This window comes from Podarcis bocagei (genome assembly GCF_964188305.1).
Source record: "Podarcis bocagei genome assembly, chromosome: 13".
Taxonomy (NCBI): domain Eukaryota; kingdom Metazoa; phylum Chordata; class Lepidosauria; order Squamata; family Lacertidae; genus Podarcis; species Podarcis bocagei.
The window spans coordinates 2,718,521-2,779,550 of NC_138138.1; the positions used below are offsets into that span (position 1 = coordinate 2,718,521).

The window sequence follows — 61,030 nt, forward strand, 5'->3', positions numbered from 1 at the left end:
CTCTTGGAGAAACAAGACCTTTCTGAGGTGTTAATGCCATGAACTCCATTGTAGGCTCGGGTTGTATATATGTAAATAAGCCATATATCCTAAAGACACCCCAGTCTCCGCTGTGCCTCCTTCCCAAAAGGACGAGCCCTGAGTCAGTGCCTGGGAATCTTGCACGGCTCGGAGGTTGGGGCGACAGGGAACAAAATGTGGACCTTGCTTTCCCATTCAGGAGGTCAAGCTTATGTATCTCTTCCTCCCCACTCTTTTATATTTATAACAGCCCTGTGAGGTAGGCTATATTAAGTTAGTGGAGGTACATAAGCCAGAACTCACCAACAGATTGCAAGGAGTGAGGGCAGGAGGCAGGCGCTCAATCCATGTAAAGCTACACCCCAGGAAATCCTGCTGGCATCTCCACTTATCCTCCTTTTGACCACAGGCCTTGAATGAGGTTTCCCTACTGAGATCTGTGCGGTGCATTCAGCACAGCTTCTTGCAAAACTTGCATTTTAGTTTGCTTGTTTTTAAGGAGCAAGCTTCTGGTCCTCATGGTTAAAAAAGACCAGGCTTGGAATGAGTGCATGCAGGGCAGAAGCAAGAAAGACCTTTAGAGACTCCAGGCACCAGGAAAGATGATGATGATGCTCCTCCTATATGCAGTTCAAATCAAAGTAACATTATATTTTTTTAGCTGACACAAAACTTATACCATGTGCAACACATGACAGGATTTGATTCCTTTGCATTATTCCGATCTATGTTAGTGGGATGCTCCACTCTCCCCGGTTTAGTGGGAGATAATAAAAAGAGAACAGAAAAATTAGGAAAAAGTGTGGTGGGCACAGTGCAAGGAAGTCTAACACAGTTCTGATTTTTCTCAGGATGATGACTTCAGTGCCTTTTTTGAAATGTTAAATTATTGTTAAAAATATTTGTGTTTGTTGTGTGCCCCTGCTTTGCTGGTGCTCTAAGAATGCCCTTAGCCTCCCTGTTGGGTGATCCAGAAGTCTGAAAATGTCTAGGTGAGGGTGAGGGTGTGTGCCGTGTCCAACCCATCCTTCACCAGCCTGGGGACCTCCAGCTCTCATCAGCCCCTGCCAACAGTGGCGTAGCGTGGGTTGTCAGCACCCGGGGCAAGGCAAGTAATTTGCGCCCCCAACCCGTGGATTTGCGCCCCCTAGCCCCCAGATGTTGCGCCCGGTGCGGCCAGCCCCCCCTGCACCCCCCAAGCTACGCCACTGCCTGCCAACACACCAGCTTGGCAAAGTCTGGCATAACCATTGGCCTCTCCTTGTGGGTTGTTTAACAGGGCAAAGGGCAGAGCTGCACTATGCGCTGAAAGCACATCCAGCACACGTGGCTCCCCCCAGGCTGGGCGCTGCCGTCTCTGCAGGGCCACCATTTGCAGCCCCCTTGGCTTTAACGCTGTGTTGGGGGTGCTGAAGCACATGCTGTGGAGTCAGGTGGACTGGGAGGAGAGAAAGGACATAGATTCCTAAATCCACTTTTTCTTTTAAGCACTGTAAAGCTTCTGGCTTATATGTCATGGGAGCATCAGAGTGCTTGGCCTGAGAGGTCCCTTCCCCTGCATGCAGGCAAAGACAGTCTCCATAAATCTCTGCAGCAAGTCAGGAATTGGCAGGAGTCTGGATGCAGACTTGCTGACCCAGCGAAAAACCTCCTTGGCCAACCAAATTAGAAGCAGCGCCTGGCCGAGAGGTTTTGAGTGGGCTTTTTTTTTTTTTTTTGGTCAAATTGCAAGTTGGTTTGAAGTGTTCCCACAAAGCTGCAGCACACCCCACAAGAGCTAAATTACAGAGCGGCAGCCAGGCCAAGGAGGCTGTGCAAGAAGACCTGGGCAAGGTTAGGGGGCGGCGGCAGGACGTGGCCAAGGAAGGCAGGAGCTCTGCCGGCTCAGTTTTCGGGCTAGAGGAGTGGAAATAAGGCACAGCTCTGAAAGTGTGATAGAGAAGGGGCTTGCCGGCTTCTGTTTACAGACCAGCCCTTATTCTAGCTCCTGGCAGAATCATGGAATTGTAGCATTGCAAAGGACCCCTTGGGGTCATCTAATCCAACCCCCTGCAATGCAGGAATCACAGCTAAAGATGCCCTGACAAGGCGGCTGCCCAGCCTGGGCTTAAAAATCTCCAGTGGAGAAGTGTGCACCAACTTCCAAGTCGCAACTATGCCTACTGGGCTATTTTTTATTTTTTTAAAAAAGGTAATTGATTATAAAAATTAATTAAGGATAAAAATATTTATATACCACTATATAAAAACATTGCAGTAGTATGTAAAACCATGCAATAAAAACAATATAAAAAAATTAAAAGCAGAAATCAGCTTACTATTGTGAAAAGATATGGCCTACGTAAGCCTGGCAGAATAGAAAAGTTTTCAGGAGTCATAGAATCATAGAATCATAGAATCATAGAGTTGGAAGAGACCACAAGGGCCATCGAGTCCAACCCCCTGCCAAGCAGGAAACACCATCAGAGCACTCCTGACATATGGTTGTCAAGCCTCTGCTTAAAGACCTCCAAAGTAGGAGACTCCACCACACTCCTTGGCAGCAAATTCCACTGTCAAACAGCTCTTACTGTCAGGAAGTTCTTCCTAATGTTTAGGTGGAATCTTCTTTCTTGTAGTTTGGCTCCATTGCTCTGTGTTCGCTTCTCTGGAGCAGCAGAAAACAACCTTTCTCCCTCCTCTATGTGACATCCTTTTATATATTTGAACATGGCTATCATATCACCCCTTAACCTCCTCTTCTCCAGGCTAAACATGCCCAGCTCCCTTAGCCGTTCCTCATAAGGCATCGTTTCCAGGCCTTTGACCATTTTGGTTGCCCTCCTCTGGACACGTTCCAGTTTGTCAGTGTCCTTCTTGAACTGTGGTGCCCAGAACTGGACACAGTACTCCAGGTGAGGTCTGACCAGAGCAGAATACAGTGGCACTATTACTTCCCTTGATCTAGATGCTATACTCCTATTGATGCAGCCCAGAATTGCATTGGCTTTTTTAGCTGCCGCGTCACACTGTTGGCTCATGTCAAGTTTGTGGTCAACCAAGACTCCTAGATCCTTTTCACATGTACTGCTCTCAAGCCAGGTGTCACCCATCTTGTATTTGTGCCTCTCATTTTTTTTTGCCCAAGTGCAATACTTTACATTTCTCCCTGTTAACGTTCATCTTGTTTGTTTTGGCCCAGTTCTCTAATCTGTCAAGGTCGTTTTGAAGTGTGATCCTGTCCTCTGGGGTGTTAGCCACCCCTCCCAGTTTGGTGTCATCTGCAAATTTGATCAGGATGCCCTTGAGTCCATCATCCAAGTCGTTGATAAAGATGTTGAATAAGACCGGGCCCAAGACAGAACCCTGTGGCACCCCACTAGTCACTCTTCTCCAAGATGAAGAGGAACCATTGATGAGCACCCTTTGGGTTCGGTCAGTCAGCCAGTTACAAATCCACTGAGTGGATAGTCAAGACCACATTTTACCAGCTTCTTTACAAGAATATCATGGGGCACCACCACGCATGATATCATGGAGTTGTGTAAATGTTGGCACCAATGTTGCCAATGTTGCCTGTGAATCTCTAGTGGCAGAGTGTTCCCCAGGACAGTGCCAATGACACCAAAGGCTCAGTTTCTTATTGTTGTCAAGTCAAATGAGCCTCGCCAACTTGTCAAATTGTCAAATGAGCCTCGCCAACTTGGGGAACGACTGGTGACGCTCCTGCAGATGATCCCAGTGATCACGCTGGGGTGTCAGGGTTCAGGCACTCCTGATGTATCCTGGACCTACGGTAAGTTGTTTGAGGCTTTGTGAAGTAGTGCAATGGCCTTGAACCTGGCTCAGCAGCCAGTGCAGATGCTCAGCTACGGAGTTGTGCCACTTCTTAAGGCCCATTCAAACTTCCTTTTGCACCGTGCTTTCTTTTTCTTTTCCCCAAAGATTTCTATTAAAGTTTTCACAATACAATAAAATAGTATCTAGAGCAAATAAAATCAAAAAGACAAGAAAGAGGAGAGACAGAAGACAAGAAAAGAAAGGAAAGAGAAAAGGAATATGTGGGGGGCATAGTAATGATCATAATGAAACATAAAACTTAAAAGTTCTGAGTGGCTTTCCCCCGGGAAAACCTGCTCTTTAATGCTGAATCGGAACAGACAGCAATTTGCAGAAGACTCGAATTGCTGTTTGTTGCACTTCAGCTTTAAAGAGTGAGTTTTCTCAGGGAAAGCTCTGGGGTGGAAAGAACACTCAGACACAGAGCTTTAAAGCACAGACGTGTGCCTGGAAAGCGCTGAGCAAAAAGGCAAGCGTGGACTAAATGAAAAAGTCCCAGGGAGACAGGGGAGTTGCTCTACCACCTTTATCATTTTGGCTGTCCTTTTCTAAACCTTCTCCAACTGCACATGATCCTTCTTGAGCTGAGGCCACCGTAATGCAAGGAGGGGAGCAGAGATTTCTGGCCCAAACCTGCCAGGCTTTCAGCTTCATGGAAGCAAACATATGGGAAGACGGAGACGCAGGGACTGATGTGTGGTGGCCCCATGAGGCCTAGGGAGTGCCTTGCAGATCCTGCATGGAACAGGGGGTTGGACCAGAGGACCTCCTGGCACAGTCTCCCTCTGCTGCTGGACACATTCAGGGGGAGGAACAGAGGGCACACTTGATAGCAACATCCTCCCGCGTTGCTGTCCTTCCCCAGCAGACAAGATGGTGAAGTAGGGGACGGGGGGGGGCTGGCTCACTCAAGGGGGGCTTTGAGGGTCGCAGAAGAAAAGCGGGTGAGGGGGGAGGACCCAGCAGAACAGGGGGTTTCGTGGGGGGGGGGTCCCTCAGAAGGTGGCGGACCCTCCTTCCCTGGAGGGTTTTGAGAAGCAGAGGCCAGGCGGCCCCCTGTCAGGGATTCCTCAGCTGTCACGCCTGCATCGCAGGAGGACGGACTCGAGGACTCTTGGAGGGCCCCTTCCGCTCTGCAGCTCCGTGATTCTCTAGAAATTGATCTGTGAATTTCCAAATGACCCACATTTATGCCCTCCAGATGTGGCCCTCCAGAGTACAGTGTTTTTTGTAGTTCTCCCAAGTCTGGGATTCTCCAAAGCCAGCTGTTGCCATCTCCCTCCTCCTCCCATATGCAGGAGGCTATTTAGGTTTAGGTTTCCCCTCCCACCTCCCTGGCTTCTGCCCTCCTTTCCCCCCAGTTAAGCCCAAACTGGCCCCCCAGTCATCTTGGTCCCCACACTCCTGCGCTTCCCTGGAAGGTCACACTCCATTTTCCTTCTGAAGAACAAAATGACTAAACATCTCTGCCCCGCCTCTGCCTCCCTCTTCCCATCCTCATTTTCTTTCTGTTTCTCACGGGAAATGCATTATTTGGGGAATCTTAAGTGACATGAGACAGCAATATATTTATGAGGCTGATAAGGAATTTTGGACCTTTTAAAAAAGAAGAAGAAGCCCTTAACCCTTGCTTGGCTCCTTCCACACAATCTCTTCCTCTCTCTAAGGAACTCAGAAAAAAACTTCAGGTTCCTGGATTATTATTTTTTTTGGGGGGGGGGAGGAATGAAGTGATGCTTCTTTCAGGAACCCTTAATAGTTTATTGCAATCATCACGGAGTGGAGCTGTTCATTGCAGGATAAACAAAGAGTCTTTTGGCACCTTAAAGTCTAACAAATTTATTATAGCATAAAGTTTTGTGGCGTCCCTCTCACTTCATCAGACACGTGAAATCTTGTCCTGAGTTGCAAGTATATGGTTGGTGGGTTATAAATATGAAGGTCAGAAGGAAATTTAATGTGGGAAAGTGCAGACACAGTGATATTAAGTACCTAATTAACAGAGGCAACCCACAAAACAGTTGTTGATAACAGGGACATCCGGAGCATCGGTAAGTCAAGTAGCATACAAAATGTGCTAAAATCCTTTGTTTTGGTTCATTCCACAAGTGATAGAACTGAATCCCTGGATATATTGTAATTCATCTTTCTCAGTTCCTAACATTGCATCTGATCCCTGTTATAGAAGTGTGACCAATGAAAGGAGGATTGGAAAAGGAAGCTGTTAAGAACATGAGAAGCGCCAGCAGATCCAGGCCAGCACCATCTTCTCACTGGGGCAGCCAGATGTCCTCTGGGACCCTCTCCCGCAGGAGCTGAGCACGAGAGCAACTCTCTCCAGCAAGTGGGACTCAGAAGCCTTGCTGCCTCGAAGGTAGAAGGAGAGCACAGCCATTTGGAGTAGTAGCCTTATCCTCTGTGATCCCCCCCCGCCCCGCCCTCTAAAAGAGCCATCCCAGTTGATGGCCATCACTGTCTCCTGTGGCAGTGAGTTCCACAGTGTAACTATGTGCTACACGAAAAAGCCCTTCCTCTTCTCTGTCCTGCATCTGACAGCATTCAGGCTTTATGGGATGTCCCCGGGTTCTGAGAGAGGAAGAAAGACTTTTCTCTGCCGTCTTTCTCCATGCACGCATCACTTTATCATGTCACCTCTGGGAAGAATGTTCTCTGGGGAGATGATTTTAATCCCACCAACCATCCCCCCCACTTCCTAACTCCTCAGCTGCTTGCCTCGATAAACAACCCCCCCCCCGGCCCTGGCTTTGCTGGGAACTTTCCCCTTGGAGGGATGCACAGAGGGAGCAAAACTTTATCCAGCCTCCTTTCCTCTCCTTCCCTCCCAGCTTGGAGGGCGGCTGCCTGCATGAGAAAGGGGGAGGGAAAGGAGAGCCGCATGTGGGGGGCTGCCCTCCCCTTCCTTCCCTCCCTCCCTCCCTCCCTGTCCCCACATGAAACCAGACTTAATGCAAAAAAGCTGGCCAGGCACAGAAGCGGCCAAGCTCGGAGGAGGAAGGGGCTGCGCTCAGCGGCAGAGCAGGCAGCCAGGAGCAGCAGAAGACGGCAAAGTTTCCTCTCCCGTGAGTAAATGCCCGCATCTCCCCACCCTCGCCCTAAACCTTGGGGGCCCATCGCCACCCCACCTTTCCTCAACTCCCGCTGACTTCTGGCAGGCTTGCAACTGCTGCTCAGCGTTTTGGGGCGGGCAGGATGGGGCCCCACAAGAGCCTCGCCTGCTTGGGAAGGGGGGGCTCAAGGGGGACGGAGCAACCCCCCCCCCCTGTAAGAAAAGGGTGCCGTCTTGGGGGCTTTTAGTTTGGAGAAAAGGCGAAGAAGAAGTTCATAGAAGTACATGTGGCCCGGACAAAGCAGACAGCGGGAAAATTCCTCCCTCTCTCAGAACACCAGAATTTGGGGAGAGCCCAGGAAGCTGAGTGCTGGAAGCTTCAGGACAGATAAAAGGAATCGGTGCAGCTCAGAGTTAAGCCATGGAACTTGCTGCCACAGGAGGCAGGGCGTCCGCCAACCGGGATGTCTTTAAAAGAGGACCGAAGGAGTTCACGGGGAGGAGAGGCCAAGGCTGGCTGCTGGCCACAGAACTCTGCTCTGCCTCCGCAATTGGAGCAGCAGTGCTCCTGAATGCCAGAAGGGGAGACGGGGCTCTTGGCCTTGGCTCCTGCTTGCAGGTTTCCCAGTCAGGCATCTGGATGCTGGGCTAGATGGGCCCCACTTGGCCTGATCCAGCAGCCAGGCTCTTCGGATGTTCCTGCGAAGAGGCAGAAGGACCCGGTAATCAGTTCTCTCCTAGATGAACCCGTTTGCTTCTGCCTTGCGCACTGAAGACGATGAGGCTGCTATTCCCTAGGAAAACTCAAACTTTAGGGGCAGCTCCCTGGGAAATTCTCCTGCACTGTTGAAATGAACTTTGTGTGTGTGCCTATGCAGGAGAACTTCCCAGAGGTCTGTGCCCCAAGACCCCGGCTATGAAGCAGAGATTCCTCAACACAATCCGGGGTTTGTGCTTCCCTTGGAGCCATGTCATGGGATTTGTGGCACACATGGGGCTTTGTGGTCATGCAGTGGCGGGGCTGCAGGGGGAAGAAACATGCAGAGCATTCTGCACATGCTCAGAGGTGTTAATCATTATTATTATTTCTTGTATTTATAACCCGGATTTTCCTCCAAGAAGCTCAAGGTAGCATATATAGTTCTCCCTCTCAGTGTTTAATCCCCCCAACAACCCTCTAAGGTAGGTGGGGTTGAGGGGCAGTGGCTGGCACCCAAGGTCACCCAGGGAGCTTCATGGCCGAGTGGGGGATTTGAACCCTAGTCTCCCAGGTCCTAGTAATCCAGCCCTCTAACCACTGCACCACACTGCCTCTGCATATGTCCTGGGGTCTGCTCTCAGCACTGAAAATGGGTAATGGGGGAGGGGGGCTGAGCTGAAGCCCACCTTCCTTAGCTGCCTCTTTGGCCTCCACACCAAAAACATCCATGCAACAAGAATGGAGGAAAATCACAGCTGCTCCTGCCATGGTCCCCTGCCCTGTTGCCAGCAAGCTAGATTCAGGCTCAGATGTGTGCAGCATGGCGCTGCCACTCCTTCCCCGCCCTGCAGAGTCCTGTGGCAAAATCAGAACATGGGCGTAATCAGGCAGGCTTTGCATGTAAGCCTCACTCCAAATCCACCTGACCTTCTAGGTACCATTTTGTTACCAACCGACTATCGGGAGGGTGCTGAGGGCACCAGTCCCAGGTGGCCTGCCATGGGGTGTGTGGCATAATGCAGATCTAGAGAGAGAGAGGAGCACAGGAAGCGGCCTTCTACTGCCACCCCCGGCCACCGACAGCCTTGGGCTTGCCATGGAACGCCAGCCGTGTCCTGCGGGTGCTGATTGTAGCGTTCACATAATGTTGATTTCATAGAATCACAGATTTGGAAGGGACCCTATGGGTCATCTAGCACTGGTCCCATTTGTAGTCAGGTGAAGGACAGGCCCAGCCACCATTGCAACCCAGGAGTGTTAGTGGTGCCAATGGAGCAGCGTGTGACCTCAGATTTCTCCTGTGGTGGTTTGTTTTGCTTCTTTAGAGGATTTGATATCTGTACAAAGACCACATTGTTGTTGGCATCCATCTGTCTCAGAAGATAAGGGAGGAGGGCACCTTTGGGGGTAATGTCAAACCGCTGGAAGGCTGCAGCACCTGCTGCGGCCTGTAGAGATCAATATGGGAGAGACATGTTTTGTTGCAGCTGGGGCAGATGAAGGCATCCGGTTGTGTTGCTGCAGATGCACCAGGGCGTTTTCTCTCTCTGAGCTCCAGCACCCATTGAAGCAGGCAGACCGTGGTGGGTCAGCACTTATTGACTGGGGCGGCCCAGCTTAAGGCAGGCCCAGCTGACCCGTGAGAGACAGTGATCTCTCCCATCGCTGGAAGCAACCTGTAGTCCTTGTTTTTGCTGTGTTAGCAGCACCAAAGTGGCTTCCCCAGGGTGCAGGCCTGTCCAGTGTTTCTGGAGGGTGGTCTGGGCTGCCCAGACATCAAGACCCCCCTCTTGGACTTGCTGATGGGGTCCAAAGGAAAGCAGAGCAATACATTTGGCACCAGCTTGGCCAAAGGAGCTGCCAGAAGGAGGCCTACAAGGCACCATCCACAGTGGCTTCAAATAGGAACATAAAGGTGAAAAGAACCACCACACCACAGACAAATATAAAGCAGAAGAATCTGAAACTACAAAACAGAAGCAAATAAAGCAGTTAATTAGCTATTCATTGCTATTTAATGTGTCATTTTAATTAACTTGTGCATTACTTACTCTGCACCATCTTAATATTTCTGAATCAAAGGCAGTATATAAATATTTCGGAATCATAGGCAGTATATACTGTATTCTATTGATGTTAATGTGGGGTGGTTTGCTTTTTTTGCTGTGTATCTGAAGAAGTGTGCATGCACACGAAAGCTTATACCAAGAACTAACTTAGTTGGTCTTTAAGGTGCTACAGGAAGGAATTTTTTTATTTTGACTATGGCAGACCAACACGGCTACCCATCTGTAACTGCTTTTTTTAATGTTTTTTTAATGTTTTATATTATTATTATTATTATTATTATTATTATTATTATTATTATTATTATTATTAAATTTATATGTTTGAATTGTTAAAGGAGTAGCACAGACTTTGGTGCAATCAAATCAACACTATTATTTGGTAGATCAGCTGCTTTAAGATTGTGGGATGCCTTTGAAGAATAACAACCTGATGAAAACAAAATTGAATTAAAAGCTTGCATTATGCAGCTGGCTATCTGAGAAGGTTTGTGCTCAGCATCCAGAGTCTGCTGATTTAATTGCCAGTTGATTTGCTTCAGCTCAGAAGAGATGGGGCAGTTCTCGGATTACACAGCTTTTAAAACTAGAGGGGATTTAGGGGATATTTTATGCATCCAGGGAGGAGGAGGAAGAAAGGAGGCAGAGGGATGGGGGAGACTGTGTGCATTTAGAGTTTGAAGAATTTCAGACCCTCCAAATGTCCCTGTTTTCCAGGGAAGGCCCCAGATTTACAGAAGCCATTCCCATTTCTGATTTGATCCCGGAATGTCACGCTTTTCCTTAGGACGTTCCTATTTTCATTGGAGAAATGTTGGAGGGTATGGAGTTATCCAACCCCTGAGCCGTCTGAAGCCAATCCTGTATAGGGAAGGGTTTTTTCGTTAATGTTTTATTATGTTTTTATGTATGTTGGAAGCTTTCCAGAGTGGCTGGGGCAACCCAGTCAGATATGTGGGGTACAAATAGTAAAGAAACCATGGGGGAATGGGACGTTCCTATTTCCATCACAGAAATGTTGGAGGGTATGGAATTTGGCCTGTCACTGGGATCTGGAGAGAAGCTGCAGGCCTTGCACAGATATGGCTGATCCATTTGATTGGATCCTGCTGACCCTGGTTCTCATGGGAGGGTGCAAGAACTCTCCTCCTTGGAGGTTTCCAAGCAGAGGTTGGATGGTCATCTGTCATGGATGCTTTTGCTGAGACCCCTGCATTGCAGGGGATTGGGCTAGAGGACCCCCTTTCCCCCGTATTTCTGGCAAGCACAAAAGTTCTGGATTCCTGCTGAAGTGTTGCAAGGATGGAGCTCAAATTGGGTTTCATGGTGGGGAGGATATTGACAGCTTAGCCTCGATAGATCCACAGAGCTTCCATGCCCAAAGGCAGTCTACCTCTGAATGCCAAGGGCTGTAGAGAAACAATTACAGAGGGCCCTTGTGTCAGTGCCCTGCCTGGATTTTGTGGATCCGGGGCTAAATTGTTCCTAAGGAGAGAAGAGCCGATGAAGGGGTCAGGGAGAGATGATAAAGGAGAAGTTCTTTTCTTGAAGTATCATCTGGGTGGAATGTTCCTTTCCAGTGGAAGTGAGAAGCCTAGATATCTGTTGCAAAGGAAACATCCCCATATACGGATTTCAAAAGTCTTTGTAATTTGCATTGGATGAAACATCTTTGGAGAGATTGGTCATCAGCTGTGAGCCAGATGGAAACTCCTTGTTCAGAGGCAAGGCAGCTTGGGAGGCCAGATTCTGAGGACACACAACAGCGGGTGCCTGCCACCTTCATGCCCTGCTGGTGAGCTTCTTGGACACATCTGGGCTGGTCTCCATTGGACTAGATGAGCTCTGAGCCTGATCAGCTGCAGGGCTCTTTTGAGGCTACACATTACCAGATGATTCATCCAGGGACCTCTGGCTGTTCCAGATGCTGAGGCTGCAGCCTGGGTTTCAGTTAGCAGTTTTGCAGGAAGTTAATGTCTCCAAACTTGGCAAAGATTCTGGGCACGTTGCATTTGAGTCAAGGGGAAACTGCTTGCATCAGGCACAGCCCCTTTCAGCAGGAACATCTGGACTCTGAATATGTTGCTTAGAAAAAGGAGCAGAGGAGAAGCAAATTCTGGAGGAGCATGTTAGTTCCAAACATGTGCAGAGTGGCACCTCCTGACTGCCAGGCTGGCACTTGGGATTTGGGGTGCAGCACCGAGGGCAGAAGGCAGAGCTCCAAAGAAGGCAAAGTGGGGGGGGGGAGGAAGCCCTCTTTGTTTTCCACATTAAAAACTGGGTGTGTGTTACTGGAGAGTCAGAACAGAAACAGCAGCATTTAAACATCTGTCTAGATCTACTGACAGATCCAACAGCTGGTGAAGTAAACCTTGAGCTGGATCAGCAGGGGCTGCATGCCTGAGTCTGCGCTCTTCGGTCTGTGTAACAGTTTCCACTGCAAACCTCAAATCTCAGGAATTTACCCACCAACCACTGTGGTGTGCTCAGGCCAGGATCTGATCAGGCTCAGGAGCTCAGAGATTTATTAGAACTCCTAAACCAGTAAGCTCTCAACTCTGCATGTTGAGAAATAAATGAATTTAGACCATCCAAACATCTCTGTCGGCCCAAAGCCCCCCATCTCACTGTGTGCTCCCCTCCTGACAAGGGGGGCTCTTCTGATCTCCTTCTGCCTCGGACTCTTGACTGGCTGGCATTAGGATCGTTCAATCACTCCTGACTCGTACGGACAGACCAGAAATAGCCTCCTTCAGAGGAGGCTGCCTGCCTGAGCTGCTGTTCTGGGCTGACACATACAGAGTTGGCTTCTGCAGAGCTATGAGTCACGGTCATATCCCTGGTCTTAATCCACCTAGCCCAGTCTTGTCTATTTTGCATCTCATTTTGGGGGGAGGGTTGCAGGGGGACCACCACTATCACAGGCGGTGGAGAGTGACTTTTAAATTTGGCTTTGGGGAAGGCAGTGGATCAAATGAGAAGAAAGTAGATTCCAACTAAATATTAGGAAGAACTTCCTGAGGGCAAGAGTGGAATGAACTGCCTCAGAAGATGATGGGCTCCCTTCATTGGAGGCTTATAAGTAGAGTAGGATAGCTGCCAGGGATTCTTTTGCTGCAATTTTCGCATTGCAGAGGGTTGGGCTAGATGTCCCTTGGGGTCCCTTCCAACTCTGCAGTTCTACAATTCCATTAGCCAACAAGAGTGAAAGGAGTGGGGAAGAAATAACATACCTTGTCCATGAACTGTGTATGTATGGAAGAAGCCCTACCTCTAGCTGGGCCTGAAACTTCACTGAATGTGTCGACTTCATGGGATTTCATTGGCTATTTTTGCTTATGCCCACATCTCAGTTTGAGGTAGGGATTCACCAGAGCTTAACCCCAGAACTAGTTGTCGAATATGTGACGTCATTAGGACAGATGAGAGGCCTACTGAGCATGTGCAAAGAGGCTCACTTTAGCAAGCCCCCCACCCCCATGGAAGAAGTTCCTCCAGGTCTAAGAATGGGACTCATTTGCGCATGCTACACATCTAAGAATAACCATTCCTTTCTGTTTGTTTGTTTGTTTGTTTGTTTGTGTGTGTGTGTTTGTTGTTTTTTTCCAAAGAACTAGCCACATCCAACCGCTGACATGGCCATCCTGATGGACATCTGCTTGCTTGTTATGCTGATGGTGCCCTTGTGCACCTCAAGATCCATACACAAAGCAGGGCTTGAAGACAACGGTGGCAGCGGAGAGAGCGAGGGGGCATCCTCCATCCCACCCTCTGCAAGCGTGACACTAGGTGCAAACCCCACCTTGAATGACCTCATTGTGAATGGGACTTCAACATCCCTCAACATATTGGATGGGATTGTGGACTTCTTCCAGAAGTACATGCTCTTGATCATTGTGGTCGGCTCCTTGGTCTTCCTCTTCCTTTTCATTGTGTGTGCCGCCGTCATCGTCCGGCAGAAACACAAGGCTTCGGCCTACTATCCATCATCTTTTCCAAAGAAGAAGTACGTGGACCAGAACGACAAGTCAGGAGGCGCCAAGGCCTTCAGCGAAGTGCCAGAGAAGCTGTCTGATGCCGACCAGGAAGAGCCCGTTGACTCCACCAAGCAGCTGCAGGTGGATATTTTAGCTGCTGCACAGAACCTCAAATCCCCAGCCAAGGCTGTCACGATGAACGGGGAGAGTGCCAAAATGGAGGACAGGGCAACCAACGTCAAGGAGGAAGGGACAAAGATGATGGAAGAGGCTGAGAAGGAAGAGAAAGCCACTCCAGAAGAACAGGATGGTCCAGCAGAGGAGGCTGAGACTCCAGCCCTGCCAAACTCGGAAGATGCAGAAATCAATGGTGAAGATGTGAAGGATCAAGAGGTGGAAGAAGAAACTCACCCAGCATCTCCAGAAGAGCCCAAGGAATCGCCAGGGACTGATAATTCCACAGGACAAGTCTCAGAAAGTGAGGCAGTTGAGCTGGGGGCTGCACCCCCTGAGAGTACTTGCACCTCAGGAGACTAGGACACAGGGACTCCATGGCTTGGCTTTCCACCCTTGGCTATCGTGTTGAAAAGCTGATCATACTGAACCTGTGATGGACTTTACTTTTACTCTGTGGGCAACACCAGGCCCTTCAGTATCTGACGTTTCCCACCTCCATTTTAGAGATGCCCCATTAGAAGTAGCATACTGAGGTTTGCCTTAACAGTCTCTTCATTGAATGACTTAGCCACTCTCCTCTGACACAAGTACAAGGTGTTGTTTAGTAGGTGAGGATGACTGGAGGAGATCCAGCCCTGAGCGCTGACTGAGATCCAAATATAGGACTGAAACCACTGTTGGGTTTAAACCTATTTTGAAACACGTTTTTGTGAATAGATATGGTAGAACCTGTGGTTCAGGCCCAGTTCTGGATGAGGCTTTTTTTAGCAGTCCCCAATAATAGTAGCTGCCTACCCAATCCCCACTTTCCAGGTGAGTGCCTGGCTGCTCCATATTCTATACTCTCCCTGGGATCAGTAGCCCATTCTGCTTTTCTGCCAAAGCTGAATTTACACAGTGCTGATTGGCTGGCCTTTTGGGTAATCATGAAGCCAATTGCTCCTTTTGAAGCAAGGCTGTGCAACATGCCCATTGGCCAGCCTTTGGGTCAATTACAAAGCCACCGCACCCGCCTTTTTTGGAAGTAGGACTTAGCACAGGACTTAGAACTGATTGGTCAGCCTTTCGTGTCAATCACAAAGCCACCTCACTCTTACTTGGAGCCTTTTTTCAGGTGCTGAACAAATTGTTGATAAAAGAACAATGCATGATGCTTAAAAATGTGGCTGGCAAAATGGCAATCTGGATTCAATCTGAAGCTGAGTATATGTGCCCTTTGAGGAGCGAAGGTGCATAGGTGGAAGCACAGCTCACCTCTCAGAAAAAACCTCTGCCGCTGTTTACAAGTAGGTCCGCCTGTGGCCTGACAATCTTTGTTAGAGGTTCTTGGTCCAAGATTCAGTCCTGAAATTTCATGGCAGCTCGGCTCCCCAGATCTCTCCTGGATATTTTTTCGTGATGTTAGGTTTTAAATTAAACTCCCATCCACGTGACACAGAAACCTCAGTTGGACTTGATAATGGATGCCACTTCTGACACCAGCCAGGGAGACACCAAGTTTGACACCACAGGTGCCTTCGTGGTCAATTTCAGTGCTCAAACAATCCTACAGAAGATCCTTGCTCAAGAGAATGGGCTCAGCTGATGGACCGGCATGCTTAAAGTTTCACAAACATCCAGGCATTTATATTATTACAAGAATTTTGGGGTGGAGAGGACATCAATCATGTGTGAGAGAAGCACACCAGAACTGGCCTTTCACGCCACTTGAACCCTGAAGCATTTGTATCATCAGCAAAGGATCTTAAGATAATTTTGAATTTATAATATCTGTGGAAACAGCATATATCTGGGAAACTCAAAAAATCTGCCTAAAATGAATGCATTTCTGAAAAATCTGCCTAAAATGCCAGTAATGTTGGCTGGACATTTTTACTCTTTCTACCAGCTCTGACAGGGTTTGGGGGAGGGAAACTAATTTGTTTTAAAACTCACTTTTGTACTTTTGTGAAGGACTTTTGAGTGGCTTTGTTGTTTCCACTTGGGATTCTGAGACGTTTTCTTCTCTGGCCTGCTCAGGAAAGAGAGGAATACTTTTAGCAAACATTACAGCTGGACCAAGAAACTCTTTATCTTTACATGTGACAAGCCTTGAAGAATTTGAGCGGAGGGTTTTATTGGGGGACGACCATTTTCGCCAAGTTTCTTCACAAAGGTTCTGATAATATTTATGACTCTGGCCATTCCTCAGAACACAAGATAATAGGGAAGCCCTCTCTGAAGTCAACAAAAGCCAACAAAAAAACATTGATGGTTATGCTCTCTTTAAGAACAGGGATTTGTCAATCCAGGCTGGTGGGCCCTCATTTTCGGCTGTGGCTGTGTGCCATGGAGGGGCTTGGGGAACTAGGTTGGGATCATGGAATTGTAAAGTTGGAAGGGACCCCCAAGGGCCATCTAGTCCAACCCCCTGCAATGCATTAGTGATGTTTGCCCTGCCCACTTTCTGGCTGGCTGCGTCCAGCCTCCACTTAAATTTCCCAATATGCTTCCAAATACCAGGTGCTGGAAGCCACCAAAGAGGCATGTGCTCTTGTGATGGTCTTCTATCGCACAATACCACGCACACCATTCTCCTGGGGTGCTGTGGAGAATTAGAACCCTGGAGCTGCTTGCATTCAAACCCAGGAGGACCCAAGAACCCCGGTAGGCCACCCCCTCATCCTTTCTTGTTCAACGAGCACCAGGGATTGGGTGGTTTTTAGGTGAACAGCTTCCGGGATCCCTTTGCGTGACCAGTGGGAGCAAAGGCAACATGAGGGGCCAGAGGTCCTTGGCTGATTAAGACTCTGGGGGTCAAGGGCTACAGGGCCTCAACCAGGAACCTCGTGGCCTAGAGTTACTTGGGCAGAAATAATGATTTATCTGGAAGTGCCCATTCTCTCTGATGGAAAAAGCAACTCTCCCCTTCAGTGGTTATGCCATGTTCTGAAAAACATTTTGTTTAAAACCACACAGGGTAAAAAAAGGCCAAGGCTACTTACTGCAGAGTTTGGGGCCCTTTTGCAAAGCTACTTTGGCATTAAGTGTGGAAGGGGAATGATGACCAGTACAGGGATTCCTAAGAATGGCTTCCACCAAAGCTACTCTCTTGGACTCTTCCATGGAAAATGTTGGCAGGCTTCGCAAATCAGCATTCGGTCCCTGGGCAACCACCACAGCATATCTGAAATCATTGCCATCTCGTCCAGAAGTCACAGCAGCTGCCCAAAGAGATTCAGGGAAATAAACCAGAGGGGATATCTCTGCATTTTTATAAACTGAAATCTAACCAATTACTTAAGAAATAACCTGAATATTAAACAAATTAATTAAGTAAAGTTGCAGACTGCAATGTATATTCCCTGCCCCTCCTTTCACAACCTCTTTAAACCTTCAGTTACCCAAGCACACAAATATACATTCCTATGCAGACCTATCTTCCATTTTTCAGTTACCGGTATTTGTTTTTTTCTGTGTGCTGCTCTGTGGTAAACGGCTTTTGAAACAGAAGTTTAGAAATGTTTTCTTTTTAATCTGCTACAGGTGTGATATATCTCTGTGTAAGAGCGTCCATTCAAGGGGAGGCGGATATCAGATTCCATTGGACACAAACAACCTCAAATAGCTTTTCTCTTGAAGGGTGCAGGGCCAGCCCTACCATTGAGTAGAGTGAGGCACTTGGGTGTTGTGGATGGGGATCAAAGTGATGGTTATGTTCTGCATTGATTCCTTCTTTCCATGGGAGGGGCACTTGTGGGTTTTTCTGCACTGGGTGCCAAGTTAACTTGGCCAGCCATGAACACTGAGTGCTTTGACCTGGACAGTGGAGGGTGGGTGCCACAGCCTATTCTGCTTCAGACAGCAAAATATTTTGGGCCAGCCTTGGGGAAGTGATTAGAGCGAGAGTTACCAGGTCCAGAGCATCCCTTATGCAGAGACTTCAGGGCTGTGGTCAGTGGGCTTTATAAGACTCAGTGACGTCTCTTGTCACATCATGAATCTTTGCACCCAAAAGACAGCACATCTCCTGGCACATCCTCTGTTTCCTCCTCACACTACAGCCTCTGTCCTCCTCAGTAGGGAGTCACCCACCAGCCCCACTTGTCTCTTCCGCCTCTGAGGAGCAGCAGGGATCATTCTAAACACTGCATGCTCCAAAGCCACCTCGGTGGATTCATAGGTTTGCAACTGCGGTTCTTGCTCCTCTGGCCCAGAATCAGAAAATAGATTGCTAGCAGGGTAGGAGTTTAGGGCCTCTCATCTGGACATATTTCTCCCAATCCCTGTATTTGGACCAATATAATGAATTTCCCCTTATTGCTTATTGGAGCTTATCTGGATATTATTAGGATAGGTTGTAAAGGCAGGAGCCTTATGGCTTGAGAACTTCCTTCTCCTTCAACTTGCCTTCTCCAGACTGCAATTCCCTTTCTCTGAGATCATTTCCTTGGAAGGTAGCAAGTGGGTTATTTGTGTACTCATCCACAATCAATAGCCTTGGATGTGAAGGGTCAAGAATGGAAAATGGCTCCTCCAAGTCCATCTCCTCCCATCTCTTCCTCCTCTGGAGGGTGTCAGGAATCATTCTGTGCACTGTACCTTCCACAGCCCCCTCGGTGTATTCTGAGGTCAGCAACTGCTGTCCTAGCTCCTCTGGTCCAGAATCGGTGTCCAAGGAGAAAGCATGGAATTGTTTTTGCAGCTCCAATGATACAACATGGTTCCTGACAGTCCTACTTTGGTGTGCCACATTCCTCCAGGGGTTCATCTCCTGCAATGGGCAGTCTTCCTCCTCCTTACAGGCACCTCACCTGTGTTGCTGCCAAGTTTCTGTCAAGAAACTCCGCATCTTGTCCTGTATGTAGCTGGAAATGTGGCTAGGCAGGCCTCAAGTTGTTGTACCTTCTCTTCCAACCAATGCACACTTGCTACAAGTGTACTTTTGCATGCTCTCTGGCAGGGAGACCCACATGGTGCAAGTGCTGCAGGCCCTCGCCCTCCATGTCTCTTGGGATGTGTGTAGGGCCTCCCCTCAAACGCCCCCACTAAATGAGGGCATTCACAGGCTCCTGGCACAAGCTCCCAAAAGCTACAACCAGCTAAGTTTTAACTGCGGATGTCTCATCCTCAGTGTTGTTTGAGGGGACAAAGAAACCCAAAAAATGAATGCATTTCTGAAAAGCTCAACCCGCCACCTTGATTCAAAATGGCATCCAATTGTTACCAACCATATACGGAAACCTGCTCCTCAGGAGCCATCTGGCAGAATTTGGTTATAATATATTACAAGGTGTCTAAATGCATAGTGCACATTAAATATTCTAAAATATACAGTAGATACAACAAAATATTTTCAATGCCATCACCCAAATTGGCAGGATCTGGCAGGGACCAGACAATTTTGCTTGGGAGGGTGAGAGCCTGATCACACCCCTTAATTGGGTGTTAGCCACCCCTAGTTTAGGGGTCAATCAAATTATATAGGTAAGAATTGGCCACTGAACTAAATCTATATAACACAAAATCTTTTATTTTTATTTTTAAAAAAGACAGTAAATAGCTGGGAAAGCTTCAAAACCTGACCAGTTCTGGCTAAACTGAAGTCTGGTATTAGTAGATGGGGAGAAAAAACCCCTAACCATTCTGTGAGAGAAGCGTTGGGAGCCATTTTCGAAGATCTCTGGTCACTGGCAATTTGGGTGGTTCCCATGCACAGCTGGTCCTTCCTTTGCCAAATCTTCTAGTCTGTGGCCAGATAGTTTGCTTAGGAACAGGGGAAGCTGCTGTAGACAGAATCAGACCACTGGCCCACCTAACACAGTTACAGTATTGTCTCCTGGCAGCAGCTTGCCAGGATTACAGGTCAGGTTGCTCCCAGTCCCACCCAAAGATGGTGCCAGAGATGGAACCCAGGACCTTGTGCGAGCAAAGCAGTTTTAAAAAAATTGATGCTGATGCAAAGTTACTTTTTAATCGTTTTTTTTTTAATTAGCCACTGTCCCTCTCCCAAAAGGGAAACTCAAAGCGACATACAAATACTAAAAAACAAGGATGACACAACCAAAAATTCACAATAGTTAGAACCATGGAACTCACTCCCACAGGAGCCAGTGATGATCACCAACTTGGATGGTTCTTAGGCAGGTTCTTATTGGATAAGGCTAGATGACCACAATGAACCAAAATGGCTTGGTCTCCATGGCTGGAGTCAGGCCCCTCATGTGCAGGTTGAACAGAGTTTCAAACTCCCACCTTTGGCAGCAAAATTTAAAGCATAGGAATCAGGCTGTAAAATATTGTTTTGAGCAAGTCCAGCTATGAAATAAGCTGGCTCCCCTCTTCTAACCCGCTTAACAAAGAATCAGGCAGCAACCTGGGAAGTAAGTTTAAAAAGATTTACTTACTTATACTCATGCATTGGTTCACAGCAATGGCAGCAGTAAAAACTATGCAGGCAACATACTTATATCTACAGTATAAGCAGCTTCAGGGATGTATTTCTATGGTCTCAGCAATACCGCAATACGGCTCTATGGACTTGGCCCTTTCTCATGCTAACTAGCAAGAATATGCCTTTGTTAAGTTGGCTGCTAGTCTCCCACAAAAGCAGATAGTGGAGAGCATGCCATAAACAGGGAGACACCACTGAGATGGGAAGTTATAATAGTTCCTCCATGTTCATCCGCAGTGTATCTCAGAATAGCCACTGGGGAGCCATGAATGCCACTAGATATGGGCTGCTGGGAAGAAGCTAGGGCTGCTCCCTTGCTGTCCAGGTTGTGGCCTTCCGAGAGGCATCTGGTGGGCTGCGGCTGGGAAGCCAAAGGGGCCATATCCACACTCTACACAAACAGCAATATGATGCCCTTTTAGCCAGTCATGGCTTCCCCCAAAGAATTCTGGGAACTGTAGTTTGTTAAGGGTGCTGAGAGTTGTTAGGAGACCCCAGTTCTCTTCCCAGAGCTCCTTGGGAAGAGGATTTGACCGTTAAACCAAACTACAGTCCCCCTTAGTTCTCAGCAGGACCATTTGGTTCAATTTTGTGGACACGCTCCATCAGTTTCATATAGGAAGGAGCAATGGGCAGAGGAAGCAATGCACCTCTCAGGTTCTTTTGCTCTAATGTTGTTTATTTTCCCGGTATGATTCTTATAATGTTTTAAGTAATTATTATTGATTTTTAAACAAATAAAAGAACCATTAAACACTTATCCAGCAGTACATTTAATGCTGTTTGTTCTACCCATTGACTTTATATATAAGCTTACACATTCAGTATTCAAACCTACTACTTAACTTTACTTCTCCACTGAGAAAATTGAGTGGTTGGGATAACAAGGTCTTGATTTTGGTCATTAACACAGTTCAAGAAAGGGGTCCACCTTTCTTGGAAGGTGTCTCTTTTTGTTATGCCTTAGTTGCCCTCCTGTGTCTGCCGAGATGCTCAGACATTGCTGTATCCCAAATATTATTTCCTCATATCTTCAGGGGTATTTCAGTCTTGTTCTTGCATTGCTGAGCTATTGCTAATCTTGTTGTGGTCAGTAAGAAGTCTGTTGGTTTTCTGTGGTGCAAAATGGAGCCCCTCCATGTCCAAAGATATTAGGGCTAAGGCAGGATTTGGAGAAAGAGGTTGGCTTGTAATTATAGATATAATGGGGTATTTGCTGCTCCAAAAGTTTTTAACATGGGGGCATTCTCACTCAACGTGAATGAATGAACCATGTTTTCCACAACCCTTTCAAGGTATGGGGGAGAGGGAGGGATTCATTTTTGCCAGCCTGACCAGTGTCCAGTGCCATTGGAAGATGACCTTGAGCGAGGCCTCCTGTAAGCGAGCAGAGATGGTTTTCATGGGGTGGTGGGGGTCCAGATTCCTTCTCATTTGTGATCTTTGTTTGGGTGGCCTGAATCTGATCCCCATACAATCCGAAGGCCTCTAGCACCCCCACTTCATGATCAAATAGGTTGTTGTATATTAGGGAAGTAGCACCCTTCAGGATTTAAAGAAGGCAAGTGTGTGTAGGCCCTCTCCCCTGTGCTCCAAATGAAGAATGAGCCCGAGATACCTGACACCAGGCAATGATTTCTTTTAATTCATCCTTTAAAAATAGACAAAAACTACTACAGTGGAACCTCGGCACTTGAATGGCTGCTCTTGAATGTTTTGGTTCCCAAATGCCAAAAACCAGGAAGTGCTCCAGTTTTCTAACGATCCTTGGAAAACTAATGTCCAACGAGGCTTCCACTAGGCAAAAACCTAGCTGTCAGTCAATTGGAAGCTGCACTTTGAAACTCGAACGTTTCAGAAGTCGAACGGTCTTCCAGAACGGATTCTGTTCAAGTTCCGAGATGCCACTGTAATTGCATTCACTTTTCTCTTTTTAGCAATCCATCTGAACACACATGCTTTTATTTTGCATTTGTGGCACTCAGAGGCATAAAAGTAGAATCCTTTTAAAAGTAATGTCCCCTGATTATCTACAGGTGATTCCTGCTCACCATAGGTGAACACGCAAGTGGGTGCTTTCAGTCGAAATGACAGAATTCATGATCTGCCACCTTCCCTTTTAAATTGCAAATTTCTGGAACACCCCACAGAATGAAGTGACTGTTCAAAATACAGGCCATGTTTCAATATCCACTCAAGGGAGTGAGATTATTCTTTGCATATGAGATCCCTGTTAAGCTTTGGACGCTTCTGCCACCATGCAGACCAGCCACGTGTCATTGCCTGCACGCCCTTTGTGAGATCTGCAATTCTTCTTGCTCCCTCCAGTTTCTGAAATAGTAATGGAAGGCTGGATTTCCCCCAACTCCTTTCCAGCCTCTCTTCCCCAGCGCCTGCATGTCTCAGTGCCACATCTGGAAGGGGGCGGGGAAGCTGTCATGAAATCTATTTCTCTCCTGGGATTAAAGGAGGAAATAGCCAGCATACTTGTGCAAAACGGCAAAAGCCGAGAGGCCCTAGTGCTGGTTTTTCTGGTGCCTTGGCCGCTCTGTGGGCTAAGGGAAAGCATTATCAGTGGGCCTTTTGGAGAGGCTTCTGATAAAACGGGAGAGAACGCCAGGACGTCAAGCCTCTCGTACTCAGCCATTTTTTGAGAGGTGTTTTTCTGGCCACCTCCAGAAGGCAGGTAAAGGGCTTGAATCTTCAGACAAGAGAAGAACACTGTTCCCCAACTTGAGAAATGCACAAATAAGCAAGACACCAGTGCTGTTGCAAAGGTTTGCATCCAGCAAACTAAACACAAGATTGCATCTTGTGCTGCTGTTTTCGGGAGGGCTATGTATGTAGATGGATCAAAACAGCTGCCTGCTTTTGGGGCCTCTCCATAAGGATGTGGCTATGGGGGACATCACAGGAAGCTCCTGCACTACATCATTTGCTACACCCCTGGAGAAGAGTCCGATCGCTAGACATGAGCTGTGCTGGACACAAAAAGCAGCCTTGTTCTTTAGCTCAGCAGTGGGAGGGGGCAGAGCTGCCCTGCCCTTCAGATTTTGCCCCTTTTGGGACATCTTGACTTTCCCTCAAGAACCAGATGCTTTTAAAATCTAAACATTTCAGATGTGTTTTTTTAAATATATATAAACCCCCCTTTCCTGCATTTGAGGAGCGACACATTGGCAACAAGAATAGTTTTACAGCCTGCAAGTCTGTCTTAGGGTGCACAGCTGCTGTTATAAACCACGATGCTGGAGCAGCTGTAGAGACATTTCAGTTAGAAACCTGAGCTACTAATAAATTATTTGACGTGCCACAGACCTCCAATGAGAGAGCAACTGCTGCTCAGCATGAACTGGAATACTCGCAAATCCCTTGCAAAAGTGCCAAGCGTTTCTCACTCGCAGAGGGATGCAAAGCAGAATTGTTGAGGGTATTTATGTACAGCATCCGCTGAAGCTGAGCATTAGAAGATTCGGGATTTAAGAGGGTACTTCATGCATCAGTTATGCAACTCCCTACGGAACTCCCTCTTGCAGGAAGCAGTGATAACCACAAACTTGGCTGGCTTTAAAAGAGGACTGGATAATTTCAGGGGGAGGGGGGGTTGGCTACTAGCCCGGATGGCTGTGCTCTGCCTCCATGATCAGAGGAATGCTTCTGAATACCAGTTGCTGGAAAATGCAGGAGAGGGCTCTTACACCCAGGACCTGCTTGTGGGCTTCCCACTTTGAGAATAGGAGGCTGGACTAGATGGGCACACACTGGCCTGGTCCAGCAGTGCTGTTCTTCATGTCTTCTGTTAGTGGGGCTGATTCACACGTGAGTGGACTCACCTCACTGCTGGTGCTGGGCAGCTCTCTGGAGTGTGTAACGCAGGGATTGTCAACCTGGTCCCTTCCGCCCACTAGTGGGTGTTTCAGGATTCTAGGTGGGCGGTAGGGGGTTCTATGGCACAAGCTGAAACCTCCTTCCATCGAGTGCTGGTGAGCAGTAAGGAAATTTTACCATCGAAAAAGATGCGTTAGTGGGCGGTAGCTATGAAAAGGTTGACTACCCCTGGTGTAAAGCAAGGGGAAGTGATTCAATCTGAAATGCTCCCCTGGGACAGGCTGGATATAGTCGGTTGGTTAAGAACTTAAGGGGAGCCCTGCAGCAGCAGCAAGGTCAGACATTTGGCAAAGGACAAGATGGCACCCCCATTTCAAGCACAGAAGCTGGACTGGCAGCTGAATCTTGTGTGGATGCTGATGATGTCTTTGTGAGACAGCTTAGGGAGCATGGGGCAGGCTGCCCTCAGGGACTTCTTATTGCCACTCTCTATCATATGCCACCCAAGGCAACCCCTTCCACTACAATTCCTGGAGAATTCCGAGGGCAGCCCAGAAGGGTTGAACGCCATGAGAGAGGCAGGGACATCTCCTTCTTTTAAAATCTAAGGGCTTATCCACACTTAAATTTTGCCCAGTTCTTTCCAGGCTGTGCTTTAAATATCCACCTCTGAGTGTGTTCAAGGAGAGGTGTGGCTTTCCCTGCTAAAACCTGCTCTTTTAGGCCGGAAGGTTTGAGGCCTAGTTCTCCAACTGTCACTCCTCATTGGAGTGACACTCCTCCAACTGTCACTTCCTTATTGAGAATGCCTGCCGGAAGGAGAAAACGAGGTGCAAAGAGCCAGAAGACCATTATTGAGACTCACAATTCCTCTAAAACAAAGAATCGGCAGAGAGCCAACGCCATCTGCCCTGGCTCAGAAACAGAGCGGGTTGAGGAAACCGAGAAATTGGAGCAAATAGAACAAACAGTGAATAACAACGTTGGGGGAACCTCACCCCCCCTTAAGGAGGATCTCAATGACCCGACCCTCCTCCTCCCAGAGAAAGCTAATCCGTCCAAGAGGGCAAGAGCAGGAGCAGGAGGGATTCCTCCCACTCCTAACGCTGACCCACCCATGCCTCTAGAAGGCAGAGGAGCCTGCTTTCAACCAATTCGGGATACGCACCCCTACCAAGAGATTTGCATGTTGTCTGCAGATACTATGGTTCTGGTTCTCCAAAGACTGGATGAAATCCTCACCAGAATAGTTAACATTGAGAAACAATTGGATACTAGTTCCTCCCCTTTAAATGCCCAAGGGATGATAAGAAATGACTCTGTTAACAACTCACCAACTCAAACTATGGATGAAGTGAGGTCCTGTCAAGTCTTGCAAACGAACCAGATAATGCTTGAGATTCACCGATACACTCATAGGTGGATGAACCGCAGACAAATTACTATGTCCTTGTCTCAGCTCTTGAATTACCATTACCGAAATGTAGATCTAGAAAATTTCCACTTCCTGCCTACCTTGAGAAATACCATGCGCCTATTTATGACCTTTAGGTCATCAACCCTCCCATCTCGACTCATGGAGATAAAGGATACTCTATGGTGGTCCCACTCTCTCCGCCCAGTGAGGGTATTTAAAGACGAAACAAGGAGGCAATTGGTCCCTTGCATAGAGTCAAAGCTAATGCGGATAAAGGAAACCAAGCTCAACACTAGAAATACTAATTGCCCGAAGGAAGAAAAGAACTCTGTAAGCCTAGAATTACAAGACCTGAAGAAGAGATTAATGAGTATAAAGACTGAGATTTCTACCCAAAATATAAGGACAGTAGAGCCTAGAGCACAATATTTAAAGACGTCCAATAGCTCTTTATCCCATAGAAAGACAGCAGTGCAACTCCCTGTTCCCTTTTCAAACGACACCAAATTAGATGAGGAATTTGGCACCTCCGACATTTCTATGGCAACAACACCTAAAGAATTCTATGTTGCTGACAATCTGGAGATATCCAGCACCAACTCTACATCTGGACCTTTGCCTAATGTTCCAAAAACTTATCAGAATGATCAGCCTTCTCTACTGTACTCCTGGCGAGACAGGATGGACAGATCTTCCGAATTCGAATCTGGCTCTTTGTTGGCCAGTGATCCACATTTTATAACACATACCTCATTAATACTTCCACAGCCACAGATAGAACCAACAATCCTCCAATTAACCCAGGAGGGAGAGGGGGATTGACAGTTAATGAAACACCATGGGACTGTCCCCCCCGCTTGGGGTGCGGTTGGTTGGGTTTTATCTTCTAGGGATACTTACCCTATCAGACCTCCACCTCTTTCCCATACCATTTTGACCCAGGAGTCCTGGCCCAAGGATGACTTGTTATTGAGGGGATGTTACCCATCTATTGGGGAGGCTAGTATGGGATCTAGGATTTCCACAATTGAAGGGCTAGGGAGGAATGGCGGTAGGGCTAGATATCTCTATCGGCGAAGGGTTTCGAGATGCAGTGATCCTCGAACCCCTTCCAATCTACGCCCCATCCCAAGGGATGAGGGTAGGGAGAACAAGGATTACACACCTCCGTCATTGGTGCTGTGCAATGCCAGGTCCATAGGCAACAAAACTGCCACCATGCGTGACTTTTTTGTCTCGCAGGGGATTGACCTGGCTTGCGTGACGGAGACCTGGGTACGGGAAGGCGAAGTAGTCTCCCTACATGAGATAACACCCCCAGGTTTCTCTGTCCTCCATCAATCGCGGACTGTAGGTCGGGGGGGAGGAGTAGCGTTGTTATTCCGGGAGGATTGCTCTTTCAGAGCTCTGCCATCACCGGCGATCTCCGGCATTGAATGTGTTGGTCTCGTGTGGGGCACCAAGGAGAGCTTGGCTGTCTGGCTGGTGTACCGACCACCCAGCACATCTGCAGCCACCCTGTCAGATCTGCTGGAGGTGGTGGCGGGCTGGGCCTTGGAGTTCCCAAACCTACTGGTTTTGGGAGACTTCAACGTCCATGCCGATGCCGCTCCCTCCTCACAGGCTCTAGACCTAGTGACTTCCATGGCAACACTAGGGCTCTCCCAGTTTGTTTTGGGCCCCACTCATCAAGCAGGCCACACGCTGGATCTGATCTTTGGGGCTGGCATAGATGTGATCATGCTCCCCGCTGTGAAAGTGCCATGGTCTGATCACTACGCTTTAAAAGCCAAGATTGACTTCCCGCTCCTCCCCGGCTCGGGTGGCGAACCTATTTGGGCTCGTCCGCGAAAACTGATGGATCCTGATAGATTCCGACAAGCCTTGCGGAACCCTGCTCCTCCTGGCGACTCATTAGATGACCTTGTTGAGGACTGGAATAACCGGCTCTTGGCAGCCATTGATGAGATCGCGCCTAAGCGCCCTCTGCGACCCCGTCGAAACCGGGCCCCTTGGTTTACTGAGGAGCTCCGGAAAATGAAGCGGGATCTCAGACGGCTAGAGCGAGTATGGCGACGGACTCGTGACGGAGCCTCAAGAACATCTTATAGGACGCTTATGAAAGCCTATGAGATGGCTATGAAAGCTGCTAAGAAATCTTACTTTGCAGCTTCCATTGCATCCGCTAGCTCTCGCCCGGCACAACTTTTTAGAATAATTAGGTCAATAACGTCCTTAGGAGGACAACCAAATTTAAGCACAAATTCGACCCACAGCTGTGAGGCATTCGCGAGCTTTTTTGCGGAGAAAGTCCTGTTGCTCCGCCGTGACCTCCCTGCCAATTTAGATACAGTGACTGAACTGGAGGCCCCTCGACTGACTTCAGGTCCAGTGTTGGACCATTTCGATCGGATACTCCCTACTGATGTGGATAGATTCCTCCAAGTTGGTAGGCCCACCACCTGCCTCCTTGATCCGTGCCCGTCTTGGCTGATTAGGGAGTGTCCAGATGTTGCGCGGACCCCCCTGGTTGAAATTATCAATTTGTCCCTTGACACGGGGACATTCCCAGGGGAACTGAAGGAAGCAGTGGTGCGTCCACTCCTAAAGAAAACTTCATTAGATCCCTTAGACCTATCCAATTACCGCCCAGTTTCAAATCTTCCATACCTGGGTAAGGTAATTGAGAGAGCGGTTGCTGAACAGCTTGGTAGGTTTCTGGAGGAAACATCGGCATTAGATCCATTTCAGTCCGGTTTCTGTCCTGGTTTTGGGACGGAGACGGCTCTGGTTGCCCTAACAGATGATATCCGTAGACAACTGGATCGAGGCGGGTCAGGACTGCTGATCCTTTTAGATTTGTCAGCAGCTTTTGACATGGTCGATCATGATCTTCTGGACCATCGCCTTGCAGACGTGGGGATACAGGGCATAGCCCGTAACTGGTTGTGCTCTTTTATCTCTGGTCGGGGACAGAGGGTGGCACTAGGGAGGGAAATGTCGTCACGCCACTCCTTGGTGTGTGGAGTGCCGCAGGGCGCAATTCTCTCCCCAATGCTTTTTAACATCTTTATGCGCCCCCTTGCTCAGATTATCCGGAGCTTTGGGCTGGGCTGTCATCAATATGCTGATGACACTCAGCTCTATCTACTGATGGATGGCCACACCAACTCGGCCCCTTACACACTGACCAGATGCTTGGAAGCTGTGGCTGGATGGTTTCGTGGGAGCCGATTGAAACTAAATCCTTCAAAGACAGAGGTCCTATGGCTAGGTCGGGATAGCATGGGGATGAGGGACCAACTCCCTTCTCTTGCGGGGGCCCAATTAGTGCCATTACCTTCCGTTAAGAGTTTGGGTGTAATCCTTGACGCCTCCCTTTCCATGGAGGCGCAAGTCACAGCAACAGCCAAGGCGACATTTTTCCACCTTCGCCGCATCAAGCAGTTGGTCCCTTACCTTTCCCGCCCCGACCTGGCCACAGTGATCCATGCGACAGTCATCTCCAGGCTTGACTACTGTAACTCGCTCTACGCGGGGCTGCCCTTGAAGCTGTCCCAGAAACTCCAGCGGGTACAGAATGCTGCAGCGAGGCTCCTCACAGGGTCTCTGCCATGGGAGCATATTCATCCAGTGCTTTTCAAGCTGCACTGGCTCCCGGTGGAGTACAGGGTCAGATTTAAGGTGCTGCTTTTGACCTTTAAAGCCCTTCACGGCCTAGGACCCTCGTACCTACGGGACCGCCTCGCCTGGTATGCCCCACGGAGAGCCTCAAGGTCCATAAATAACAACACCCTAGTGGTCCCAGGCCCTAAGGAAGTTAGATTGGCTTCAACCAGAGCCAGGGCCTTTTCAGCACTGGCCCCAACTTGGTGGAACGCTCTGTCTCATGAGACCAGGGCCCTGCAGGATCTGATCTCTTTCCGCAGGGCCTGTAAGACAGAGTTGTTCCGCCTGGCCTTTGGATTGGAGCCAATTTGATTCCCTCCGCCCCCTTTTTCTTTTTTCTTTTCCTTCTCCTGCAATGAGGCTCCATTTTAATATTTTAATGTTCCATTATTTTAATGTTGTATTTTATTTTTGTTTTTAAGTTGTAATCACTCATCTTGTTTTTATTATTGCTTGTAAGCCGCTCTGAGCCCGGCCTTGGCTGGGGAGGGCGGGGTATAAATAAAAAATTATTATATTATTATTATTACTAAACACACTTCAAGAACCAGTCCAACTGAAACATGACTTTTTCTCTCCTCTCCTATCCACCACCCAGAAACTAAAAAGGGAAGTCTTCCTTAAGTACTAGTTCATTAAACCTTTTTTATTTTTTCAGGTTGCTTTGGTTGTAAATCAGCCAAGGAACCTGGAAATGTAGTTCTGACCTGCCACTATTCCTGAAGCTAAGGGCTGTGTAAGAAAACCCCAACTGAGTTCTTCTGGGCAATAGCACCCCCCCTCCCATTCCTCCGGGGGGGGGGGAATAAATGCAGATTTTGCTATGAATACACCCCTCACATTGGTGAAGGACTTTTTGCCTTTCTTACTGAGAAACTGAGCTATCTTGTCCTTCTACGCAATGCTGTTCTCTAATGGGGCTGACTGCTTTTCAAGGCTGTTTCAAAGAGCACAGGGCTGGCATTTTCCAAAGATGATGAGCAAATCTCCTGAGTGTCGGTTGCTGGGGAGCAAGAGGACTGTGGCCTACATGCCCTACTTTTAGAAGGGCCATACAAGCAATCGGCAACAAAATGTCACTGTGTATAATCTCCCAAAAGGAGCGACCCTACAGGGTCCCAGCCAGCCATTCCCGCCAAGGAAGGCACCACAGTCTTCCCTCCCCCCTCAGTTTGTTTTCTCTCTTCCCACTGTCACTCTATGTTGCATCCTCCACACCCACCCTCCCTTGCCACCCAAAGCAGGCTGATACCTCTCTCTTATTTCTCTGTGGTCTGGCTGAATACTGTTGCGCCAAATAAGGCATTTATACAAATTCCTCTTCTAAATTCAGCCTGAAATTTGCTAGGAAGAAACACACAATTCATTGAGCCAGAGCACAGCATATATTATCTCTATATATTTATATAGCATACACTGTACATAAAATAAATCTGAAACTTGTGCATAAACTGTCTGATCACACAATCCTTTTCTTTAAAACCCAAACTAGGGAATAAGGATAGGAACATGGTTGTTTCTGCCTTAATCTGCTGTTGGGGTAAATCTCCTCCCTCCCGGCTAGAAGAACATGCTGCTGGCAACGGGAAGGGAGATTCTTGCTGCCTCATTTGCAGAAACAGCAGGAGAGGAACTTCTACCTTCTTTAGTCCCCAAAGATATCTAGAGTGGGCTCAATTTCCCTTCCTGTGGGGAGGGTTACAGGTCCCTGACTGTTCTCTCGTACCAGGCAGCTTTGCCCAAAGCGGAGATGGGGCTGCTCCTTGCAACAGCAGGCCATGCCCTAGCAAACATGTAGGCAATTGCCTCCTACACACTGAAAGCTGGAACGATTACTTATAGCAAAATTCTCACACTGAAATCACAAGAAGGTTCTTCTCTTTCCTCCCACATGTGGAAGGAAAACAGAAAAGCTGGTAGCAAAGATGATCAAGGCGACTGCCTGAGGTGGTTCCAATACAGCCTGACATTGTGCATGCTTCCAAAATGCACTAAGGTGATTTGTTGGCCTGCTAAATTACAATTGGAATGACAAGGTTGTCGCGGGACAGGCCTCCAGGCCTTTTGACATGCAGCACCTCCTTCTAGGCCATGCTTGCATTTTTTCCTGGCTCACTGCTCTTCGGCCCCTGCTTCAACTTGTAATCTGCTAAGGCAGCCCTGATGGCATCTTCTGCCAGCACTAAGGGAGGAAGAACACAAGTGAAATATTAGACTGGTTTAACAGCGGAAGTCGAATAAGCAAAATAATTTCAATCCTGAGTGCCAAGGATTCTGGGAGAAGAGCCGTGCTTCTGGCTCTCTCCTGCAACTCAGCAGGCCAATTCACATCCTTGGCAGTAAACCCCCACATTCACCTTGTGGTGACCTTTAGGCATTTCTAAAGTGAAGGAGAGATTTCCCACATGCCCAGATTTCTGAGTTTTGAGGGCTGTTCTTAGGCCAGTTTATGACTTAGCATGGGCATAGCACTTGTGCACAAATCAGTTCACTTGCTTTCTCAGCATTCTTTACAACAGCCCCATAAAGATAAGCCAATATTATTCTCAGTGTCTCAACCCTGACTCCCTTTTCAACAGCCTTCCACCGAGTTTAACGGCAGGAACTATAACAGGAACTTCCTGGTTCAGTCTATCACAACGCTAGCTCCAAAACCAATTTCCAGCCTCCCAAGGTTGGAGTACTTGTAGCTGTACAGATGTTGTTGGATTACAACTCTCCTTAGCACCAATCAGAGAAAGGCATATGCCCTTATATTCTAGCTCTTCACTTTCTCTAAGAACATACCAACTACATAGAAGGCATCGCTGTAAAAGAACTTCACTTGCATTCACATTTCTTGTTCATGATTGACTATTTGCATTTGGGGCCTTGTGGTGCTTCTTTCCAACAACTTGTCTGCAAAGAGTTTCAATGGTAACAAAGAACAAAAAAAAGTTACTTACTGGAGCAGTGCAATTTTACTGGAGGAAGGCAGAGCTCTTTAGCAATGTCTGTGTTTTTGATCTTCAAGGCTTCATCAACCTGAAACATACAAAAATTACTATTTAGCCTTCCATTTCATACCATGGACTTAGGCACACAGGACTACTGTCTTGCACTACCAGACTTCAGGTCTATCTAGCGCAGTATTGTTTAGAATAACTGGCAGTGGTTCTTTCAGAGAAGGTATCTTCCCAGTCCTACCTGGAGAAGCTGAGGATTGAACCTAATACTTTCTGAACAAAAAACAGGTGTGTAAGCTACAGCTTTTCCGTAGCAACTGCTGCTAACTCTGCTCCACAGACACAATTTCATTTTCTATTGCCAGCTTACTACCCCTCTGCTGGAGGCAGCATGCTTCTGAAATTCAGCTGCTGGGAACTGGTAGGAAGGGTGCTGCTGCAATCATATCCTGTCTGCAGGCTTCACAGAATCATCTGGCTGATCACTGAGAACAGGATGCTGGACTAAAAGGACTTTTGGTCTGATTCAGCTGCAGGCCTCCACAATTGACTTCCACATTATTAGACTCTTAGCATGATGCATGCAAAATCCACCCTCCCTGGACTGTAAACGACTTTCTTCAAGCAGCCTAAGAGATGGTAATGCAGCATGAAAGGTTTTTCCCCAAAACAAGGCCAAGGTATATATTGACAGGCATCAGACTTACCGTCTTGCCCTTCACCCATTCAGTAGCCAAGGAACTCGAAGCGATTGCTGACCCACAGCCAAACGTCTTGAACCTGGCATCTGTTATCTTTCCGTTTTCATCTACTTCAACCTGAGGACATTTTCATGAGAGTGACTAAGCATTGCATTGAAACGAAAGAGACACTTCTCTTGTTCACGATCACAGAGAATAGAGGGTGAGAGACTGAAAGAGGCTTTATTGTCTCACAGCCTTTGGTGCCTCAAGGCAGCACTAACTTACTTGCAGCTTCATGACGTCCCCACAGGCTGGTGCTCCCACAAGGCCAGTCCCAACATTCTTTGCGTTCTTATCCAGGGAACCAACATTTCGTGGGTTCTCATAGTGATCAACAACCTGGAATTCAAAAGCAAAGGTTTGATGTGCATCTTCAGGGGACAAAGGTGAATCCTTGAACAATATAATCATCCCGGACCCTTCCAGCTCTGCAATTCTATGATTAGGGCTATTCACGTATCATTTAATGGAGTCGCAAAGTCTCTGACTGCCACCTACTGGAGACATTTCTTGACTGAGCCCTAGACATCAGGGGTGTCTATCTTTGGATTTTCTGCATCATTACACAGGTGGCTGGACAAGGCAGCCTACAGGGATCCTTCCAATTGTTTGATTTCTGCCACTCAGTCCAGCACAACTTAAAGAGATCCCAAAAAAATGACTAAAACTTATCCCAGTCTCATAAAATATCTGTCAAGGGGAGGGGGAGTGTCTGCAATGCCCTGTGTACACAACCTTGTAGTCAAAGTGCTCCTCCACATTATGGGCAGGAGAAACAAACAGCATGGCCCTTTGAACCCAGCAGGGAATATACTGGTGCACAGTATCTAGCCAGTACTCTAACATTCTAAGCCAGCTGTCTGCAAACCCCCACCACTGTGCGCCGTTTCCTGCCTCTCCTTCTGTGCCTCCTTTTGGTATACCACCCTTCATATGCCAGCTCTCTGACTATGTTAGCCCTGTTCCTTCTGCATCCTTCCTCCTTCCCTCCATGAATCACGCCAACTCCCACAGCTTATGATTACCGTTAATCATTCCTAGAGCACATGGATTTCACTAAGCATTGTACACAAGAGCAAGGCAGTCCCTGCCTGCAGGCTAACAATCTAGAAGCCATGATACAAAATAGAAAAGGGATGAGAGTAAAAAAGGGCAACCTCACTCACCAACTTCTCTATCTACCCACAATGCAGCCCCTGCCCCACTGCGAGGCCTTTCCCCATGCCTCCCTCTATTTGTTAAAGGTCACCACTCAATTTATTATTATTATTATTATTTTGAAAATGAAGTGTCCTCATTATTTATACTAATTAACTCCTCCCAGGCATCTATTCTGTTTGAAGCCCACTAAACTGTCCCCTCCCCAAATCTGTGCAGGCTTCCCTTCTCACCCTCTTTCTGGTGTTCCACTCAGTTTCCAGCCACCCTTGTTGTATCAGCCCCAGGTCTACAAAGATCCCCAATTCTACCTTAGTCCCCCAAATCCTTATCACATCCCCTCTCCATCCCTCCAGGTTACCCCCAACACCCCTTATGACCCCCATACCTGCGCAGCGTTCCCTTACACCCCCTTGTGATACCCCCCATAATCCAGCTACCCATTTACAATGACAGCCGCTGCCTCAGAGAATCACGGAGCTGCAGAGCGGAAGGGGCCCTCCAAGGGTCCTCGAGTCCGTCCTCCTGCGATGCAGGCGTGACGGCTGACAGGGGGCCGCCTGGCCTCTGCTTCTCAAAACCCTCCAGGGAAGGTTTCTGAGGGACGCCCCCCCCCCGAAAACCCCTGTTCTGCTGGGTCCTCCCCCCTCGCCCGCCTTTCTCCTGCGACCCTCAAAGCCCCCTTGAGGGAGCCAGCCCCCGTCCCCTACCTTCTCGTGGTATCCCGCGGCGAGGGGAGCCTGGGCCGGCCCAGGCCTCAGGAGAGCCGCCGCCGCCCGCTGCGCAACGCTCGCCCTCAGCGCCGCCATCTTGTCTGCTGGAGGAGGACTGCGACGCAGGAGACAAGGACGGCGCGAGATTGTGACGCCACGCCTGCAGCGCCAGGTGAGGCCACAGCGCCCTGCTGAGGGCAAAACGAAACGGGCGTCATTAGCCACGCCCTCCGGGAGGAAGAAACTTAACCCGCCCGGGGAGGGAATTAGTCTGGATTTTATTGTCATGATAAGTATCGTTATTATTATTATTATTGCAAGTTTTGATTTGTTGCTTTGTCTGCAGTCCTAATTCCACTTGGGCGCGAATCCTTACTGAATTCATTTCTTTTTACTTCTGAGTAGACATTATGTACGTACATACATACATACATAATTCTATTAGAATTCCATCTTTCCAGGGTTCAAACCATGCTCCATGCGGCTTACAACATGAAAAAGCACAATTCCAACGTAACAACAGTAGTCATAAATAATAAATATAACAAAAAACGCATAGCCAAGCATAAATCAGAGTACTGTAACATCTGAAATGAAAGACAAAAGATTGCAGTCAATAACTGTAACAACCCACCCACCTCCCAACAAAACCTCTTGAAGAATTCCCAAGCCCGAGGCTGTTCAGCGCCACAGCTTTCGTCAGGCCCAGGCCTAGTTAGGGGGAAGCCTGCGTCATTTGTAGGCCGCTGCCGCCACCCAATGCGTTTTAGCTTTGGGGTGCAAAGGAGCTATGCCTTTTTTTTGCTTTGTTGCCTTTTATTTATTAGAACTGTTTCTATCCCACTTTTCATGTCAGCATCACAAGGCAGGGGACACAAAAACACATTAAACGACATTGAAACTGACAGAAAAAATAGTAGTCAGGCCAAAACCGCTATTTGCTGACCATAATTACTGTACTTAATTATTGAGAGCATAAATGTTTAGCAGTCACGAGAGAATGCCATCAGTGTTGGCATCCGCTTTGATTTTACAGTTTTATATGTATTTTTTACACTATTTTATTTATTGAATATTTTATTGGGAAGTATGCAAATAATGGGAGTAAATAAATGATTTATTATTTGAAGCAGGTGTGTGCGTAGAAATACTTTTATTTATGGCCTGACAAGACTCTGGAGAGGACCAAGCTTTTATGCGTGGCTCTTGGGGCCCCATCACCCAACCAGGGGCCCTGGGGAGCAAATGTGATGCTGCTTTAAGAGCAGATGCCTCCTGCTTTGGCAAATGGGTTGGCCTCTTTTGAAAGTTACACTCAGCGACGACGCTCCCTCGGGGGCCACTCTACGGAAAAGGCGGGATATCGGTGTCATAGCACACACACAACCCCCCGAGCACACGAGACACAACCAAACAGGAAGGTCTCCTGCGCAAGCTCCTTTCAAGCCAATGGAACCAGAGCAGCGGCGCGCTGACACACTCAACATGGCGGCCCCGGCCTGCCTTCCCCTAAGCGATGGAGAGGGTCCTTCTGATCTTCCTTGAGGCGACTGCGGCGCGCCGAGATTTTGGGAAAGCCCGACATTTATGCCCCTTCGAAAAGAACCAAATGGCGATGCCCTTCACCTGCCGGGGACGCTTCCTGTCCAGCGGCCCTTCTTAAGAGCTCTGCGGGACCGACACCCCCCCGCCTTGTTTGTACCAGACGCCTTCGGAGCAGCAGCTGCCTCTATTTTTCAGTCAGGCGTTAGAGCAGGGCAGCCCAGAAGCGCGGCGGGCGAAAAGGCTGGCGGGAGGGGGCCTTTCCTTGAGTGGGAGAGAAGCGCGGGCGCGCGGCGGCACAAGATGGCGGCCGTTGGCGGAGCCGCTGAGGAGGAGATGCGGGAGGCGCGGGCCTCGGAAGATGAAGGCGAGAAGGAAGGCGACGGCGAAGAGGAAGAAGCGGATGGGGAGTCCGAGGAGTCCTCCGGGGAAGGCGAGGACGCGGAGAAGGAGAACGAGGCCGAGATCCAGCGCCTGGAAGAGCAGGTGAGGGCCGCGCGGGGCGGGCGGGGCTGCGGCGGAGAAGGCCACGCCCCCGCCCGAAGCGAAGACGGGGCCGGGGGGGCGAGGAGGGTCGCTTTTGGTCTCTCTCTTCCTGCGTGAGCCTGGACCTCCTCTCCCCCCCCCTCGCCGTGTGCTTGGGGAAGAGTCTCAGGGGTGCAGCTGGCAGCACCGAGCTCCCTGATGCCGAGGCAGATCGTTTAGTTCGTTATCTTGCTGCCTTTCTATCACACCTCTTCCTTCCTCGTTTTTCATTGTTATAACTTACTCACTTTTATGCCGCTTCATTCGAGGATCACAGAGCGGTTCGCTTCATAGAAACACAAAGATATGTAACAATAACAAGCAGACATTCCCCCCCCCCCATAGATTCATTGATTAAAGAAAGGCCTGGGAGAGGAGGAATGTTTTTGCTCAGCGCCTAAAGATACGCAACAAAGGCCCCATTCCCGTGTTGCCACCCTCCAGGCCTCTCGTGGAGGGGGCACGCGAAGAAGGGCCTCCGGTGATGCTTGTGGGGTCCGGGTCAGTTCACATGGGGAGAGGTGAGGTAGGTTGGGCTGAAAGTGAGTGGCTGAAGCCCTGGTCTCCCCAGCTCTTAACCACTGTGCCACACTGGCTCCTGTTGGCCTAATTAACTCAGTTTAAGATGCGCAAGAAGTCTTTCCCAGCCCTGCCTGGAGGAAGCAGGGGTTGCACCTGGGACTTTCTACATGCAAACCTGGTGTTCTACTACTGCCCTCCAATGTAGGCAGATCCCCTGTGCCTCTGCACTGAGAGAGAGAGAGAGAGAGAGAGAGAGAGATCTCCCTGAGGTACTTCTTGAGACCATGTTTTGAGCAAACCATGCCTGACTTTTTGGGGAAGGAGGCCAGCCCTGGGTGATGACATGTACAGAAATGTAGCGGAAGCCATCATAACTAGACAGTGGTGTGCATAGATTTCAGGTTCCTGGTCTATGAGCTGGAGCTGGTGCAAACTGCAACTTAGTTTGCTGTGAAGAAATATCAGGGACTTGAGCATGACCTGAGAGAACGAATGCATAGATTCCCCCTAGAATGATTGTTTGTGGTGCCTTGTTATGTCAAGAACACACCCAAGAAAAAAGCCCATGAGGCTTGACTGCTACCTGTTCTTCCACTAAAAGCTTACAAATAAAACTGTTTTTGTTTTTCAGCTATCCATCAATGTATTTGATTACAATTGTCATCTGGATCTCATAAAATTGCTGCACCAGGAAGGAGAATTAGTCAAACTCCGAAGAGCCCGTCAGAAGATGAGTGAACTCTTTCCCCTTACAGAAGGTAGGCTGTTTTTATAGCTTGATTTGCCATAACCTTATGCTATTTATTTTATTTATCATTACATTTATATCCCACATTTTCTCCAGAGAGCTCAAGGGGGCATGCACACTTCTCTCCCTCTCCATTGTATCATCACAAAAACCCTGTGAAGTAGGTTAGGCCGACAGACAGCGACTGGCACAAAAGTCACAAAGTGAGCTTCATAGCTGAGCAGGGATTTGAACCCTGGTCTCCCTGGTTCTGGTTCAGCACTCTAACCACTACTCTGCACTGGCTCCTCTACATGATATGGTGCTGGCTTTAAAAGGGAGTCAGCCTTGTCTCCTATGGATTGCCTATCAAAGGATACTAGTCATAACGGTTATGTGCTACCTCCAAGTTGAAAGGCTGTATGCCTGTTGTGCTCAGGTTCTGTTGATATGAATGTACATATCCTGTATACTGCAGAAATCTGGCTAGACTGGCTGAAGGATGAGATTCGGATGGCTTCAGAAAACTCGGAGAGAGACAAGATCTACGATCTCTTTGAGAGAGCTGTGAAAGACTACATCTGTAAGTTTTCACCTTAAAAAAAACCGTAACACCACAAAACATTGACATGTTCCTAAGCCAAAACAGCCTAAACAAGCCACCTAAACTGCAGGATGCTAAATTTTAAGGCAGGCAAGTGAAAACTGAAGGCTGATTGTCCGACTCTTTAACTATTCCTGGCAGTTTGGCTTGCAAAGTTCTGGGTTCCAAATATTTGCTGTTTATTTCTGTTCCGTACCATGTTGGAAAACATGGTACACGGAGAGAATAATTGGAATGGGGAGAGAATGAATTCAGGTAGCTCTAGGGGAAGAGCTGAGGGATAGGCAAAAGTGAGGTCCATTTAGGCTGGTTTGTCGTCTTCTGCCTTTGCTCTCCCAGTACAGAGATAATTTAGACCCAGGATGGGGAACCTGTAGTCCTCCAGATAGTGTTGAACTGCAGTCCCCATAATCCCTGTCCATTGGCCATGCTACCTGGGGCTCATGGGAATTTGGTGTCCTACAACATCCTGGTCTCTGGTTAACTTCCCAAGACTCCCTTACAAATGAGTACAAATGCTGACTGTTGAATTTGCTTTTATCCATGTGTATGCTTGAGCAGTGAAATCTGTAAGTTCATCTTTAAAAGAATTGTTTCCACACTCTTCACATAAAATTTACTAGGGTGGCTTACACATAATTCAATAGCAAAAAATACAGTACAGAAGTCAATAATGAAAAAGAGCGGGTAGAACCCAGTTAAAACCGATCACAGTTAAAAGATCTTAAAGCTGCACTTTTGGAATAAATCGCTTGCAGACCTGAGTGGGCAGCATTCTGGTGCTTTTTTCTAGGTCCGGAAATATGGCTGGAATATGCCCAGTACTCAATTGGAGGCATTGGCCAGGAGGGAGGCATTGATAAAGTTCGTTCAATCTTTGAAAGGGCGCTAACAGCTGTTGGTCTTCACATGACGAAAGGAGCTGCCATCTGGGAGGCATATCGGGAGTTTGAAAATGCCATCCTGGAAACAGTGCAGGTAAAGGACCACTGTAGTCTATGCATTGGTAACCTTGAGGCTGATTTACCGCCATGTGCTCTATGCAGGGCTCCCCTTGGGCCTGGTTTGAAAGCTTCAGCTGGTGCAGAATGCTGCAGCCAGATTGCTGATGGAGCAACATTGCTCTGGCTGCCATTGAGCCAGATTCAAGGTCCTTGTATTAATTTACAAATCCCTGAACAACTTGAGTCCAGGGTATCTCTGGGATCTCCTGAACCTTTATACAGTATCACAGTCGGATTACTGCGATAGTCTGCAGGAGCGTCATTGGCCCAATCTTGTTGAACACTCTGCCAGTAGAGATTCAGGAGATGCCTTCTGTGCCAACTTTTTATGTCCGAGCTTATGCAGGGAGTTAAGAATACATAATTTGCTTTATGAGCTTAAGTTTTGAGCTTAAGTTTTTATGTGTTTCTAATCTAATATATATAACATGCTGATTTTTTTAATCGTACAGCAGTATACAAATACCTTGCTTTGCTACCCTTAATTTGTACTTGTGCGGATGGCAAATCTCCCAAGAAGGGACTGTATTCTGTTGAGGCAAAAGGATGACTTATTGACTCTCTGGGGAAGTGGGATTTCCTGGTTCCCTGCAAACTCTTTTTGAATAATTGGCCACTAAGAAGTGCAGTGGGGTGGGGGTCAGTAGCCTTCTGAGGGGAGCCTTCATCTGGGGAGGAAGGTCTGCTTTCTGTCCCTATTCCAAGCCGGGGGTGATGGTGCAACTTAGGGGGCCCTATCAGCAGCCCTTGATGCTTGGGACTTCATTTTGTGTATGTGCACATTTGTTTCTGATAAGGCTGGTGGGCTCCTAGAGGCCTTCCACTCCTTGCTGCATCTCGTAGCCTTGTCTGATGTTCACCAATTGTTTTCTCCCTCTCTCCTTGTGCAGCCAGCAGCCGGCAGCGTTCCATCTGCTGAGCAGCAGCAGACAGTCAGCGCACAGCTTGGAAGGATTCATGTGCTCTTTAGGCGCCAGCTGGGGATCCCACTTCTTGGTAAGAACCTGTGAGCTTTAGTGGCTCCAGTCTGGTGGAACTGCATCTGCTTGGGGTGTGTGCAGTGTGCACCCCGAGACAAATCTACTGTGATTCTGATCTGGGTGCAAAGCTCTGGGTGCCTTCTCCATTTGAACTTGTGGGGGACTGCAGGCAGTCCTTTTGGCAGCGGCACAGAAAGGACTCCTGCCATCAATAAGGTGTATTACCCAGAGAGCCTTTGAACACAACTTTCTCTTTGGAATGTTTATTTTAAATGGATCTTGGGGATTTAAGGAGGGAATTGAAGGGGGAGGGGGAAAACAGGTAACTTCCAATGTAGCATGTGTTTTTTAAGGAAGAATAACTTTTGCTATTGGTTTCCTGTGGCAGAGAAATAAGTCTCAAGTTGGTTGCAATATAATTTTTCATCCTCATGAAAAGAAACTCTCATTTCAAATGCTGAGAGCCATGCTAAGCAGGTAGGAAATATTCTGAAATTGTTTTTGTTACTTATGCCAAGATATGGAGGCTACATATGCAGAGTATGCAGAGTGGTCTGAGGAGCCAATCCCTGAAGCAGTGATCAGAAACTACAAGAAGGCTTTGCAGCAGATGGCTAAATGTAAACCGTACGAAGAGGCCCTGGTAAGGTACTTCCTTGCTGGGTGGAATGGGGCTGCTCTTTACCAGCAGTGGAAATCATAGAAATGCAGAGCTGGACAGGTATCCAAACAGGTCCCGTCCAACTCTACACCTCTTGCAGTGTAAACTTATTTACAGCAAACTTGTATTAGACAAAATCTCTGATGTCACTGAAGCTCAAATACAGTGTGTGTTTTATCTGGCCTCTGATAATGAATTTTTCTCTCTCACATACAGTCACGGGAAAAGGAAAGTGCACCCTCTTTGAATTCTGTGATTTTACATATGAAGACATAGTAACAATCATCTTTTCCTTAGCAGGTCTTAAAATGAGGTAAACACAACTTCAGATGAGCAACAACACGTGACATGTTATATATCATGTCATGATTTATTTGAAGCCGAAATGGAAAAGCCATATGTGAAAAACTAAGTACACCTTAGGACTCCATTGCCTGTAGAACCACCTTTAGCAGTAATAACATGAAATTAATGTTTTCTGTAGGACTTTTCCCGTCTCTCACGTCATTGTGGAGGAATTTTGGCCCATTCTTCTTTACAACCTTGCTTCAGTTCATTGAGGTTTGCTGGCATTTGTTTATGCACAGCTCCCTTAAGATCCTGCACAGCATTTCAGTTGGGTTGACTTCTGGACTTTGACTGGGCCATGGCAACACCTTGATTCTGTTCTTTTCAGTCATTCTGTTGTAGATTTCCTGGTGTGCTTGGGATCCTTGTCCTGTTGCATGACCAAGCTGTTGGGCAGAGGGCCACACTTTTAATTATAGAATACTTTGAAATACAGAGGAGTTCATGGTCGACTCAATGACTGCAAGGTTCCCAGGTCCTGTGGCTGCAAAACAAGCCCAAATCATCACCCCTCCACCACCGTGCTTGACAATTGGTATGAGGCTCTTGTGCTGACATGCTGTGTTTGGTTTTTGCTAAACGTGGCACTGTGCATTATGGCCAAACATCTCCACTTTGGTCTCGTTTGTGCAAAGAATATTTTTCCTGAAGTCTTGAGGTTTGTTCAGATGCAACTTTCCAAATCAAAGCCTTGCTGCCATGTTCTTTTTAGAGAGATGAATATTTCTCCTGGAAATGGTTCCAAACAAACCATACTTGTTTAGTTTCCCCCCCTAATTGTATTGTCATGAACTTGAGATTTAACATGCTAACTGAGGCTTGTAGAGCCTAAGGTGTAACTCTTGGGTTTTTTGCAATTTCTCAGAGCATTGCACGGTCTGACCTTGGGTGAATTTGCTGGGACATCCATTCCTGAGAAGATTGGCAACTGTCTTGAATGTTTTCCACTTTTGAATAATCTTCCTCACTGTAGAATGATGGACTTTACATTGGTTGAAGGTGGCCTTAGAACCCTTCCCAGTTTCACGGGCAGCAGCAGCACTTGCTTCTCTTAGAGCCTTGTGTCATCTTTCCTCCTTGGCATTGAAAACACACCTGAGTGCTCAAGACCAGCAAACAGCTAAAACTTTGGCTCTTATAGAGGTGGGCACACTTGCCGATGGTCAGTTAAGCAAGGACATTTGATTAGCAGCCCCTGTCTGCTACTTAGCCTTTTAATCCTATGGAAGCAGTAAGGGTGTACTTAGTTTTTCAGACATGATTTTTCCATCTTGGCTTTATTTTTGTTAAATAAATCATGACACAGTGTAATATGTCATGTGTTGTTGTTCATCTGAGGGTGTAGTTACCTAGTTTTAAGACCTACTAAGGAACAAATGATTGCTATTATGTTCAGATTTGTAAAACCACAGAATTCAAAGAGGGTGCACTTTCTTTTCCCCATGACTGCATTTGTTGTTTTTACTTTACTCCGGGTAGTGGAAGGACTGTGCCTGAGTGCTGGAGCACCTCTTTTGCTGGCAGAAGGTCCCAGGCTCAGTCCCTGATATCTCCAGTTCCAAAAGCCAGCTAGACTAGCGAAAACCCTTCTCTTCTTTGAGACCTTGGAGAGCTGCTTCCAGCCTCCCCAGCCCGGCACCCTGCAGATGTTTTGGACTGCAGCTTCCATCAACTCCAGCCAGTTGGGCTGGGTGGGGTGGGTTTTTTAACAAAGTGTTTTTACTGAAACTTTTCAACATACCATATAATAAAGCAAACAAACAAATAAAACTAATCTGTTCTGTCAGAGGGAGGTCTGGCGGTGGGGGTAGACCCTACAGGCGAAGGGTTTTGAAATGGGGTGATGCTCGAACCCCTTTCAGTCTACACCCCATTCCGAGGGACAATGATAGGATGAGCAGGGATTACCCACCTCTGTCACTGGTGTTGTGCAATGCCAGGTCTATAGGGAATAAAATCGCCACCATGCGAGATTTTTTTATCTCGCTGGGGGTTGACCTGGCTTGTGTGATGGAGACCTGGGCGTGTGAAGGCGAAATAGTCTCCTTGCATGAGATAGCACCCCTGGGTTTCTCTGTCCACCAGTCGTGGACTGTGGGTTGAGGGGGAGGGGTAGTGTTGTTAATCTGGGAGGATTGCTCTTTCAGGGCTCTGCCAGCACCATCAACCTCTGGCATTGAATGTGTTGGCCTAGTGTGGGGCACCAAGGAGAGCTTGGCTGTCTTGCTGGTGTACTGACCACCTAGTGCACCAGCAGCCACCCTGCCAGGCCTGCTGGTGGTGGGAGGCTGGGCCTTGGAGTTCCCTAACCTGTTGGTTTTGGGGGACTTCAGTGTTCATGCTGATGCCACCCCCTCCTCTGGACCTGGTGTCTTCCATGGTGACATTATGGCTCTCCCAGTTTGTTTTGGGTCCCACACATCAAGCAGGCCACACGCTGGATTTGATCTTTGGTGCGGCTATAGATGTGATCATGTCCTCCCTTGTGGAAGTGCCATGGTCTGATCACTATGCTCTGAAAGTCAGGATTGACTTCCCGCCCCCACCCCGCTTGGGTGGCGAGCCAATTTGGGCTCGCCCACGGAGGCTGATGGATCTTGATGGATTTTGTCAGGCCTTGCGGGACCCTGCTCCCTCTGGTGTCTCAGTAGATGAGCTTGTCGAGAACTGAAATAATGAGCCATCAATGAGATCGCACCTAAGCGCCCTCTGCGACCCCGCTGAAACCGGGCCCCTTGGTTTACCGAGGAGCTCCAGAAAATGAAGCGGGACCTCAGACGGTAGAGCGAGTATGGCGGCGTGCTCGCGACGGAGCCTCAAGAACATCTTATAGGATGCTTATGAAAGCCTATGAGATGGCAGTGAAAGCTGTGAAGAAGTTTTACTTCTCAGCTTCCGTTGCATCCGCTAGCTCTCGCCCAGCACAACTTTTTAGAATAATCAGGTCTCTAACATCCCTAGAGGGACAACCAAATTTAAATACGAATTTGACCCATAGCTGTAAGGCATTTGCGAGCTTTTTTGCGGAGAAGGTCTTGCTGCTCTGCCGTGACCTCCCTGCCAATTTGGATACAGTAACAGAAATGGAGGCCCCTCGACTGTCCTTGGGTCCAGTATTGGACCACTTCGATCGGATGCTCCCTGCGATGTAGACAGATTCCTCCGAGCGGCACTTGCCTCCTTGACCCGTGCCCGTCCTGGCTGATTAGAGCGTGTCCAGAGGAGGTGCGGACTCCCTCTGGGTGAGATCACCATCTTGTCCCTCATCACGGGGACATTCCCAGCGGAGTTGAAGGAAGCAGTGGTGCGTCCGCTCTTAAAGAAAACATCACTAGATCCTTTAGATTTATCCAATTACCGCCTGGTTTTGAATCTTTCGTACTTGGGTAAGGTGATTGAGAGAGTGGTTGCTGAACAGCTTGGTAGGTTTCTGGATGAAACATCAGCTCTGGATCCATTTCAATCCGGCTTTTGCCCTGGTCATGGGACCAAGATGGCTTTGGTCACCCTAACAGATGATCTCCATAGACAGCTAGAGAGAGGCGAATTGTGACTGCTGATTCTTTTAGATTTGTCAGCAGCCTTGGTGTTTGGAGTGCTGCAGGGCACAAAACTTTCCCCAATGCTTTTCAATATCTTTATGCGCCCTCTTGCCCAGATTGTCTGGAGTTTTGGGCTGCTGATGACACCCAGCTTTATCTGTTGATGGACAGCCGCCCTGACTCAGCCCCGGACACACTGACCAGATGCTTGGAAGCTGTGGCTGGATGGCTGCGTGGGAGCTGGTTGAAGTTAAATCCTTTGAAGACAGAGGCCCTCTGGCTGGGTTGGGACAACAAGGGGTTGGGGGGAAAACTCCCATCTCCTGCGGGGGCTCAATTAGTGCCAGTGCCTTCTGTCAAGAGTTTGGGTGTAACCTTCGACGCCTCTCTTTTTATGGAGGCGCAGGTTGCAGCCACAGTAAAGGTGGCATTTTTCCATCTCCGCCGTATTAGGCAGTTGCTCCCTTACCTTTCTCGCCTTGATCTGGCCACAGTGATCCATGCGACGGTCACCTCCAGGCTTGATTATTGTAACTCACTCTATGCGGGGCTGCCCTTGAAGCTGACCCAGAAACTCCAGCGGGTGCAGAATGCAGCAGGGTCCTTACAGGGTCCTTGCCGCGGGATCTCATTCATCCAGTGCTTTACCATCTGCACTGGCTCCCTGTGGAGTACAGGGTCAGGTTTAAGGTGCTGATTTTGACCTTTAAAGCCCTACGTGGCCTAGGACCCTCATAGCTACGGGACCGCCTCTCCTGGTATGCCCCACGGAGGACCTTAAGGTCCATAAATAACAAGACTTTGGAGGTCCCAAGCCTCAAGGAGGTTAGATTGGTCTCAACTAGGGCCAGGGCCTTTTTGGCACTAGCCCTGACTTGATGGAACACTCTGTCACAAGAGACTAGGGCCCTGCGGGATTTGACATCTTTCCGCAGGGCCTGCAAGATGAAGCTGTTCTGCCTGGCCTTTGGCTTGGACTCACTCTGACCCCTTATATGGGATTTGGTATATACATTTTCCCGTGGCTTTTTTGCTGGCCCATGTAGGACCAGCATGGATAGCTGGTTTGGATGAATATCTGATGTTTCCTCCCTTTATGGTCTTGCTTTATAGGCTACTACTAAGCTGTATTTTAAGCCGTATTTTAATTAACTGCCCCCCCCCCGCATTACGTTTTATTGTAATTTATATTCAGTGTTAGCCGCCCTGAGCCCGGCTCTGGCTGGGGTATAAATAAAATTTATTATTATTATTTTATTTTATTATTCAAAATAATAAAAAGTGTTCACTCCAGGATGGTATCTAGCTATTTTCCAATACAATATCCAGCTGCTCCTCATTCTGCTAGGCAATGTTTTCCTGATCTTCAACCCCAGACATCCAAAGTTAAATGGGGCTCTCCAGTCAAACTAAATGTCAAACATAGTCTTCCTCCAGTTCAGTATATCAACTTAACAAAACAAAACAAAAAACATCCAACATTAGGATAAAAATCCATAGTTATTCACTTGTTGTATATTCATTAATTCATTTCTTAGTGTGCTGATGATTTTATTTGTGTGAACTACATTTGTAATGCATTTTGCTATGAGACTTATTGGTAGAAAACGCTGAACACATGTAAATAAATCAAGTTCTTTCTCCACCGGCTGTTCCTATTTTATTTCTAAGCCGCCTTGAGTCCCTGTCAGGGAAAAAGGTGAGGTGTAAATAAATATATGCTGCTGCTACTACTACTAATGATAATTTCATAACATCCTGAAATGGTTCCCTTCCTTCCCCCACCCCCTTTAATTTCAGCTAGTAGCTGAGACGCCAAAGCTGGCAGAATACCAAGCCTATATTGAGTTTGAGACGAAGGCCGGAGACCCGGCTCGCATTCAGCTGACCTATGAGCGTGCCCTGGCGGAGAACTGCCTTGTGCCAGACCTCTGGGCTCGTTACACGCAGTATCTGGTAAGGAGCCCTGAGAGAGTTTCTCTGAGCCTCCGGAGAGGCACCTTTCTTGTAGTCTAAGGCCACTAGTTCTAACCAGAGCTGTGTTGCTTGCTATAAGAAATTTAAAATGCTTCTCCCAAGAGATCCAGACCCCATGAGTGTGCAGTGCAGGTTTGCATGATTGCTCTTAACTCTGTATAGCTTATTCTGATTTTGCTCATTGTGGGGAGGGGGCTTCTGAATCACAGGCATCTTATTTTAACTTCTTCTTTGGCTTAATGTGGTTTTAGCAGATGTCACCTGCTTTCAAGTGTATCTTCTCCATGTGGCCTAGAATCCTGAGCAGAGACCTTCACAATCAGAAGTTCAAAACAGATTGGGAAGAATATGTCCTTGAGAGATTAACAAATAAACTAAGTGTGAACAGAGATGGCTTTAGTCTGGTGTAGTTTAATTCAGTAACATATGCTAGTATTCTAGGAAACAAACAATCCCTCCCCTCAGTATTTTGTTCAATTTGGTTTATCTAAATTTAAATTTAAACATAAATTATTATCCTCACTTTGAGCACCCCTTCCACATTTATGTCCAACACTTTATATTGTTTCATTGGTAACATAAGAGGAAAAATCACTATTACTCTCTCTCTTAATCTGAGCACAACCACAAGGGCTCTTGGATTAGGCTTTTAGTTATGTGATGTTGAATGTTATGTGTTAACTCAGTTCTATCCTGTTTCCCCTTTGTTTTGGTTTAAACCAATTTGCAAATTAAAAACTTACACATTAACCGCTAATAATGAACCATATGCTGTAGATATTATTGCAAATTTATGCCACTATTTTTGCGATACACAAACGACACGAGAAGGCTGTTTATTTTATATCCTTTATTATTTCTATGATCCTTATTTATAAAACCCAATAAAAAGTTATTCATAAAGCAGAAAGTGACACCCAGAGGCCATGTTCTGTGCGCCTGTGGAACTGAGTGCACACACACACACACTAACTTTGGCATCGGCTTTGTCTTGCAGGACAGGCAGCTGAAAGTGAAGGAGCTGGTGCTTTCCGCCCATGAGCGAGCCGTCAGGAATTGCCCGTGGACTGTCAGGCTGTGGAACCAGTACCTCCTGGCCATGGAGAGGCATCATGTTGAGCATGAGCTGATTTCAGGTGAAGAAGCACTCAGTTTAATGGAACACAGACTTGCATTACTACCTTACACTGGGTGTTATACAAGCAGTGACGATGGTTCACTCAAGGCCTCCGTCCCTTTTGTCCTGGCTGTGGTGCTTCCTTTGATGCTGAATGGCCCTGGCGGAAGGGCTCACTTGGTAGAGCATCTGCTCTTCAGGGAAGAGGTCCCTGGCTGCCTCTCCAGGCAGGGCTGCCTGAAGCACTGGAGAGCCACTGCCAGTTAGAGTGGGCAACACTAGGCTCTAGATGGGCCAGTGGACTGGCAGTTTCCTGTGACTGTAGCCAGCCCACACCCTCCCTGCCACTGGGAGAAGGGAAGGCTCTGAGGGAAGTCTTAAGCTTGGTCACTCCCAAATCCAGGAGCTGAGCTCCAAATCCTGCTACCAATGGGAGGATACAGTCATAGAGTTGGAAGGGACCTAAAGGGTCAATCAGTTCAGCCCCCTGCAATGCATAAATTAAAGCTAAAGAATTGACCCGGAAGGGTGGGGTGGGCAGATCACAAAAGCCCCATTCATGCTGCTTGCTTTTCTTTCTTGTGTTTAGAGAACTTTGAAAAGGCTTTGAACGCTGGCTTCATTCAAGCTACTGACTATGTGGAAATCTGGCAGGCGTACTTGGATTACCTGAGGAGAAGGGTGGATTTTACTCAAGGTAAAATTTAATACGTGTTGGAGAATCTTCTAATAGTCATTTGGGCAATTGCTGTATTTCTAGACTTAGTTCCTACAGCCAGTCAGTGAGGTAGCCATCCTGTCTCTGGTCTCTGCCACTTTAGTACAGAAACAGCACAGCAGAAAACTCTTAAGAGCATTTTGGTCTCTGAATGGTGCTCTTCTTTCACTTGGTCTTTTTCAGACTCCAGTAAAGAGCTGGAAGAACTTCGGTCTGCATTTGCCCATGCAATAGAATACTTAAAGCAAGAAGTGGAAGAACGTATGTTGGGGCTTCTATTTTTAAAAAGGATATGTATATTTTGGGGTTATGAATGCATTCTGCACTGAAAGCTTCTGATGCAATTTGTGACCCCTGCTTACTTGCCCAAGCCCTTACAGACCCTCTTGGGGGCCGTACTCATCAGATGGGGCCCTCCTGATGGTTCCACCTCCCTCAGAAGTTCAAGTGGTGGTGGCCCAGGAAAGGGCCTTTTCTGTGGCAGCCCCTAAGCTGTGGCATTCCATCCTCACTGAGGTGCATCTGGCAGTCTCACTATACAGCTTCCAGAAAATGGTGAAGACACACCACTTTACCCTGGCTTTTGACACTTGAGATGTATGCTTTCAGGACCCACCCTATTCTTGTGAATGTAATATGTGTTAACAATTCCAAATTACCTGCCGGTGATGGGTGGGCAATCAATTTTATAATAATAATACACAAGACCTTTCCTTATCAGAGCTTTATTTGCCACTTCCTATGCTGTTCCAGTCTTATAGGAATCCTACTTTCCCTGCTTTGCCCACAGGGTTTAGTGAGAGTGGGGATCCTTCATGCACCGTGATGCAGACCTGGGCGAGGATTGAGGTAACCTTGGCTCCTTCCACCATGCTGTATGCATTGCTCTGCTTTTGGGGTTGGGGGCTGTGAGTCTAAAGGATGTGCTATTCTTATCAGAGCTTTAAAAGGCTGCCCTTTCTTTGGATGCCGGGCATCCTCTTGTTTCTCCTTGTTAGGCTCGCCTGTGTAACAACATGCAGAAGGCACGAGAACTCTGGGACAGCATCATGACCAAGGGCAATGCCAAGTATGCCAACATGTGGCTGGAGTACTACAACCTGGAACGGTAAGAGATTTGGCAGCTGCCTTCCTGGGATGCTTCAGCTCTGGCCCTGGACCTATTTTACGGCTTCCCAGGTTCCTGTTCAGAAACCCTACAGTTAAGAAAACAATCGTTCAGATCTCATGCCAGGGTTTTCTCTTTGGCAGCCTTCCCTAACCCTCAAGATTTGTTTGTTTTTATCTTTATTTTATAAAATTTGTATACTGCTTGATTGTAAAAACAAACACCCTCAAAGCAGTTTACAAAAAGATAAAGCAATAAAATCAAGGAAAAAAGTACAGCCATACTTTATAACATTCAGGGGTTAAAATACTAAGATTAAAATTATGTCTACTTTCCAAGCATCTGGGTACATTTGTTTAAACAATGTTCTTAGCAGGCACCGAAAAGAGTACAGTGAAGTCACCTGCTTGATATCAATATCAAGGAGTTCCAAAGTGTAGTTGCTGCCACACTATAGTGTTAGACTATGAGGCCAATAATCGCTGCCATTGGCTGGATCTGATACGAGTTGGAGTCCAGAAGGATCTGGCGGGAACCAGGTTGGGGAGGACCTGAATATCGTATTCCCTTTGTGTGGGGTCAAAGTACTTTTGGATTTTAAGCCGTGTCCGGAGCTCTCCCAAGTGTTCTTGCACGGGTTCACTTTGTTCCCAGTGTGCCTTTCTGGCCTTTGGGCCTCTCCCAGGTTGAAAGCTTGGGTCCAACATGAGTCCACAGGCTGCAGTTAGTGAAATTATTTGGACGCCACTCATGAAGCATAAATGTGCTACAAGAACAAACAGGCTGCCAAGCCCTTCTTTCCCTCTGATTCCAGGGCCCATGGCGACACCCAGCACTGCAGGAAGGCCTTACACCGGGCTGTGCAGTGCACAAACGACTACCCAGAGCATGTCTGTGAGGTGCTGCTTATGCTGGAGAGAATTGAAGGTCAGCTGCTTTTGTGAAGCTGTTGTGTGTATTGCGTTTGTAGTGGCTAAAACCCTGATTGGCTGAACTGTTTGGTGTCACAGAATGTTCTGAAAGCTGTTCACTAGGGAAGCAAGGGGGCTTCGGTCCTGGCTTCCTCTTTCTCTTGGTGTGATTTGTATGTTGTTTTCTTGTCAGGAGCCCTTCATTAGAAAATAAACTAGACCCTGCAGCAAAAAATGATTTTCTCCACTAGTTTTCCACGTTCTCCCTCCCAGTGGTCAATATTTTGTGCCTGCTGAGCCTGCTCAATCTTTATTGGCCTGTTTTCTCTCCCTGCCCCATAGTTAAATTTCTTGCTCGCTTGTGCTGGGACACACTGTGCCCCAGCCGCCAACCATATTAACAATTTAGATTTCTCCAATAATTTATGTGGGTTGCCTTTAACTGCTGTCTCTGGTGCTTCTTTAAAAATGGCTTCTCAGTGTGAACTAGGAAGTCATCTCCCAAGACATTGAGATGGTTTTTTTCTCTACTGTGCTTCTTCCTTTTCTAGCCCCTGCATTCTGTTCCTCCCTCCTACAGCATTCTGTGCCATCTAGTTATTACCTGACTCTTTCGGGGTTTTTACAAACTTTCTTTAAATGATTTTTTGCTTCTCTGCAAATCTCCCCAAGTCTGTTGATGCCCTTTTCTTATGCGTGAGTGATGCAGTTTTGGCTACATAAGCTTGAGAAGACTAATTTTATATATTTATTCAGGTTGTTTATTTATTCAGGTTATTCAGGCATGCCTCACAAAGTGGTTCACATAAAATAATTACAACAATAAACATCACTTTTCTAGCTGTTTACCTTCCTGCCACAGCGGTGCCTAATTATTTACTTGCACTGGTGTGCTTTTGAACTGCTAGGTGGGCAGGAGCTGGGACTGAACAAAGGGAGCTCACCCCATCATGGGGATTTGAACCACCGACCTTCTAATCAGCAAGCCCAAGAGGCTCAGTGGTTTAGACCATGCGCTATCTGCGTCCCTTGGATATTGCATATTGGCAATGTATACCTAGTTCTGAAGGAGGCATATGCAGAATTGGCAGATGGTTAAAAAAATAAAATCCTTCTCTTTCTCTCAGGCACTTTGGAAGACTGGGATGCGGCTGTTCAGAAGACAGAAAACCGGCTTGCTCGAGTCAATGAGCAAAGAGTTAAGGTCAGGATACATGCATCTTTTTAAATCTCCTATTGTAGCTTTTCCCAACCTGGTTCCTTCCAGGTGTTTTGGACTATGAATAATCGGCCCCATCCTGCACCTGGTTGGGAAGTCTTCCTTATTCAAACATAGTGCTCCTTCCTTCCTTTTTAAAGACATATTTTTAATTGCAGACCCTGCAAATTAAGCAAAACTTTCACTAAACCTTGGGCGGGATGAGGTCTCCTGTGGTTCAGGTAGCGACAGGGTTTTCTGTTATTTATTCATTTTATTTTATTAATTTACAGTATATACTGGTCTTTATCCATCATTATTGTCCAGCAGCTCCTTGGATTAGTTCAATTGGGTGGGAAGGAATCTGGATCTGAAGGCGCAAGGCCTGGGGGTTCCTCTGCTTCGTAGGGAACCGGAGCCTGTTAGGAGGCCACGGCCTCAGTTGAACTTTTTGCTCACACCGTTGCATCTGTTTATAGGTTGCTGAGAAGGAGGCTGTCCTGGCGAAACAGGAGGCACAGCGAGCCGAGCAGCAGAAGCCATCGCGGGCAGAGAAGAAGAGGGCTGCCAAAAAGTCCAGGAAGCTGAAAACCGGAGAGAAGCGCAAGGCCGACAGTGATGATGGCGAATGGGAGCGGGAGGAGGAGGAGGAGGAAGGTACTGGCTCCACCTGTTTTTATTTATTTCACAAAACGTATGTACTGCAATGCATTTTATGTGGGGCTTCCCTCGCGCTTGATCCAGAAGCTGCAGTTAGTGCCTTCCCCTATATGTGCCCACTCAATCTCTTTGGTTGGCGGAACTGGCACTGTTAGCGGTGCCACAGAATTACCTGTTCAGCATTTGTAAGAAGCTTTTAGTGTGGCAGCACCTGCACTTGGCTTCTCCCTGCCTGTCCCTGTCAAGCAGGGGGCTTCATGGTACGCTTTTCAGCACATGATAAAACCATTTTAACCTACGCAGCTGTCAGGGTGGATTTGATTTAAATCAAATCAATATAAATCACAGTTTAAATCACTAGTCAGTAAGACTTGATTTAAGTCATTTTTTTTACAGAAAGACTCATTCTTGCTGGTATAATCTTAATATTTACAATCAGATGTAGGCTTCATTTTTGGAATAATAAATTTTCAGAGTGATTTTTACAGTTGTATCAAAAATTACTGATTTGGTTATACTATTAGAAATACATAGACAGATAATTATGAAATGATTGTGAGGTTTAATAAGTTAACTTTATATTTGTATAACTTTTCTGCTGTACTTTATTGGAAGAAGAAAAATAATCATTTCCTTAATAACAATTTAAACAATTTATTTAACTAAAACAATAACATTATAGCATATGTATCCATGTTTGTTAACTGATGTGGCATTAAATTTTTTTTAAAAAAACTTAGACTGAGTTTTAGCACACATGAAAAACTTATAACAAATCCTTATTTCCTGATGGATAGCTTTTGGACTATAATGTAACTTAAATAGAAAACTATCTTTAGAAATATTTTTCCTCCAAAAGCATTTTATTTTAAAAATCCAATTTAAATTTTAAAAAATCTGATTTTTTTTAAAAAAAAAACTTTAAAAAATGTCATTGATTTTTATTCACCCTGGCAGGTGTTCAGAAAGCTGATACAAGTTCTAACTTGTTTTTAGTCTATTGTTATTTTAACCTTCCATATGTCTTAAATTATTGTTAATTTTTCTAAGTTACAATTTTATTGCTTCATCATTTTTGAAAACTGCTTGGAGGATTTTGGACAGTCAAGTGGTTTATAAATTTTATGAGTAAAATAATTGCACCACTTGAATGATTTTTTTAAAAAGCAAAGCAGTTTACAAAAGGATAAAACAAAATTATCTGTAAAATCAAAGTTAACCATTTAAAACATTTGAGTAACTAATTAAATAGCATCCTGTGCACAGCTGCTAGGGAGCTAGTGCTTTGAATTTGGTAGAACATCTGAGTAAATATAACAGATTAAAGTAAAAAAGCGACCTGCATCTTTTCCCTCTCCCCAATAAATTGTGCAGCTTTGGTCTTCTGCATGGAACGCCCTAAACAACGACTCAGTCGTCTACTTGGCAGAGGCTTTCTAGCCAGTGGGAGAGACAGAACCATCCCTCTCTTCCTGGTTTTTCTGCCTGCTTCATTAGTGTTTTCAAATAGTACCATAGTGCTGTAAATGTGTGGTGTGACTGTGGCTTCAGTGTTTGCTGCCCAGTTCTCCCTTGCCTTCCTTCTGTGGACACTGGAGCAACAAAGCCAATGGCTGCCCCCTCCTGCTCCTTAACCCCTTTTTTGTGTGGTTTTCATAAATTAGTACATGCAGTGGGATGTGAAGCGATGGCCTCAGGTGGAACTTCCTCCTTCTCTTTCATAGCCTATGCTTAATATTTTGTACTGCAAAAGCCTGTATGTGGCAATGGAGCCACTTCAGTTGGGAATATCTCAGTCGTTTAATGTCTCTTTGACCAGCTGAACAGCCCAGCAAGAGGCACAAGACGGGGGGCGGTGATACTTTGGCTGAAGAGGAGGTTGAAGACATGGAGATGGAAACAGGGCTCTTCGGAAAGAACATGCCCACAAATGCAGGTTTGAGACCCAAGGAGGCAGCGGCAGCGGCCGCTTCCAAGTGGAAAGACACCCCCAAAACCTTTCATGACAGCGAAAAGGACAACGTCACTGTCTTCGTCAGCAACCTCTCCTACAGCATGGCAGAGCCTGAGGTGAAGCTGAAAGATCTCTTTGCAGACTGTGGGGATGTGGTGGAGGTCCGTCCCATCTTCACCAACAAAGGGGTTTTCCGGGGCTACTGTTACGTGGAATTCAAGGAAGAGAAGTCAGCACTGAAAGCCCTCAGCCTAGATCGGACAAATGTGGAGGGGAGGCCCATGTTTGTGTCCCCGTGCGTCGATAAGAACAAGAATCCAGAGTTTAAGGTACACCTGCCTCCTTCCTTAAGCTGCTAACCCCATTGCTGGGCTCTGGGTATCGGGTGAGGAAGTCAGGTGGGGCAAAGACCATTGTGGTGCAGCTGTGGCAGGACTGGGGAGCATGTTGCCACTCACTGGTCATGCTGGCTCAGGTTTGTCAAGGACTGCTCCCCAAACCCCGGGTACCAGGCCTGGATCTGGTTTTCAGAGTCTACCACTCACCCTGTAAGGTATGCTGCCGCCACCCCTTCAGCCAGCCTGGGTCAGGGAGACCCCCAGGCCTCACTGGACACCACTAAGGTGTCTAGAGAAGCAAGAGCTGAGGAGGAGGCTCTCTGCTCCATGAACCCCTCAGGGTCATCAGCTGACAAGCAAGCAAGAAGTTAGGAACTGGACTTTAGTACCCCAAGGCTTCACCCAAGTAGATCAACCCCAATTTTAAATTTGGTAGATTTATTAAGAAATAGTAAAATAAAAGGTTGTTGTTGTTTAGTCGTTTGGTCATGTCCGACTCTTCGTGACCCCATGGACCAGAGCACGCCAGGCCCTCCTTTCTTCCACTGCCTCCCGCAGTTTGGTCAAACTCATGCTGGTAGCTTCCAGAACACTGTCCCACCATCTCGTCCTCTGTCGTCCCCTTCTCCTTGTGCCCTCCATCTTTCCCAACATCAGGGTCTTTTCCAGGGAGTCTTCCCTTCTCATGAGGTGGCCAAAGTATTGGAGCCTCAGCTTCAGGATCTGTCCTTCCAGTGAGCACTCAGGGCTGTTTTCCTTCAGAATGGATAGGTTTGATCTTCTTGCAGTCCATGGGACTCTCAAGTCTCCTCCAGCACCAGAATTCAAAAGCATCAATTCTTCGGTGATCAGCCTTCTTTATGGTCCAGCTCTCACTTCCATAGAGTGGTACCTCGGGTTACAAATTTTTCAGGTTACAAATGCTTCGGGTTACAGACTCCGCTAACCCGGAAGTAGTACCTCGGGTTAAGAACTTTACTTCAGTATGAGAACAGAAATCGTGCTGCAGCAGTGGGAGGCCCCACTAGCTAAAGTGGTACCTCAGACTAAGAACAGTTTCAGGTTAAGAACGGACCTACGGAACAAATTAAGTTCTTAACCAGAGGTACCACTGTACATCACTACTGGGAAAACCATAGCCTTAACTATACGAACCTTTGTTGCCAAGGTGATGTCTCTGCTTTTAAGATGCTGTCTAGGTTTGTCATTGCTTTTCTCCCAAGAAGCAGGCATCTTTTAATTTCGGGACTGCTGTCACGAAATAAAAGGTTGTAGCATCAAATGGGCCCAAAAGGGCCATAAATGTTCACTTAGAAGTCTAATTGACAAAGTAGTTGGGAATAAAACCAGAATAAAATAACAAAGCTAACCTATCCCAATTCCAAACCTTCCGTAGAGTATTGAATTTCAGTTGTAATTCATTGTATGGGGGCAGGGGGTGACCTCCTAGGTGTTGCAAAGAGACAGGAAAGGGAAAGGGAGTGCCGCAAACATGAAAACAGGCTGGCTTTACAGTAAGAAGCATGGTAATGGGCATCTCAGGCCTGCTTTACTTAACTCTTTGAAATGAGGGCAACCAATGTGTCCCACTGGATGTTGCTTGGCGGCAGCTCCCCTCATCCCTCCCCTTTGGCCATGTTGGCTGAGAGGATGGCATTGGCTCCCCCTGCTCTAAACTCCTTTCTCTTACGTGCATGTTGCTGCTTTTCTTCTACTTGTTTTTTTTTTTTGAAAGAAAAAAACCATTTGCAGCTTCCTTCCTTCTTTGTTCTCACCATCTCCCTCCTCTCTAACTGCAGTTAGTCGTCTGCAGTAAGATGGCTCCTGCAGGGAGCCTGTGAGGAAAGGCAACCTGGTTCCCAGACGGGGACACACACACACACACACACACAGAAAATACAGTGGTACCTCCGGTTGCGAACGGGATCCGTTCTGCGTATGTGCGCGGTACGATTTTGCACATGCGTTAAGTGCGATTTAGCGCTACAGTGCATGTGTGAGCAGCCAAACCTGGAAGTAACCCTTTCCGGTACTTCCAGGTCGCCACGGGACGCAACCTGAAAAAACGTAACATGAAGTGGACGTAACATGAGGTATGACTGTATATAGTTTCTCCCAAGACCGTCAGTGTACAGTTCTAGGCATTTGAATTTTAAGATCAGTAGTTGGGCAATACGTAATTGGGACAAATCAAAATGCCATGAAGTGCGGTAAGCTTTTGAGTTCTTCAGCTAAGATGTAAACTTAAAAGTTCTGGAGACCTCAAAAGCTTACCACACTTCGTGGTTCCAATCAAGGTATTGACCAGCTGTGGATGTGAGCCCCCACCCCTAAAGATCAACACAACTTCCATTTTTTGAATTTTAAGATGTGAAACTGAAATCCTGCATACCTCGAGTTAAGTACTTAATTCGTTCCAGTGGTCCGTTCTTAACCTGAAACTGTTCTTAACCTGAAGCACCACTTTAGCTAATGGGGCCTCCTGCTGCTGCCACGCCACCGGAGCCTGATTTCTCTTCTCATCCTGAAGCAAAGTTCTTAACCCAAGGTACTATTTCTGGGTTAGCAGAGTCTGTAACCTGAAGCGTATGTAACCCGAGGTACCACTGTATATGTTTTTTATTAAACCCACACAACTTTGAATAGATTGGAGTTTTAGAAATTCTTGTTTCTCTTCCCTCAAGGTGTTCAAGTATCGCACTGTCCTGGAGAAACACAAGCTATTTATCTCTGGATTGCCTTTTTCCTGTACTAAGGAGGAACTGGAGGAAGTGTGCAAAGCCCATGGGAGTGTGAAGGAGATCCGGCTGGTCACAACTCGTGCTGGCAAACCCAAGGTAGGCCTTGACCACCACTAGTGGTTTGAGCAGATTCCCCAAGAGAGAGACCATATTGGGGAGTGGCTTTTAAAAAGCTTGGTTGGAGAACTGTATTTGGATCATTGTCCAAATTGCCCATTAAGAGGAACGGGAAATGCAGTGTGCTGCCTTCATAGCACATGTTCTCTTTACTGTTAGGGCCTAGCCTATGTGGAATTTGAGAATGAGATGCAGGCCTCCCAAGCGGTGCTGAAAATGGATGGCCTGACAATCAAAGATCAAATCATTAAGGTGGCAATTAGCAACCCGCCTGCCCGAAGATTCCCTGAGAAGTCTGAGGCAGCAGGGAGAGCCATGGGACCCCGGCAAATCTATGGCGCGTGAGTATATTTTGGGTGTGGTCTCCTCCTTCAGGGAGTGCAGTATGGCTTGCACCCTGCACAGCAGCACAGCGTCTTCTAGGACATCTCTCTCTCTCCCAAGCCTTGTCACTTAAAAAAAAAATGAGACCTCTGGGCTGAAGAATACTGAATCCAATGGTGCCAATGAGTAATTCTCATAGTAGTCAAGACTTCTGTGTTGTGCAGACGTAACCAGAAAAGAAGCCTTGTGTCTCCTGAAAGCCTTTTGCAGAGAGGCCCTTACTTGGCATCAAAAACAAATAAATGATGGCATCTTTATTTTATTTTCAGGACCATGTAAAACCTTACCCAGGCACTTGGGTCTTAGGTGTGGCTTATGTCTTCTCATGGCTAGACATACAGTAGTAGTAAAAACAGTTGAATCTGCACAATGAATGCAAGGCACAGAATTTTAGCATGCAGTAAGCAAAGCCCCCAACATTTATATCTCGTTTAATCTGTTCTTTCAAAAGCCGCGGCAAAGGGAGAACCCAGCTCTCGATGGTCCCTCGTGCTCTGCAGCGCCAGAGCACCCCCATGGCCAAGGCAGAGAATGGAATGGCCCAGAACCCAGCAGCGCCATCGCTCCCCAGGGCAGAGGAGCCTAAGAAGATGTCTAACGCAGACTTTGCCCGGCTGCTTCTGAACAAGTGAGCAAGTTGGGGGGCCGGTGTTGCTTGCGCCAGTGAGAAAAACGGGCAGCTGGTGACCACCCCTCACTTCTCTGGACTTCCACACCTACCAAGCTATACAGAGCAGGGAGCTGCTGATATGGGAATGGTCTGATTTTTCTCTGAGAATCAGGTGGCAAAGATGATGTACTTTGTGGGCAGGAGGGGAAATCCTGGTTGAAATGGCTTTAAATGCTCCCTCATATTGAGGGATGTGATGAGGGATGTAAATTCACTTTAGAGGTGGCTCCTCATGATGCTTCATGGAGCTTTCTTTTTTTAAGGGAAACTTTTTGACAAATGAGAAGTTTATAATGTGAACGCTTATGGCTCTAAGTTTATACAAGTCCTATGGCAGGCTCAGATCCAGTTTGTTGGGGCAGCTTCTCTGTCTCACCTGCAAGTAACTTTACAAACACCCAGACACCCTCAGATCTGTGGCATTACTCATCTCCTCCTCCTATGAAAAGTTATAAATAGCAGATGCTAGTAACTTCACCGTAATGGCCTATTTTAGTACTGGGGTGCAGGGGTAAGAATTTCTATTGACCATTTGCTCAAGTTGGTCTGCTTTTTTTAAAAATAGATGTATCTATCTAAATATTTGAGTATTTGTAAAGATGTGCCAGACTATTATTTTTCAGATTTGACACGATACTAGAAGGATCACTTGTAAACTCGGATGTGTTGCCTCTGTGGACCATTTGGCGTTTCGTTTGCCAAAGATCTGTACTTGTCTATATCTTGTTTCTTTGTTTTTTGGCTTCAGACTTTTGTTTGGTTTTGTACACCATGTGAAGTGTAAGACTATGTTCCTACTCCAGGCTCCATTAAAGCAAGTTCTTGAAAGCTGCCTGGGGCCTCTTGTTTGTGTGGCTGTGGAGACACTGCCTTTGTGTCTTAGGCTGCAGAAGACGGGCAAGAGCCCTTTCCAGCAATACAGGGGCAGCCAGTGTTGTGCCCACCACTGACTAGGGCTGATAGATGTCCAACACTGGACAGTGCCCTGTTGACTCTACAGATTTAATGGAACTCTCCCTTAAGCGGCCTGTAAGAGTATGATGGACTTCAATACCCGTTGAAAGAAATGGGTTACTTTGAAAAATATGCTAAACCACCTGGCAAGGAGGAATCCAGAAATACATGCTCCAAATTTGTCAATGGAAATGAACCAGCCGGCTGCTATTTTACCTCAGCTTCCAGCTGCTGCAGTCTCTGGAATTTAGAGCATTTAGAGAGCATCAGGTTGACAAAGATGATTTAGGAAGCTAATGCAACATCCAAATTTCTCCCTACCCGCTTCCTGGTAAATGGAAGTCACAAGTTTGGACTTTGTGGTAGAGTGGGATTTTGGCACTATTAGCAAGAATGGTGAACATATTTACAGCTCCACCCCTTTGCTCTAACAATCCAGCAATGTTATTACTACTGCTGACAACGTTGCTTAAAAACCTTCAACTGTTACACCGCAATCCAAGTGCTGCAAAGGAGCTTGGCACTGTCTCACTGATCCTCCCCTATCACAAGTGACAATGGAGGTGACTTGTTCTTAAGCAAGGCTCTCCACATTACCTGAGACCACCAGGCTGGAAGCCACACAGTCCAAGTTACCTTCAGTAAGTCTTTAAGTAACTATATGCTACTCTATGTAACCCACAACCTAACTCTAACCCCCTCTGTCCCCCCACCATCATACCCTGTCAGCGCTACCTACTAGGCCCAACTCTCTAGAAGCAAGAGACACAGAACATCACAGGTGGGTTGACAAGGAAACACCATCCAAAGCAGACAAACAAGAATAGCTACCTTAAAAGCAATCACACAATGTGGGGAGGGCAGGGAACCCTGTAAAAAAACAACAACCATCACCTCTTACATGAGCACCATGAAACCCAAACTTTCTTCCTACAAGAGATACACAGCCCACCTAAAGGTAGAAAACTTCTAAATGAATTCTGCTTTAGCCAACA

At 47.2% G+C, this 61,030-nt stretch overlaps 3 protein-coding genes across 4 annotated transcripts; 2 read left to right on the forward strand and 1 right to left on the reverse strand.

The window, feature by feature from the left end:
* Positions 1-6,763: 6,763 nt before the first annotated feature.
* TMEM119 (transmembrane protein 119) lies at positions 6,764-15,198 on the forward strand. Of its 2 annotated transcripts, XM_081168614.1 has the most exons (3): positions 6,778-6,920; positions 11,254-11,468; positions 13,285-15,198. In XM_081168614.1, exon 3 carries the CDS (start codon positions 13,309-13,311, stop codon positions 14,185-14,187), a length of 879 nt encoding a protein of 292 aa, XP_081024740.1. In that variant the 5' UTR covers positions 6,778-6,920; positions 11,254-11,468; positions 13,285-13,308; the 3' UTR covers positions 14,188-15,198. The 2 variants fall into 2 exon arrangements, with proteins under 2 accessions (XP_081024739.1, XP_081024740.1); XM_081168613.1 differs by lacking the exon at positions 11,254-11,468 and having other exon boundaries at positions 6,764-6,920.
* Positions 15,199-30,540: 15,342 nt separating this feature from the next.
* On the reverse strand, positions 30,541-34,888 carry ISCU (iron-sulfur cluster assembly enzyme). The gene is made up of 5 exons (XM_081168620.1): positions 34,731-34,888; positions 33,088-33,201; positions 32,827-32,937; positions 32,120-32,198; positions 30,541-31,356 (listed from the first exon to the last, which is right to left on the reverse strand). The coding sequence occupies exons 1-5, from the start codon at positions 34,827-34,829 to the stop codon at positions 31,259-31,261; spliced, it is 501 nt and encodes a 166-aa protein (XP_081024746.1). The 5' UTR covers positions 34,830-34,888; the 3' UTR covers positions 30,541-31,258.
* Positions 34,889-36,320: 1,432 nt separating this feature from the next.
* Positions 36,321-59,909, forward strand: SART3 (spliceosome associated factor 3, U4/U6 recycling protein; the record flags this gene model as incomplete). The annotated part of the gene is made up of 19 exons (XM_081168492.1): positions 36,321-36,761; positions 37,954-38,080; positions 38,528-38,632; positions 39,447-39,631; positions 40,548-40,653; positions 41,156-41,280; positions 46,989-47,144; positions 48,163-48,301; positions 48,872-48,979; positions 49,184-49,261; positions 49,791-49,849; positions 49,999-50,108; positions 50,923-51,035; positions 52,147-52,223; positions 52,697-52,874; positions 54,697-55,160; positions 57,854-58,006; positions 58,187-58,368; positions 58,863-59,909. 19 exons carry the CDS (start codon positions 36,321-36,323, stop codon positions 59,041-59,043), a joined length of 3,087 nt encoding a protein of 1,028 aa, XP_081024618.1. The 3' UTR covers positions 59,044-59,909.
* Between the last annotated feature and the right edge of the window lie 1,121 nt (positions 59,910-61,030).

Coding starts and splice junctions, on each gene's coding strand:
- ISCU (XM_081168620.1), bottom strand. CDS start 34,829: ATGGCGGCGCTGAGGGCGAGCGTTGCGCAGCGGGCGGCGGCGGCTCTC. Junction 33,202..34,730: donor CCGCGGGATACCACGAGAAG/GTAGGGGACGGG, acceptor TTTGAATTCCAG/GTTGTTGATCACTATGAGAA. Junction 31,357..32,119: donor AGTAAAATTGCACTGCTCCA/GTAAGTAACTTT, acceptor TTCCTCCCTTAG/TGCTGGCAGAAGATGCCATC.
- TMEM119 (XM_081168613.1), top strand. CDS start 13,309: ATGGCCATCCTGATGGACATCTGCTTGCTTGTTATGCTGATGGTGCCC.